This window comes from Arachis hypogaea, chromosome 17 (assembly GCF_003086295.3).
Source record: "Arachis hypogaea cultivar Tifrunner chromosome 17, arahy.Tifrunner.gnm2.J5K5, whole genome shotgun sequence".
NCBI classification, from domain to species: domain Eukaryota; kingdom Viridiplantae; phylum Streptophyta; class Magnoliopsida; order Fabales; family Fabaceae; genus Arachis; species Arachis hypogaea.
Window position 1 is genome coordinate 53,992,448 of NC_092052.1, and position 72,089 is coordinate 54,064,536.

Below are 72,089 nucleotides of genomic sequence, written 5' to 3' on the forward strand. Positions count from 1 at the left end.
CCAGTTTGGGCGTTTAACTCCAATTCTGGTGCCAGTTTGGGCGTTTTACACCAGGAAGTTTTAGGCTGGATTTGGATGCTAGTTTGGGCCATCAAATCTCGGGAAAAGTATAGACTATTATATATTTATAGAAAGCCCAGGATGTCTACCCTCCATCGCAATTGAGAGCGCGCCAATTGGGTTTCTGTAGCTCCAAAAAATCCACTTCGAGTGCAGGAGGGTCAGAATCCAACAGCATCTGTAGTCCTTTTTCAGCCTCTGAATAAGATTTTTGCTCAGATCCCTCAATTTCAGCCAGAAAATATCTGAAATTACAGAAAAATACACAAACTCATAGTAAAGTCCAAAAATGTGATTTTTGAATAAAAACTAATAAAAATATAATAAAAAGTAACTAAAACATACTAAAAAACTATGTAAAAACAATGCCAAAAAGGGTATAAATTATCCGCTCATCACAACACCAAACTTAAATTGTTGCTTGTCCCCAAGCAACTAAAAACAAAATAGGATAAAAAGAAGAGAAAATACAATGAATTCCAAACTTATCAATGAACTTAGTTCCAATTAGATGAGCAGAGCTAGTAGCCTTTTTGCTTCTGAATAGTTTTGGCATCTCATTTTATCCTTTGAAGTTCAGAATTATTGGCATCCATAGGAACTCAAAATTCAGATAGTGTTATTGATTCTCCTAGTTCAGTATGTTGATTCTTGAACACAGCTACTTTATGATTCTTGGCCGTGACCCTAAGCATTTCATTTTCCAATATTACCACCAGATACATAAATGCCACAGACACAAAACTGGGTGAACCTTTTCAGATTGTGACTCAGCTTTGCTAGAGTCCCTAGTTAGAGGTGTCCAGAGCTCTTAAGCACACTCTTTTTGCTTTGGACCACGACTTTAACCACTCAGTCTCAAGCTTTTCACTTGACACCTTCATGCTACAAGCACATGGTTAGGGACAGCTTGATTTAGCCGCTTAGGCCAGGATTTTATTTCTGTGGGCCCTCCTATCCATTAATGCTCAAAGCCTTGGATCCTTTTTACCCTTGCCTTTTGGTTTAAAGGGCTATTGGCTTTTTTTGCTTGGTTTTTCTTTTTCTTTCTTTTTTTTTCTTTATTTTTTTCGCCATTTTTTCTGCAAGCTTTTTCTTTTCACTGCTTTTTCTTGCTTCAAGAATCAATTTTATGATTTTTTAGATTATTAATAACATTTCTCTTTTTCCATTATTCTTTCAAGAGCCAACAATTTTAACATTCATAAACAACAAATTCAAAAATATACACTGTTCAAGCATTCATTCAGAAAACAAAAAGTATTGCCACCACATCAAAATAATTAAGCTAATTTCAACATAGAATTCGAAATTCATGTACTTCTTGTTCTTTTGCAAATAAAATCATTTTTCATAGGACATTCATAGCTTTAAGACATAGACACTAGACACTAATGATCATGTAATAAGGACAAAAATATAGACAAAACATAAAGCATAAATTTCGAAAAACAGAAAAATAAGAACAAGGAAATTAAAGAACGGGTCCACCTTAGTGATGGCGGCTAGTTCTTCCTCTTGAAGATCTTATGGAGTGCTTGAGCTCCTCTATGTCTCTTCCTTGCCTTTGTTTCTCCTCCCTCATGGCTCTTTGGTCCTCTCTGATTTCATGGAGGATAATGGAGTGCTCTTGGTGCTTGATGAGCGGATAATTTATACGCTTTTTGGCATTGTTTTTAGTATGTTTTTAGTAGGATCTAGTTACTTTTAGGGATGTTTTCATTAGTTTTTATGTTAAATTCACATTTTTGGACTTTACTATGAGTTTGTGTGTTTTTCTGTGATTTCAGGTATTTTCTGGCTGAAATTGAGGGACTTGAGCAAAAATCAGATTCAGAGGTTGAAGAAGGACTGCTGATGCTGTTGGATTCTGACCTCCCTGCACTCAAAATGGATTTTCTGGAGCTACCGAACTCGAAATGGCGCGCTTCCAATTGCGTTGGAAAGTAGACATCCAGGGCTTTCCAGAAATATATAATAGTCCATACTTTGGCCAAGAATAGATGACGTAAACTGGCGTTCAACGCCAGTTTTCTGCCCAAATCTGGCGTCCAGCGCCAGAAAAGGATCCAAAACCAGAGTTGAACGCCAGAAATGGATCAAAACCTGGCGTTCAACTCCACAAATGGCCTCTGCATGTGTAAAGTTAGAGCTCAGCCCAAGCACACACCAAGTGGACCCCGGAAGTGAATTTATGCATCAATTACTTACTCATGTAAACCCTAGTAGCTAGTTTATTATAAATAGGACCTTTTACTATTGTATTAAGTATCTTTGGTCTCAGTTTTAATCCATTGTTCATCTTAGGAGACTATTGATCACGTTTTAGGGGGCTGGCCATCTCGGCCATGCCTGGACCTTCACTTATGTATTTTCATACGGTAGAGTTTCTACACTCCATAGATTAAGGTGTGGAGCTCTGTTGTTCCTCAAAGATTAATGCAAAGTACTACTGTTTTCTATTCAATTCATCTTATTTCGCTTCTAAGATATCCATTCGCACCCAAGAACGTGATGAAGGTGATGATTATATGTGACGCTCATCACCATTCTCCCCTATGAACACGTGCCTGACAAACACTTCCGTTCTACATGAAATAAGCTAGAATGAATATCTCTTAGATTTCCTAATCAGAATTTTCGTGGCGTAAGCTAGAATGATGGCGGCATTCAAGAGAATCCGGAAAGTCTAAACCTTGTCTGTGGTATTCTGAGTAGGATTCAATGATTGAATGACTGTGACGAGCTCCAAACTCGCGATTGCAGGGCGTTAGTGACAGACGCAAAAGGAGGGTGAATCCTATTCCAGCATGATCGAGAACCGACAGATGAATAGCCGTGCCGTGACAGGGTGCGTTGATCATTTTCACTGAGAGGATAAGATGAAGCCATTAACAAAGGTGATGCCTCCAGACGATTAGCCGTGCCGTGACAGGGCATTGGATCATTTTCCCGAGAGATGACCGAAAATAGCTGCTGACAATGGTGATGTATCACATAAAGCCAGCCATGGAAAGGAGTAAGACTGATTAGATGAAGATAGCAGGAAAGCAGAAGTTCAGAGGAACGAAAAGCATCTCTATTCGCTTATCTGAAATTCCGACCAATGATTTACATAAGTACCTCTATCCCTATTCTAATTATTTATTATTCGAAAACTCCATAACCATTTGATATCCGCCTGACTGAGATCTACAAGGTGACCATAGCTTGCTTCATACCAACAATCTCCGTAGGATTCGACCCTTACTCACGTAAGGTATTACTTGGACGACCCAGTGTACTTGCTGGTTAGTTGTATCGAAGTTGTGACATATTATGAATGTGTAATCATGATTACGCGTACCAAGTTGCTCACGTGCCAGGAATAGTTTGAGCCTGGACATCACAATTTCGTGCACCAAGTTTTTGGCGCCGTTGCCGGGGATTGTTCGAGTTTGGACAACTGACGGTTCATCTTGTTGCTCAGATTAGGTAATTTTCTTTTCGTTTTGTTTTCAAAAATCTTTCAAAAATATTTTCAAAAATCTCTCATCTGTTTTCGAAAAAAATAAAAATGTTTTCAAAAATTTTATTCAAAATTTTTAAGAATGAATTCTAGTGTTTCATGAAGCATGTGAAGCCTGGCTGGCTGTAAAGCCATGTCTAAATTTATTTGGACTGAGGCAGCAATTTGTTATCAGGAGCAATATACTCTAGTGTTACATGCTGAAGCTTGGCTGGCCATTGGCCATGTCTAGTGTTTTGGACTGGAGCTTTCGTTGAAAGCTTGGCTGGCTAGTGAGCCATGTCTAATTCCTGGACTAAAGCTTTAGACTAACATGGCAAGATTCCTGGAATTCATATTAAAAATTTTGGAATCCTTATTTTTCTTTTTCAAAATAATTTTTCGAAAAATATAAAATAAAAATCCAAAAAAAATTTAGAAAATCATAAAAATCAAAAATATTTTTGTTTCTTGTTTGAGTCTTGAGTCATGTTATAAGTTTGGTGTCAATTGCATGTGCATCTTGCATTTTTCGAAAATTTCATGCATTCATAGTGTTCTTCATGATCTTCAAGTTGTTCTTGGTAAGTCTTCTTGTTTGATCTTGATGATTTTTTGTTGTGTTGTTTGGTGTTTTTCATATGCATTCTTGAATTCTTAGTGTCTAAGCATTAAAGAATTCTAAGTTTGGTGTCTTGCATGTCTCCTTTGCATTAAAAATTTTTCAAAATTGTGTCTTTGATGTTCATCTTGACATTCATAGTGTTCTTGGTGTTCATCTTGACATTCATAGCATTCTTGCATGCATTCATTGTTTTGATCTAAAAATTTCATGCATTGCATCTTTTTAGTGTTTTTCTCTCATCATAAAAAAAATTCAAAAATCAAAAAAATATCTTTTCCTTTTTATCTCTCATCAAATTCGAAAATTTGAGTTGACTTTTTCAAAAATCTTTAAAATCAAGTTGTTTTCATGAGTCAAATCAAATTTTCAATTTGAAAATCTTATCTTTTTCAAATTCTTTTTCAAAAATCAAATCTTTCTCAAATTTCTTAGTTATTTTCGAAAATTTTCAAAAATATTTTTCAAAAATCTTTTTCTTAATTTTTCATCAAATTTTCGAAAATAACAATAACAATTAATGTTTTGATTCAAAAATTTCAAATTTGTTACTTGCTTGTTAAGAAAGATTCAAACTTTAAGTTCTAGAATCATATCTTGTGATTTCTTGTGAATCAAGTCATTAATTGTGATTTTAAAAATCAAATCTTTTTCAAAAACTAATTTCAAACATATATTTTCAAAAATATCTTCTTATCTTATCTTTTTCAAAAATTTGATTTCAAAATATCTTTTCCAACTTCTTATCTCCTTATCTTTTCAAAATTTGATTTTCAAAATTTGTTTCAACTAACTAACTAACTTTTTGTTTGTTTCTTATCTTTTTCAAAACTACCTAACTAAGTCTCTCTCTCTCTCTAATTTTCGAAAATATCTTCCCCCTTTTTCAAAATTTCTTTTTTTAACTAATTATTTTAATTTCTCATTTTAATTTTCGAAAATTGCTAACATTTTTCAAAAATCATTTTCAAAAATCACTAACTCTTTTTCAAAAATAATTTTCAAAAATTCCCTCCTTCTCTCTCATCTTATTCTATTTATTTATTCATCTACTAACATCTCATCTCACATCTCAACCCTCCTCACAGTTGTGTTTCTTCCATTATATTACATTCTTTGTCTCCCCCTCTTCTTCCACTCACAAGGGGATCCTTATACTGTGGTATAAAGGATCCATATTATTATTATTATTTTTTCTGTGCCCTCTTCTTTGTCATATGAGCAGGAGCAAGGACAAGAACATTCTTGTTGAAGCAGATCCAGAACCTGAAAGGACCCTAAAGAGAAAATTAAGAGAAGCTAAATTACAACAATCCAGAGATAACCTTTCAGAAATTTTCGAACAGGAAGAGGAGATGGCAGCCGAAAATAATAATAATGTAAGGAAGATGCTTGGTGACTTTACTGCACCTAATTCCAATCTACATGGAAGAAGCATCTCAATTCCTGCCATTGGAGCAAACAACTTTGAGCTGAAACCTCAATTAGTTTCTCTGATGCAGCAGAACTGCAAGTTTCATGGACTTCCATCTGAAGATCCTTTTCAGTTCTTAACTGAATTCTTGCAGATATGTGATACTGTTAAGACTAATGGAGTAGATCCTGAAGTCTACAGGCTCATGCTTTTCCCCTTTGCTGTAAGAGACAGAGCTAGATTATGGTTGGATTCTCAACCCAAAGACAGCCTGAACTCTTGGGATAAGCTGGTCACGGCTTTCTTAGCCAAGTACTTTCCTCCTCAAAAGCTGAGCAAGCTTAGAGCTGATGTTCAAACCCTCAGACAGAAAGAAGGTGAATCCCTCTATAAAGCTTGGGAAAGATACAAACAGTTGACCAAAAAGTGTCCTGCTGACATGCTTTCAGAATGGACCATCCTGGATATATTCTATGATGGTCTGTCTGAGTTATCTAAGATGTCATTGGATACTTCTGCAGGTGGATCCATTCACCTAAAGAAAATGCCTGCAGAAGCTAAAGAACTCATTGACATGGTTGCAAATAACCAGTTCATGTACACTTCTGAAAGGAATCCTGTGAACAATGGGACACCTATGAAGAAGGGAGTTCTTGAGGTTGATACTCTGAATGCCATATTGGCTCAGAATAAAATATTGACTCAGCAAGTCAATATGATCTCTCAGAGTCTGAATGGAATGCAAGCTGCATCCAACAGTACTCAAGAGGCATCTTCTGAAGAAGAAGCCTATGATCCTGAGAACCCTGCAATAGCAGAGGTAAATTATTTAGGTGAACCTTATGGAAACACCTATAACTCAACATGGAGAAATCATCTAAATTTCTCATGGAAGGATCAAAAGCCTCAACAAGGCTTTAATAATGGTGGAAGAAACAGGTTTAGCAATAGCAAGCCTTTTCCATCATCAACTCAGCAACAGACAGAGAACTCTGAACAAAATACTTCTAATCTAGCAAACTTAGTCTCTGATTTGTCCAAGGCCACTGTAAGTTTCATGAATGAAACAAGGTCTTCCATTAGAAATTTGGAAGAACAAGTGGGCCAGCTGAGTAAGAGGATCACTGAAATCCCTCCTAGTACTCTCCCAAGCAATACAGAAGAGAATCCAAAAGGAGAGTGCAAGGCCATTGACATAAGCATCATGGCCGAACCTGTGAGGAGAGAAGAGGACGTGAATCCCAAGGAGGAAGACCTCCTGGGACGTCCAGTGATCAATAAGGAGCTTCCCTCTGAGGAACCAAAGGAATCTGAGGCTCATCTAGAGACCATAGAGATTCCATTGAACCTCCTTATGCCATTCATGAGCTCTGATGAGTATTCCTCTTCTGAAGAGAATGAGGATGTCACTGAAGAGCAAACTGCCAAGTTTCTTGGTGCAATCATGAAGCTGAATGCCAAATTATTTGGCATTGATACTTGGGAAGTTGAACCTCCCTTGTTCATCAATGAACTAAGTGATCTGGATCAACTGACACTGCCTCAGAAGAGACAGGATCCTGGAAAGTTCATAATACCTTGTACTATAGGCACCATGATCTTTAAGGCTCTGTGTGACCTTGGTTCAGGGATAAACCTCATGCCCCTCTCTGTAATTGAGAAACTGGGAATCTATGGGGTGCAAGCTGCTAAAATCTCACTAGAGATGGCAGACAGCTCAAGAAAATAGGCTTATGGACAAGTAGAAGATGTATTAGTAAAGGTTGAGGGCCTTTACATACCTACTGATTTCATAGTCCTGGATACTGGAAAGGAAGAGGATGAATCCATCATCCTAGGAAGACCTTTCCTAGCCACAGCAAGAGCTGTGATTGATGTGGACAGAGGAGAATTGATCCTTCAAATGAATGAGGACAACCTTGTGTTTACAACTCAAGGATCTCCCTCTGCTTCCATGGAGAGGAAGCATAAAAAGCTTCTCTCAAAGCAGAGTCAACCAAAGCCCCCACAGTCAAACTCTAAGTTTGGTGTTGGGAGGCCACAACCAAACTCTAAGTTTGGTGTTGAACTCCCATATCCAAACTCTAAGTTTGGTGTTGGAGAGTTTCAACAAAGCTCTGCACATCTGTGAGGCTCCATGAGAGCCCACTGTCAAGCTATTGACATTAAAGAAGCGCTTGTTGGAAGGCAACCCAATGTTTATTTATCTAACTCTATCATTTTTTGTTTTTCATATTTTCTTAGGTTAATGATCATGTGGAGTCACAAAATAAATATAAAAATTGAAAACGGAATCAAAAACAGCAGAAGAAAAATCACACCCTGGAGGAGCATTTGTCTGGCGTTCAGCGCCAGAACAGAGCATGGTTCTGGCGCTGAACGCCCAAAATGGGCAGCTTCTAGGCGCTGAACGCCAGAACAGGCATGGTTCTGGCGTTCAACGCCAGAAATGGCACACAAATGGGCGTTGAACGCCCAAAATGGCCACCAACCTGGCGCTGAACGCCCAGAGTTGTGTGCAAAGGCATTTTTACATGCCTAATGGGTGCAGGGATGTAAATCCTTGAACACCTCAGGATCTGTGGACCCCACAGGATCCACTCAGGATCTGTGGACCCCACAGGATCCCCACCTACCTCCACTCACTTCTTCTCACCCCTCTTTCACACAACCCCATAAACACTCTTCCCCAAAAACCCTTCACCAATCACCTCAATCTCTCTTCCCCATCACCTCTTCACCACTCACATCCATCCACTCTTCCCCATAAACCTACCTCATAAACTCCACCTACCTTCAAAATTCAAAACCAATTTCCCACCCAAACCCACCCATATGGCCGAAACCTTCCCCCCCTCCCTTCCCTATATAAAGCCCTCCATTCTTCATCAAATTCACACAACACACCCCTCTACCCCCTTCTTGGCCGAAACACTTCCCACTCTCCCTCTCCTCCATTTCTTCTTCTTCTTCTTCTGTTCTTCTTCTCTTGCTCGAGGACGAGCAATATTCTAAGTTTGGTGTGGTAAAAGCATAAGCTTTTTGTTTTTCCATTACCATTGATGGCACCTAAGACCGGAGAATCCTCTAGAAAGGGGAAAGGGAAGACAAAAACTTCCACATCCGAGTCATGGGAGATGGAAAGGTTCATCTCCAAAGCCCATCAAGACCACTTCTATGATGTTGTGGCCAAGAAGAAGGTGATCCCTGAGGTTCCTTTCAAACTCAAAAGAAATGAGTATCCGGAAATCCGACATGAAATTCAAAGAAGAGGTTGGGAAGTTCTAACAAACCCCATCCAACAAGTCGGCATCCTAATGGTTTAAGAGTTCTATGCTAATGCATGGATAACCAAGAACCATGATCAAAGTAAGAACCCGGATCCAAAGAACTATGTTACAATGGTTCGGGGGAAATACTTGGATTTTAGTCCGGAAAATGTGAGGTTGGCGTTTAACTTGCCTATGATGCAAGGAGATGAACGCCCCTACACAAGAAGGGTCAACTTTAATCAAAGGTTGGACCAAGTCCTTATGGACATATGTGTGGAAGGAGCTCAATGGAAGATTGACTCCAAAGGCAAGCCGGTTCAACTAAGAAGATTGGACCTCAAGCCTATAGCTAGAGGATGGTTGGAGTTCATTCAATGCTCAATCATTCCCACTAGCAACCGGTCTGAAGTTACTATAGACCGGGCCATCATGATCCATAGCATCATGATTGGAGAAGAGGTGGAAGTTCATGAGATTATACTTCAAGAACTCTACAAGGTGGCTGACAAGTCCTCCACTATGGCAAGGTTAGCCTTTCCTCACCTCATTTGCCACCTATGCAATTCGGCTGGGATTGACATAGAGGGAGATATCCTCATCAAAGAGGACAAGCCCATCACTAAGAAAAAGATGGAGCAAGCAAGAGAGCCCATTCATGGAGCTCAAGAGGCGTATGAAGCTCATCACCATGAGATTCCGGAGATGCCTCAAATGCACTTTCCTCCACAAAACTATTGGGATCAAATCAACACCTCCCTAGGAGAATTGAGTTCCAATATGGGACAACTGAGGGTGGAACATCAAGAGCACTCCATCATGCTTCATGAAATAAGAGAAGATCAAAAAGCAATGAGGGAGGAGCAACAAAGACAAGGAAGAGACATAGAAGAGCTTAAGGACATCATTGGTTCCTTAAGAAGGAAACGCCACCATCACTAAGGTGGATTCATTCCTTGTTTTTATTTCTTCTGTTTTTCGTTTTTATATGTTATGTGCTTATCTATGTTTGTGTCTTTATTACATGATCATTAGTAGTTAGTAACTTTGTCTTAAAGTTATGAATGTCCTATGAATCCATCACCTCTCTTAAAATAAAAAAAAACTGTTTTAATTCAAAAGAACAAGAAGTACATGAGTTTTGAATTTATCCTTGAACTTAGCCTAATTATGTTGATGTGGTGACAATGCTTCTTGTTTTCTGAATGTATGCTTGAACAGTGCATATGTCTTTTGAAGTTGTTGTTTAAGAATGTTAAATATGTTGGCTCTTGAAAGAATGATGACTAGGAGACATGTTATTTGATAATCTGAAAAATCATAAAAATGATTCTTGAAGCAAGAAAAAGCAGCAAAGAACAAAGCTTGCAGAAAAAAATAGGCGAAAAAAAAATAGAAAGAAAAAGAAAAAGCAAGCAGAAAAAGCCAAAAGCTCTTAAAACCAAGAGGCAAGAGCAAAAAGCCAATAACCCTTAAAACCAAAAGGCAAGGGTAAATAAAAAGGATCCCAAGGCTTTGAGCATCAGTGGATAGGAGGGCCTAAAGGAATAAAATCCTGGTCTAAGCGGCTAAACCAAGCTGTCGCTAACCATGTGCTTGTGGCGTGTAGGTGTCAAGTGAAAACTTGAGACTGAGCGGTTAAAGTCAAGGTCCAAAGCAAAAAAAAAAAGAGTGTGCTTAAGAACCCTGGACACCTCTAATTGGGGACTTTAGCAAAGCTGAGTCACAATCTGAAAAGGTTCACCCAATTATGTGTCTGTGGCATTTATGTATCCGGTGGTAATACTGGAAAACAAAGTTCTTAGGGCCACGGCCAAGACTCATAAAGAAGCTGTGTTCAAGAATCATCATACTGAACTAGGAGAATCAATAACACTATCTGAACTCTGAGTTCCTATAGATGCCAATCATTCTTAACCTCAATGGATAGAGTGAGATGCGAAAACTATTCAAGAGGCAAAAAGCTATAAGTCCCGCTCATCTGATTGAAGCTATGTTTCATTGATAGTTTGGAATTTATAGTATATTCTCTTCTTTTTATCCTATTTGATTTTTAGTTGCTTGGGGACAAGCAACAATTTAAGTTTGGTGTTGTGATGAGCGGATAATTTATACGCTTTTTGGCATTGTTTTTAGTATGTTTTTAGTAGGATCTAGTTACTTTTAGGGATGTTTTCATTAGTTTTTATGTTAAATTCACATTTCTGGACTTTACTATGAGTTTGTGTGTTTTTCTGTGATTTCAGGTATTTTCTGGCTGAAATTGAGGGACTTGAGCAAAAATCAGATTCAGAGGTTGAAGAAGGACTGCTGATGCTGTTGGATTCTGACCTCCCTGCACTCAAAATGGATTTTCTGGAGCTACCGAACTCGAAATGGCGCGCTTCCAATTGCGTTGGAAAGTAGACATCCAGGGCTTTCCAGAAATATATAATAGTCCATACTTTGGCCAAGAATAGATGACGTAAACTGGCGTTCAACGCCAGTTTTCTGCCCAAATCTGGCGTCCAGCGCCAGAAAAGGATCCAAAACCAGAGTTGAACGCCAGAAATGGATCAAAACCTGGCGTTCAACTCCACAAATGGCCTCTGCATGTGTAAAGTTAGAGCTCAGCCCAAGCACACACCAAGTGGACCCTGGAAGTGAATTTATGCATCAATTACTTACTCATGTAAACCCTAGTAGCTAGTTTATTATAAATAGGACCTTTTACTATTGTATTAAGTATCTTTGGTCTCAGTTTTAATCCATTGTTCATCTTAGGAGACTATTGATCACGTTTTAGGGGGCTGGCCATCTCGGCCATGCCTGGACCTTCACTTATGTATTTTCATACGGTAGAGTTTCTACACTCCATAGATTAAGGTGTGGAGCTCTGTTGTTCCTCAAAGATTAATGCAAAGTACTACTGTTTTCTATTCAATTCATCTTATTTCGCTTCTAAGATATCCATTCGCACCCAAGAACGTGATGAAGGTGATGATTATGTGTGACGCTCATCACCATTCTCCCCTATGAACACGTGCCTGACAAACACTTCCGTTCTACATGAAATAAGCTAGAATGAATATCTCTTAGATTTCCTAATCAGAATCTTTGTGGCGTAAGCTAGAATGATGGCGGCATTCAAGAGAATCCAGAAAGTCTAAACCTTGTCTGTGGTATTCTGAGTAGGATTCAATGATTGAATGACTGTGACGAGCTCCAAACTCGCGATTGCAGGGCGTTAGTGACAGACGCAAAAGGAGGGTGAATCCTATTCCAGCATGATCGAGAACCGACAGATGAATAGCCGTGCCGTGACAGGGTGCGTTGATCATTTTCACTGAGAGGATAAGATGAAGCCATTGACAAAGGTGATGCCTCCAGACGATTAGCCGTGCCGTGACAGGGCATTGGATCATTTTCCCGAGAGATGACCGAAAATAGCTGCTGACAATGGTGATGTATCACATAAAGCCAGCCATGGAAAGGAGTAAGACTGATTAGATGAAGATAGCAGGAAAGCAGAAGTTCAGAGGAACGAAAAGTATCTCTATTCGCTTATCTGAAATTCCTACCAATTATTTACATAAGTACCTCTATCCCTATTCTAATTATTTATTATTCGAAAACTCCATAACCATTTGATATCCGCCTGACTGAGATCTACAAGGTGACCATAGCTTGCTTCATACCAACAATCTCCGTGGGATTCGACCCTTACTCACGTAAGGTATTACTTGGACGACCCAGTGCACTTGCTGGTTAGTTGTATCGAAGTTGTGACATATTATGAATGTGTAATCACGATTACGCGTACCAAGTTGCTCACGTGCCAGGAATAGTTTGAGCCTGGACATCACAATTTCGTGCACCAGTGCTCCATCCTTAGTTGCCCCATGTTGGAACTTAGTTCTCCTAAGGAGGTGTTGATTTGCTCTCAATAGTGGTCAGTGGACGTCCATTGAGGTCTTCCTCACTAGAAATCACTGCCTCTTCCTCCTCTATAAGTTCGGCCACTTTGGATATATTGATGGCCTTGCACTCTCTCTTTGGATTCTCTTCTGTATTGCTTGGGAGAGTACTATGAGGGATTTCAGTAACTCTTTTACCCAGCTGACCCACTTGTGCCTCCAAATTTCTGATGGAGGACCTTGTTTCAGTCACAAAATTGAAAGTAGTCTTAGATAGATCAGAGACTATGGTTGCTAAGTCAAAGAGGCTCTGCTTAGAATTCTCTGTCTGTTGCTGAGAAGATGATGGAAAAGGCTTGCTATTACTAAACCTATTTCTCCCACCATTATTATTATTGAAGCCTTGTTGAGGCTTCTGTTGATCCTTCCATGAGAAATTTGGATGATTTCTCCATGAAGGATTATAGGTGTTTCCATGGGATTCTCCCATGTAATTCACCTCTTCCATTGTAGGATTCTCAGGGTGATAAGCTTCTCCTTTAGAGGAAACTTCTTTAGTACTGCTGGATGCAGCTTGCATTCCAGTCAGATTTTGAGAAATCATATTGACTTGCTGAGTCAATATTTTATTCTGAGCTAATATGGCATTCAGAGTATCAATCTCAGGAACTCCTTTTTTCGGAGTCATCCCATTATTCACAAGATTTCTTTAAGAAGTATACATGAACTGGTTATTTGTAACCATTTCAATGAGTTCCTGGGCTTCTGCAGGTGTTTTCTTTAGATGAAAAGATCCACCAGCAGAGTGGTCCAATGACGTCTTGGACAATTCAGACAGACCATCATAGAATATACCTAAGATGCTCCATTCTGAAAGCATGTCAGAAGGACACCTTCTGATCAATTGCTTGTATCTTTCCCAAACTTCATAGAGGGATTCACCTTCCTTCTATCTGAAGGTTTGGACTTCCACTCTAAGCTTGCTCATCCTTTGAGGTGGAAAGAATTTGGCCATGAAAGCATTGACCAACTTTTCCCAAGAGTTCAGGCTTTCTATAGGTTATAAGTCCAACCATATCCTAGCTCTGTCTCTTACAGCAAAGGGGAAAAGCAGAAGTCTGTAGACCTTGGGATTAACCCCATTTGTCTTAACAATGTCACAGATTTGCAAGAATTCGGCTAAGAACTGATGAGGATCTTCCAATGGAAGTTCATGAAACTTGTAATTTTGCTGCATTAGAGAAACTAATTGAGGTTTAAGCTCAAAGTTGTTTGCTCTAGTTGCAGAAATCGAGATACTTCTCCAATAGAAATTGGAAGTTGGTGCAGTAAAGTCACCAAGCATCTTCCTTGCATCTCCACCATTGTTGTTGGGTTTGGCTGCCATGTCTGCTTCTTTTTCAAAATTTTCTGTAACGTCTTTTCCGGAATGTTGTGCTTTAGCTTCTCTTAGCTTCCTCTTCAGAGTCTTTTTAGGTTCAGGATCAACTTCAATAAGAATGTCCTTATCATTGTTCCTGCTCATATGAAAAAGAAGAGAACAAAGAGATAATGGGAATCCTCTATGTCACAGTATAGAAATTCCTTTATGTGAGTATAAGAATAGAAGAATAGAAGAATGAGAAGAGAGAGGAAATAAGTAATTCGAACAGAGAGAAGAGAGAGGGGTTCGAATTATGAGTAGAAGAGAAGTGTTAGTAATTAAATAAATAAATAGAAAGAGATGAGAGAGAGAGAGTATTCGAATTTTAAGAAGAGAGAAAAGAAAAATATTTTTATTTTTATTTAATTAATTAAGTTAGTTTTGAAAATTTGAAAAAGAAATACAAGAAAATTAAAAAATAAAACAATTAGTTAATTAAAAAGATTTTTGAAAAAGTGGTCAATGATTTTCGAAAATTAGAAGTGGAAAAGTAGTTAGCTGGTTTTGAAAAAGATAAGAAATAGTAAACTTTTTAAAATTAAAATAAACAAGTCAAGTAGTTAGTTGAAAAAGATTTGAAAATAAATTTGGAAAAGATAAGAAGTTAGAAAAAAATTTTGAAATTAAAATTGTAAAAAGATATGATTAAAATTTATTTTGAAAAAGAATTGAAAAAGAAATTAAAAAGATTTGATTTTTAAAATTAAAGTTTATGACTTGACTAACAAGAAACTAAAAGATATGATTCTAGAATTTAAAGATTGAACCTTTCTTAACAAGAAAGTAACAAACTTGAAATTTTTGAATCAGAACATTAATTGTTAGCAAGGATTTTTGATAATATGAAGTAAAATTAAGAAAAAGATTTTGAAAAATCAGTTTTAAAATTTTTGAAAACATTAAAAGAAAAATGAAAAAGATTTTGAAAAATGTTAAGAATGAAATTCGAAAATCATAAAAAGAAATGAAAAAGAATTGATTTCGAAAAAGATTTGAAAAGATAAAGTTTTTAAATTGAAATTTTGACTTGACTAACAAGAAACAACTAAATTTTAAAAATTATTGACCAAGTCAACTCAAAATTTCGAAAATTATGAGAAGAATCAGGAAAAAATATTTTTTTTTACTTTTGAATTTTTAATGAGGAGAGAGAAAAATAACAAAATGAAAACAAAACATAAAAATTTAAGATTAAAATAAATAATGCATGCAAGAACACTTTGAATGTCAAGATGAACACCAAGAACACTTTGAAGATCATGATGAACATCAAGAACATATTTTTGAAAATTTTTAAGAAAAGAAAGACATGCAAGACACCAAACTTAAGAACTTTTATACTAGGGACATTAACAATTCGAAAATGCACAAGAAAAACAAGAAAAGACACAAAACAAGAAAAATTATAGATCAAACAAGGAAAATCATCAAGAACAACTTGAAGATCAAAGAAGAACCTAATGCATGAATTTTCGAAAATTTTAAGAAAATTAAAAAAAATGCAATTGACAGCAAACTTAAAATTTTACACACAAGACTCAAACAAGAAACACAAAATTTTTTTTTTGTTTTTATGATTTTATTAAAATTTTTTTGTATTATTTTTGAAAATAAAAATAAAAAGTTTAAACATAAAATAAAAGTACCCATTCTAATCAACAAGATGAACCGTCAGTTGTTCAAACTCGAACAATCCCCGGCAACGGCGCAAAAACTTGGTGCACGGAATTGTGATCACACTTTTCACAACTCCGGTATAACTAACCAACAAGTGCACTGGGTCGTCCAAGTAATAAAACCTTATGCGAGTAAGGGTTGATCCCACAGAGATTGCCGGCTTGAAGCAAGCTATGGTCATCCTGTAAAACTTAGTCAGGCGGATTCAATTGGTTATGAGTTTTGGTAATTGAAAGACAAATAAAATGTAAATTAAAATAAAGATACTTATGTAATTCATTGGTGGGAATTTCAGATAAGCGTTTGGAGATGCTTTGTTGCTTCTGAACCTCTGCTTTCCTATTGTCTTCATCCAATCATGCGTGCTCCCTTCCATGGCAAGCTTTATGTTGGTGGATCACCGTTGTCAATGGCTACCATCCGTCCTCTCAGTGAAAATGGTCCAGGCACGGTTTCTATACGGCTAATCAACTGTCGGATTTCTCGTCTCGGATGAAAAATACCAGGCACAGCTACCGCACGGCTAATCATATGTCGGTTCTCACTTGTGTCGGAATAGGATCCTCTATCCTTTTGCACACTGTCACTGCGCCCAACATTCGTGAGTTTGAAGCTCGTCACAGTCATCCAGTCCCAGATCCTACTCGGAATACCACAGACAAGGTTTAGACTTTCCAGATCTCAAGAATGCTGCCAATTGGTTCTAGCCTCTACCACGAAGGTTCTAATCTCACGGATTTGAATGCTCTGTTGTCAAGAGAGGCAAGTCAAATCTGTGGATCAGAGACCCAAGAGACTATACTCCGGCTGTCGTCCAATGGCTACGTTGAACATCATGTAGACCGCTTGTGGTTGTCAGGCACGCGGATCTTGGCTAAGCGAGTAACGAAGATAGTGGGTGATTGTCATGGGTCACCCCTTCATTCTGACTTAACTGAATTAAGTACAAGAGTATATCTTGGAGAAGAAGTAAGCGTGAATTGAAAGAGAAACAATAATACTTGCATTAATTCATGAAGAACAGCAGAGTTCTGTACCTTAATCTATGAGGTGTAGAAACTCCACCGTTGGAAAATACATAAGAGAAAAAGGTCTAGGCATGGCCGAAAGGCCAGCCTCCCAAATGTGAAAAGTGGCATAAGCTCCTTAAAAAAGTCCGAATACAATAGGAAAGACTAGTATTTATACTAAACTAGTTACTAAGGATTACAAAAATTGAGTAACTAAGTGCAGATAGTGCAGAATCCACTTTCGGGGCCCACTTGGTGTGTGCTTGGGCAGAGCATTGAGCTTTACACGTGCATAGGCCCTTTCTGGAGTTAAACGCCAGCTTGGATGCCAGTTTGGGCGTTTAACTTCAGTTCTGGTGCCAGTTCTGGAGGGTCTCTGGATGGCGTTGAACGCCAGTTTGGGCCATCAAATATCAGACAAAGTATGGACTATTATATATTTCTAGAAAGTCCAAGATTTCTACTTTCCAACGCAATTGAGAGAGCACCAATTGGGCTTCTGTAGCTCCAGAAAATCCACTTTGAGTGCAGGAGGGTCAGAATCCAACAACAGCTGCAGTCCTTTCTCAGCCTCTGAATCAGACTTTTGTTCAGGTCCCTCAATTTCAGCCAGAAAAATACCTGAAATTACAGAAAAACACACAAACTCATAGTAAAGTCCAGAAATGTGATTTTTGCATAAAAACTAATAAAAATGTAATAAAAAGTAACTAAAACATACTAAAAACTACCTAAAAATAATGCCAAAAAGCGTATAAATTATCCGCTCATCAGTAAGCATGGCAAATGGCAAGAAATAGTAAAATCTACAACTACCCAATATAAGGAATCAACAATAACAACTCAAATTAACAATAAAAGAACATCAAACATCAAATTGCATTAAAAGAGATCCAAATCCAACAAGAGTTCATCAACATAAAAGAGGCATAAAAGGGAAATTAACAAGAAAACTAAGAAGAACAAAGATGTAAGAACAAGAAATTGTAAAGGAAACAAGATGAACACAAGAAAGTGAACCTAGATCTAAGATGCAAAATAAACCTAAGAACCCTAATTCTAGAGAGAAGAGGGAGCTTCTCTCTCTAGAAACTTAACCTACACGATGCTATCCTACAACCAATTGCTCCCCCCTTTGCCCAAGCTTGAATTCTGCATGAAATATCCTCAGAAATGAGTTGGATTTGGGCCTGGGTAGCTCAGAAATCACCTCCAGCGAATTCACTTTAAGTGAGTCACGTGCCGAGCGTCAGGCGTGCGCGTGGATGACGCGCATCGATGGCCAAAACTCCTACTCACGCGTACGCGTGGATGACACATGCGCGTGGCTCTCAATTCTCCAAATGCTCATTTTTTCATGAATTCTCCACTTTGCATGCTTTTCTCTTCACTTCTTCCATCCAATACTTGCCTTATGAACCTGAAATAACTCAACAAACACATCAAGGCATCAAATGGATTTAAAGTGAACTAAATTTAGCTAATTTAAGGCATAAAAAGCATGTTTTTGCACTTAAGCACAAAATTAGGGAGAATTACAAAATCATGCTATTTCGTTGAATAAATGTGAGAAAGGTGTTAAAATCCCCTAAATTAAGTACAAGATAAAACACAAAAGTGGGTTTTATCAGTAGACGACGCGTGTGCGTCCCTTGCAAAATTTCTCCTCACGCGTACGCATGGCTTGAAGATTTCCTGTCACGCGTGCGCGTGGGCATGAATTCTCCAAATGCACATTTCCTCATGATTTCTCCACTTGCATGTTTTCCTCTTCACTTCTTCCATCCAATACTTGCCTTAGGAATCTGAAATCACTCGACAAACATATCAAGGCATCAAATGGAATTAAAGTGAATTAAATTTAGCTATTTTAAGGCCTAAAAAGCATGTTTTCACTCTTAAGCACAAAATTAGGGAGAATTACAAAACCATGCTATTTCATTGAATAAATGTGAGATAAGTTGATAAAATCTCCCAAATTAAGCACAAGATAAACCAAAAAATTGAGGTTTATCACTTGCTTGGTGCTAAATGCCAGTTGGGCGTTTAGCACCCAAAGAGGGCAGAAGCGTCGCTGCTTTGTGGGCTTGCTGGCGCTAAGCGGCAGCTTGGCGTTTAGCGCCCAAAAGGGGGCAGCTCCAAATCTTTTTCTTTTGGCTCCAAACTCTACTAAAAATCTCTGAATTACAAATGAAATCATAAAAATACTAAAACAACTCAAAATAGCATCCAACTATTATTTTTGCACTAAAACATAATAAAACTTAATAAATTCTAAATAAAACTGACTAGAAAACAAAGAGAAAATAGGTATAAGATGCTCACGCATCACAACACAAAACTTAAACTGTTGTTTGTCCTTAACCAACTGAAACAATATAAAGCTGAGAAAAGAAGAGAAAAATGCCAAGACTTGAGCGTTCCTTTAAGCTCATGTTTAGCCACTGAGTGGGGCTAATGACACTCTAATTCTGAATAGCCTTGGCATCTCACTATCCTTTGAAGTTCAAAAATATTGATAATCTTCAGCACTAGAACTTAGATGACATTATAGATTCTCTTCTTTATGCCCTGATTGATCCTTAAAGACAGCTTTTTTTCTCTTGACTTTGGTGCTTTGCACCTTGAGCCTAGTCGGGACTCTAAGTTTTTTGTCATCAAGCTTAACTTGACACAAGAACACCACAAGCACTTAACTGAGGGACTCCATGAGTTCTAATTTTCCTTTTATTTTCACTCAGTTAGTGGTGCTCAGATCCTTTGGCATACTCTGTACCTGCATTTGGTCACAACTCTTAGTGTTTTGTCTTAAGGATTACTTGACACATTCCACCACAAGCGTATGGTTAGGGAAAACCACTCTTTTAAACTTTAGATCAATTTTAACCTTCCTAACCATTGATGCACAAAGCCTTGGACCTTTATCTCTTTTAATTTCTTTTTCTTTTATTACTGTTTGTTTCGCTTCAAGGATCAATGTTTTATTTAGTTAGAGAATCCATAATACTTCTCTAAGTTCTTGGACCTCAAGAATCAATATTCTCAACTTCAATATCAAATATGCATTGTTTATTCATACATTCAGAATTAAAGATAATGCTACCATATCAAAGTAACTAGAAAAACTCATAATATATATGACTCAACCCTCATGCATTTTACTATTTCTTTTCTTTTTCTTTTGATTTTTCAAGTTCAGTGAGCAATACATGAGACATCTTTCAAAATAAGCATAAAATACAAAATAAATAATTAAACTAGAAAACAATATATGACTTAAGGATCATGCAAAGACTCAAACAAGTAAATGATAGGAAACACGATAAAAGTATTGAAAAACAAAAAATAAGAAAGACAAAAGATAAAAAAACTCAACCACCTCAGTCATGGCGGCTGTTGCTCCCTCCTGGGAATCCTCTCTGGTGGAGGAGGGCTGAGTGATCTTGATGCTTAATCCTCAATTGATCAATAGATGGTGTCAGCTCCCCTTGGATGCTGTCAACTGGTCCCAGTAGTCACGGGGAGGGAGATAAAATCCCTGAGGCATCTCCAGAAGCCCCTGCTGGGTGTGTGGACTGGCGGCGACGGGTCAGACGCACGTCTCCTCTCTCCGTGGCTGAGCTGTCTCACGGTTTTATCTCCTCTCTCGCGCATCCTTCTCTCTTGACGGAACAGCGGTGGCGACGGCATGGAGCACGGCACGGTGGCAAGCTAGACGTCAAAGAACCAGAATAAACGCTTTAATAAAATAATAATTTAATTGCCCGAAAGAGGTTTGAAAATATAGAAGTGTTCTTTTTAAAATATAAAGGTGAAATTCAAATTCAATAAATTTTTCTGAGTGAAAAAATGTATCTTTTAGGAAAAGTTTTTGTAAAAATGCGTACTGACACTTAAGCCAGCTCTAGTTTATCCAGTACCACATATTTTGGAAAATAAGATTTTGAAATTTTAATTTATTATTTTGAAAGGAAAAAAATAATTTAGAATCGAAAACCGAGCACTAATCTTAAATGTTTTAGCCCAAAGTGAACCAAACAGACCTAAAACGTTAACGGTTGAACCGGGCCCAAACCGGACCCAAGGATCAACATATATATGCTCATTAAATGAGCTTTCAGCTCATTTTCACCACCAAAGAGAGAGAGAAACGCGGATTAAGAGAGAGGGGAGGGTGGTACTATTCATCATCATTTTCTGGGAGCAATAACTTGAGCTACGGATCTCCAATTGACGAGCCGTTTGTAGCTATGTGAAGCTCTCGTCGAGCCCAACATTTCTAACTAAGTTTTGTAGCTAAGAACTCGAACTTGCACTCTAGTTTTCTACCCTAAATTTTCTGCGATTTTGGATTTGGTTTTTAAGTAATTTTAGTGACTTTGTTCGTTTAGGGGTGATCTAGCAATGAAAAATTGTTAGTTTTTTCCTCTAATCTTGTTGGGTAAGGTAAGCCTTTTCAATTTCTTGTGGTTTGATATTTTGGGTTAGCCCTAGTAATGTTTTTGTATGTTATATGATGTTAGATTGAAGTTTAGTGTTTGTTGGAGTGAGCTTGATGGTTTTGGAGCTTTGAGTTTGAGCTTGGTGTTTTGAGTTGCGTGGAAATTGGCCAAGGTATGGTTTCAGTTTCCTCTATGTAATATGTAAATTTTTTGGACACTTAGGCTATTGGACCTTAGGATAGGATTGGATTGGTTGTTGAAAATTGTGGATTGATGATGTATGATGATTTTGATGAATGTGATGATTTTGATGATATTATGATATTATAGTTAATGAATGATATTGAGGATTGATAATGGTGATGAATGTTATAATTTATGAGGATTGAAGATGTCATAGGATGGATGAGGTTTATAGGTGGTTGGATTGTGCAAATTGATTAATATTGATATTTTGATTTGGAAGTTGTGAATTGTGTTGGATTTGTGGTGGGAAGAGTTGGAAGAGAATGAGTGGGATAGGTATTGAAATTGATGGAAAAGATATGAAAGGGTAAGTTGTTGTGTGCGGTGGTGTTTTATGATGATTGAGTAGGCTTTGATTTGGTTTGGTTGTAAATTTTTTATGAAAACCAGTTTTTGGTAAACTTTGACGAATCATACCTTGAGCCTCAGTTTTATGAATTGGTTAAAATTTGTCTTAAATTAAAGTTCATTCAAATATCTTTAAATTGATATAAAGTTTGATGAAAATGTATTTTTGTAGAGGAAGTTATGAACGTTTAAAGTTTGGTGTTAAAAACTGATTTCTGCAACTTTACAAAATTTTGCAATTCTGGAGGGGTATGCGTACGCGAAACCACTCATACGCGAGCGTGCCATTCTGTTTGGCACCTATGCATATGTAAACTCTTGTATGCATACGCGAGATGGGCAAAATTTTATGTATGCGTACGCATACATTGGGAATGCGTACGCATACACCCTGTTTTGCTGAAAAATTATTTTTCTTCGTTTTTAAGGGTTCTCTAACTTTCCAAACTTCCTCCAAATGTTGTTTAAGAGTACTATCAAGTAATTAGGTTCTAATATTATTAAATATGAGCTAGAGACTTAAATAGATGAATTTCTATATGAGTTTAGAAGACGGAGACTTAGATTTCTTAAGTTGTGGTTGAGCGGGCAGAGTATTATATTGGTGATGATTCAGAGAACTTAAGAGGTGACGATAGTTGATAATAATTTGAGAAATTGGAAACCGGTGATGGTTATGATGAGTTAAGAATTGGAAAGGAATGATAAAATTATTGGATTATATGAGAGTGTGCATGGCCTATATCCCTGGCGTGACAGTTTTTCTACTGCAAGAGTGTGCAGGGCCTATATCCTGGTATACCAGACACTATATTTTTGGAATGATTTATGGTAAGACAGTTGTTATTGTTTCCTTTCCTGCTACATGAGTGCACAGAGCCTATATCTCTGGCGTAGTAGACTCCCTACTACATGAGTGTGTAGAGCCTATATCTCTGGCATGGCAGATTTTTCTACTGCATGAGTGTGCATAGTCTATATCTCTGGCATGGCAAAGAAGGCTACATCCGAAAGGATGTGTCGGATTGGCATTTATAGACCGACAAGTGATATCACGAGCTAATAGGAAAGGCATTCATCATATGCATCTTCTACCTGTTTGTGTGCTTTGCTTAATTTCTGTTATGCCTAAATGAATCACATGTTTACTTGCTAATTGTTCTATTTGTTGTACAGGTACTTTACTTGTGCTTTACTTGTCTGCATTACTTGGATTTTTCTGCTAGGATTGAGGAGGTTTGGTAGGCAGTGGCGATGGGATCGCATGGAGGTTAGGTTAGTGAAGGTTGTGGGATACAACAGTGTGACTAGTTTTAGTTAGAAATTCCCTAAGTTTAGATAACCCTATTTATGGTTTATGGTTTAATTTATTTATTTTAGTTAGCTTGAATATATGTTTGGTGTGAAGTTCTAGGATTGCCTTTGGCATCCCGGAACCTTACATCTTACATATTGGGCACTGTTACCATACTGAGAACCTCTAGTTCTCATACCATATATTATTGTTGTTTTTTAGATGCAGGTCGCAACCCACCTCAGTAAGTTGCGAGATGGTGACAGAGCGGAATATGGTTTCATCTTTATTTTATTCTGCTTTATTTTGATATAGTCACCCTCTCATCCATTGTATTTATATAACCTTGTTTCCTTAGAGGCTTTATTTCTGAAAACTTTGAGAGATAGGTATTTGCTGTTTTAAAACTTCAAAACTCTGCTGCATTCAGTTTGACTAGTGATGAGCAGATAATTTATACGCTTTTTGGCATTGTTTTTACATAGTTTTTAGTATGATTTAGTTAGTTTTTAGTATATTTTTATTAGTTTTTAAATAAAAATCACATTTTTGGACTTTACTATGAGTTTATGTATTTTTCTGTTATTTCAGGTAATTTCTGGCTGAAATTGAGGGACTTGAGCAAAAATCAGATTCAGAAGTTGAAGAAGGACTACAGATGCTGTTGGATTCTGACCTCCCTGCACTCAAAGTGGATTTTCTGGAGCTACAGGAGTCCAAATGGCGCGCTCTCAATTGCTTTGAAAAGTAAACATCTAGGGCTTTCCAGCAATATATAATAGTCCATACTTTGCCCGAGTTTAGATGGCGCAAACTGGCGTTCAATGCCGGCTCTCTGCCCTATTCTGGAGTTAAACGCCAGAAACAGGTTGCAAAGCAGAGTTAAGCGCCAGAAATAGGTTACAAAATGGCGTTTAACTCCAAGAAAGACCTCTACACGTGAAAGCTTCAATGCTCAGCCCAGGCACACACCAAGTGGGCCCAAAAGTGGATTTCTGCATCATTTACTTATTTCTGTAACCCTAGTAACTAGTTTAGTATAAATAGAACTTTTTACTATTGTATTCAAGGTCTTTGAATCCGATCTTTGATTAGTTTTACGCTATCTTAGACCTTTAGGGAGGCTGGCCATTCGGCCATGCCTGGACCTTGTTCTTATGTATTTTCAACGGTAGAGTTTCTACACACCATAGATTAAGGTGTGGAGCTCTGCTGTTCCTCATGAAGTAATGCAAAGTACTATTGTTTTTCTATTCAATTCAAGCCTATTTCTTCTCTAAGATATTCATTCGCACACATGAACATGATGAATGTGATGATTATGTGACGCTCATCATCATTCTCACTTATGAACGCGTGCCTGACAAACACTTCCGTTCTACATGCAAACAAGCTTGAATGTGTATCTCTTAGCCTTCTGATCGTGAGATCAGAGTCTTCGTGGTATAGGCTAGAATTATTGGCAGCCATTCTTGAGGTCCGGAAAGTCTAAACCTTGTCTGTGGTATTCCGAGTAGGATCCGGAAAGGGATGGCTGTGACGAGCTTCAAACTCGCAAGTGCTGGGCATAGTGACAGACGCAAAAGGATTACTGAATCCTATTCCAGTATGATCGAGAACCGACAGATAAATAGCCGTGCGGTGACAGCGCATCTTGGACCATTTTCACTGAGAGGATGGGAAGTAGCCATTGACAATGGTGATGCCCTACACAAAGCTTGCCATAGAAAGGAGTGGGAATGATTGGATGAAGACAGCAGAAAAGAAGAGGTTCAAGAGGAACGAAAGCATCTCTATACGCTTATCTGAAATTCTCACTAATGAATTACATAAGTATCTCTATCCCATTTTACGTTTTATTTATCTTTTAATTATTAAAACTCTATAACCATTTGAATCCGCCTGACTGAGATTTACAAGGTGACCATAGCTTGCTTCAAGCCGACAATCTCTGTGGGATCGACCCTTACTCACGTAAGGTTTATTACTTGGACGACCCAGTGCACTTGCTGGTTAGTTGTGCGAAGTTGTGACAAAGTGTGTGAATTACGTTCCGAGCACCAAGTTTTTGGTGTCGTTGTTAAGGATCACAATTTCGTGCACCAAGTTTTTGGTGCCGTTGCCGGGGATTGTTCGAGTTTGGACAACTGATGGTTCATCTTGTTGCTCAGATTAGGTAATTTTATTTTATGTTTAAGCTTTTTACTTTTTATTTTCGAAAAATTTCAAAAAAAAAATTTCAAAAATAAATTATTCTATGGCTTCAGAATTTTTAAAAATGAATTCTAGAGTTTCACGATGATCTGTTGAATTCTGGCTGGCTGTGAAGCCATGTCTAATCCTTTGGACCGAGATTTCAACTTATCATCACAAGAGTCCATGGATTCTCATCTAATCAGCTGTTATATGTCTGATTTATATCTGCTGAAGCTTGGCTGGCCATTGGCCATGTCTAGTGTTTTGGACCGGAGCTTTCACTGAAAGCTTGGCTGGCTAGTAAGCCATGTCTAATTCCTGGACTGGAGCTTTAGACTAACATTGCATGATTCTTGGAATTCTCATTAGAAATTTTGAAATCCTTATTTTTCTTTTTCCAAATAATTTTCGAAAAATACCCAAAATTTTAATAAAATCATAAAATCAAAAATAATTTGATGTTTCTTGTTTAAGTCTTATGTCAGTTTTTAAGTTTGGTGTCAATTGCATGTTTATCTCTTTCTTTCATTTTTCGAAAATTCATGCATTGCATTCTTCATGATCTTCAAGTTGTTCTCGGTAAGTCTTCTTGTTTGATCTTTAAAATTTCTTGTTTTTTATCTTTTCTTGTATCTCACATGCATTTTTTAATTATTAATGTCTCAACATTGAAAATTTCTAAGTTTGGTGTCTTGCATGTTTTTCTTTTCTTAAAAATTTTCAAAAATAAGTTCTTGGTGTTCATCTTGACATTCAAAGTGTTCTTGGTGTTCATCTTGACACTCATAATATTCTTGCATGCATCTTTTATTTTAATCCAAATTTTTTATGTTTTGCATCAATTTTATGTTTTTCTCTTTCTTCATTAAAATTCAAAAATAAAAAAAAATATCTTTCCCTTTTTCTCTCATAAACTTTCAAAAATTTGAGTTGACTTTTTCAAAAAGTTTTTAAATTTAATTGTTTCTTATGAGTCAAATCAAATTTTCAATTTAAAAATTCTATCTTTTTCAAATCTTTTTCAAAAATCAAATCTTTTTCATTTTTCTTTTATGATTTTCGAAAATTTCAAATTGATTTTCAAAAATATTTTTCTTATCTTGTTCATAATTTCAAAATATTTACTAACAATTAATGTGATTGATTCAAAATATTTTAAGTTTGTTACTTGCCTATTAAGAAAGGTTCAACCTTTAAATTTTAAAATCATATCTTCAAGTTTCTTGTTATTCAAGTAATCAACTTTGATTTCAAAAATCAAAACTTTTTACTTTCCTTTTCAAATCTTTTTCAAAATGATTTTCAATCATATCTTTTCAATCACATCTTTTTCAAAATCAATTTCAAAATCTTTTCTAATTTCTTATCTAACTTCTTATCTTTTCAAAATTGATTTTCAAATCTTTTTTTCAATTAATCTTATCTTTTTTTATTCTTATCTTTTTTAAAACTACCTAACTAATTTTCTCTCTCTAATTTTCGAAAATCATCTTCCTCTTTTTCAAAATCCCTTTTAATTAACTAATTATTTTAAATTTTAATTTTAATTTTATTTCTTTTCTTATTTTCGAATTTTAACTTTAATTTTTAAATAAAAACAAAAAAAAATATTTTTATTTTATTTAATTTTTGAATTCTTCCCTCTCTCATCTCCTTCTAATTATTTATTCATCTACTAACACTTCTCTTCCACCCAAGAATTCGAACCCACTCTTCCCCTCTGTGTTTAGATTCTTATCTTTTCCTTCCTCTATTCTTCTCTTCTTATACTTTCATAAGGAATCTCTATACTGTGACATAGAGGATTCCATATTTTTTTTATTCTCTTCTTTTTCATATGAGTAGGAACAAGGATAAGAACATTCTTGTTGAAGTTGATCCGGAACCTGAAAGGACTCTGAAGGGGAAGCTAAGAGAAGCTAAAGCACAACTCTCTGGAGAAAACCTAACTGAAATTTTCGAAGACATGGCCGAAAATAATAACAATGCAAGGAAGATGCTTGGTGACTTTACTGCACCAAATTCCAATTTACATGGAAGAAGCATCTCAATCCCTGCCATTGGAGCAAACAATTTTGAGCTAAAGCCTCAATTAGTTTCACTGATGCAATAGAACTGCAAGTTTCATGGACTTCCATCAGAAGATCCTTTTCAATTCTTAACTAAATTCTTGCAGACCTGTGATACTGTTAAGACCAATGGGGTTGACTCCGAGGTCTACAGGCTTATGCTTTTCCCGTTTGCTGTAAGAGACAGAGCTAGAATATGGTTGGACTCTCAACCTAAGGATAGCCTGAACTCTTGAGATAAGCTGGTCACAGCTTTCTTAGCCAAGTTCTTTCCTCCTCAAAAGCTTAGCAAGCTTAGAGTGGATGTTCAAACCTTCAAACAGAAAGAAGGTAAATCCCTCTATGAAGCTTGGGAGAGATATAAGCAACTGACCAAAAAGTGTCCTTCTGACATGCTTTCAGAATGGATCATCCTGGATATATTCTATGATGGTCTGTCTGAATTATCTAAGATGCCATTGAACCATTCTGTAGGTGGATCCATTCACCTAAAGAAAATGCCTGCAGAAGCTCAAGAACTCATTGACATGGTTACAAATAACCAATTCATGTACACTTCTGAAAGGAATCCTGTGAGTAATAGGACGCCTCAGAGGAAGAGAGTTCTTGAAATTGATACTCTGAATGCCATATTGGCTCAGAACAAAATATTGACTCAACACGTCAATATGATTTCTCAGAGTCTGAATGGATTGTAAGCTGCATCCAACAGTACTCAAGAGGCATCTTCTGAAGAAGAAGCTTATGATCCTGAGAACCCTGCAATAGTAGAGGTGAATTACATGGGGGAACCCTATGGGAATACCTATAATCCCTCATGGAGAAATCATCCAAATTTCTCATGGAAGGATCAACAAAAGCCTCAACAAGGCTTTAATAATGGTGGAAGAAACAGGTTTAGCAACAGTAAGCCTTTTCCATCATCCACTCAGCAACAGACAGAGAATTCTGAGCAGAATCCATCTAGCTTAGCAAATATAGTCTCTGATCTAACTAAGGCCACTTTAACTTTCATGAATGAAACAAGGTCCTCCATTAAGAAATTGGAGGCACAAGTGGGCCAGCTGAGTAAAAGAGTCACTGAAACCCCTCCTAGTACTCTCCCAAGCAATACAGAAGAGAATCCAAAAAGAGAGTGCAAGGCCATTACCTTACTTGGTGTGGCCGAACCCAAAGAGGAGGAGGAAGACGTGAATCCTAGTGAGGAAGACCTCCTGGGACGCTCAGTGACCAATAAAGAGTTTTCCTTTGAAGAACCAAAGGAATCTGAGGCTCATCTAGAGACCATAGAGATTCCATTGAACCTCCTTCTACCCTTCATGAGCTCTGATGAGTATTCTTTCTCTGAAGAGGATGATGACATTACTAAAGAGCAAGTTGCTAAATACCTTGGTGCAATCATAAAGCTGAATGCCAAGCTATTTGGTAATGAGACTTGGGAAGATGAACCTCCCTTGCTCACCAATGAACTAAATGCATTGGATAGGCAGAAATTACCTCAAAAGAAACAGGATCCTGTAAATTCCTAATTCCCTGTAAAATAGGCACCATGACCTTTGAGAAGGCTCTGTGTGACCTGGGGTCAGGAATAAACTGAATGTTACTCTCTGTAATGGAGAAACTTGGGATCTTTGAGGTGCAAGCTGCCAGAATCTCTTTAGAGATGGCAGACAACTCAAGAAAACATGCTTATGGACATGTTGAGGACGTGTTAGAAATGGTTGAAGGCCTTGACATCACTGCTGATTTCATAATCCTAGACACTGGGAAGGATGAGGATGAATCCATCATCCTTGGAAGACCCTTCCTAGCCACAGCAAGAGCTGTGATTGATGTGGACAGAGGAGAGTTGGTCCTCCAACTGAATGAGGACAACCTTGTGTTTAAAACTCAAGAATCTCCTTCTGTAACCATGGAGAGGAAGCATGAAAAGCTTCTCTCACTGCAGAGTCAACCAAAGCCCCCACAGTCAAACTCTAAGTTTGGTGTTGGGAGGCCACAGCCAAACTAAGTTTGGTGTTGAACCCCCACATTCAAACTCTAAGTTTGGTGTTGGGAGGTTCCAACAATGCTCTGAATATCTGTGAGGCTCCATAAGAGCTTACTGTCAAGCTATTGACATTAAAGAAGCGCTTGTTGGGAGGCAACCCAATGTTATTTAATTATATCTATTTTATTTTATTGTTATTTTATTTTTTTAGGTTGATGATCATGTGGAGTCATAAAAACTACTGAAAAATCAAAAACAGAATGAAAAACAGCTTTAAAAGCAGCTCACCCTGGAGGAAGAACTTACTGGCGTTTAAACACTAGTAAGAAGCGTCAAACTGGCGTTTAACGCCAGAAAGAAGCATCAAGCTAGCGTTAAACGCCAGAAACAAGAACCAGACTGTCGTTTAACGCCAGAACAGAGCATGGAAGTGGCGTTAAACGCCAAAAACAGGATACATTTGGGCGTTTAATGCCAAAAACAAGCAGCAAGCTGGCGTTTAACGCCAGACATGCATGCTAAGGGCGTTTTACACGCCTAATTGGAGCAGGGATGTTAAGTCCTTGACCCCACTGGATCTGTGGACCCCACAGGATCCCCACATTTTCTTCTCTCCTCTTCACACCTTTTCATAACTCTCTTCCACAAATACCCCTCACCAATCACCTCAATCACTCTTCCCCATCACCTCTTCCCCACTCACATCCATCCCCTCTTCCCCAAAAACCCCAACTACCTCCACAATTCAAACTCTTTTCCCTCCCAAACCCAACCCTAATGGCCGAACCCTAAACCTTCCCCCACTCCTATATAAACCCTTCATCCCCTCTTTATTTTCACACAACACAACCCTTTCTTCTCCCCCTTGGCCGAATACACCTTCTCCCTCCATCTCCTCCATTTTCTTCCTCTTCTCCTTCTTTCTTTCTTCTTTTGCTCGGGGACGAGCAAACATTTTAAGTTTGGTGTGGTAAAAGCATAGCTTTTTGTTTTTCCATAACCATTAATGGCACCTAAGGCAAGAGAAACCTCAAGAAAGAGGAAAGGGAAGGCAATTGCTTCCACCTCTGAGTCATGGGAGATGAAGAGATTCATCTCAAAGGTCCATCAAGAACACTTCTATGAAGTTGTGGCCAAGAAGAAAGTGATCCCTGAGGTTCCTTTCAAGCTCAAAAAGAATGAGTATCTGGAGATCCGACATGAGATTTGAAGAAGAGGTTGGGAAGTTCTCACCAATCCCATTCAACAAGTCGGGATCTTAATGGTTCAAGAGTTCTATGCAAACGCATGGATCACTAGGAACCATGATCAAAGTGTGAACCCGAATCCAAAGCATTGGCTTACCATGGTTTGGGGGAAACACTTAGATTTTAGTCCGGAAAATGTAAGGTTGGCGTTTAACTTGCCAATGATGCAAGAAAACGCATGCCCCTACACTAGAAGGGTCAACTTTGATCAAAGGTTGGACCAAGTTCTCATGGACATATGTGTGGAAGGAGCTCAATGGAAAGTTGACTCAAGAGGCAAGCCGGTTCAATTGAGAAGACTGGACCTTAAGCCTGTAGCTAGAGGATGGTTGGAGTTTATTCAACGCTCAATCATTCCTACTAGCAACCAGTCTGAAGTTACTATAGACCGAGCCATCATGATTCATAATATCATGATTAGGGAGGAAGTGGAAGTTCATGAGATTATACCTCAAGAACTCTACAATGTGGCTGACAAGTCCTCCACCTTGGCAAGGTTAGCCTTTCCTCACCTCATTTGTCACCTCTGTAATTCGGCTGGAATTGACATAGAGGGAGACATCCTCATTGAAGAGGACAAGCCCATCACTAAGAAAAGGATGGAGCAAACAAGAGATCATGGACCTCAACAAGAGCATGAGGAAATTCCTCACCATGAAATCCCTGAGATGCCTCAAGGGATGCACTTTCCTCCACAAAACTATTGGGAGAAAATCAACACTTCCCTAGGAGAATTAAGCTCCAACATGGGACAACTAAGGATGGAGCACCAAGAGCACTCCATCATCCTCCATGAGATTAGAGAAGATCAAAGAGCTATGAGGGAGGAGCAACAAAGACAAGGAAGAGATATAGAGGAGCTCAAGAGCACCATTGGTTCTTCAAGAAGAGGAAGACGTCACCCTCACTAAGGTGGACCCATTCCTTAATCTCCTTGTTCTTATTTTCTGTTTTTCGTTTACTATGCTTTATGTTTATGTTTGTGTCTTATTACATGATCATTGGTGTTTAAGTGTCTATGTCTTAAAGCTATGAATGTCCTATGAATCCATCACCTCTCTTAATTGAAAAATGTTCTAAAAACAAAAGAACAAGAAGTACAGGGTTTCGAATTCATCCTTGAAACTAGTTTAATTATTTTGATGTGGTGACAATACTTTTTGTTTTCTGAATGAATGCTTGAACAGTGCATATGTCTTTTGATATTGTGGTTTATGAATGTTAAATATGTTGGCTCTTGAAAGAATGATGAAAAGGAGAAATGTTATTTGATAATCTAAAAAATCATAAAATTGATTCTTGAAGCAAGAAAAAGCAATGAATAGAGAAAAGCTTGTCAAAAAAAGAGAGAAAAAGAGAAAAGAAAAATGGCGAAAAAAAAAAGATAGAAAGAAAAAGAAAAAGTAAGCAGAAAAAGCCAAAAGCTCTTTAAACCAAAAGGCAAGAGCAAAAAGGCAATAGCCCATAAAACCAAAAGGCAAGGGTAATAAAAAGGATCCAAGGCTTTGAGCATCAGTGGATAGGAGGGCCTAAAGGAATAAAACCCTGGCCTAAGCGGCTAAACCAAGCTGTCCCTAACCATGTGCTTGTGGCGTGAAGGTGTCAAGTGAAAACTTGAGACTGAGCGGTTAAAGTCAAGGTCCAAAGCAAAAAAAGAGTGTGCTTAAGTACACTGGACACCTCTAATTGGGGACTTTAGCAAAGCTGAGTCACAATCTGAAAAGGTTCACCCAGTTATGTGTCTGTGGCATTTATGTATCTGGTGGTAATACTGGAAAACAAAGTGCTTAGGGCCACGGCCAAGACTCATAAAGTAACTGTGTTCAAGAATCAACATACTGAACTAGGAGAATCAATAACACTATCTGAAATCTAAGTTCCTATAGATGCCAATCATTCTGAACTTCAAGGGATAAAGTGAGATGCCAAAACTATTCAAGAGGCAAAAAGCTACTAGTCCCGCTCATCTTATTGGAGATAAGTTTCATTGATATTTTGAAATTTATAGTATATTCTCTTCTTTTTATCCTATTTGATTTTTAGTTTCTTGGGGACAAGCAACAATTTAAGTTTGCTGTTATGATGAGCGGATAATTTATACGCTTTTTGGCATTATTTTTACATAGTTTTTAGTATGATTTAGTTAGTTTTTAGTATATTTTTATTAGTTTTTAAATAAAAATCATATTTCTGGACTTTACTATGAGTTTGTATGTTTTTCTGTGATTTTAGGTAATTTCTGGCTGAAATTGAGGGACTTGAGCAAAAATCAGATTCAGAGGTTGAAAAAGGACTGCAGATGCTGTTAGATTCTAACCTCCCTTCACTCAAAGTGGACTTTCTGGAGCTACAAAAGTTCAAATGGTGTGCTCTCAATTGCATTGGAAAATGGAGATCCAGGGCTTTCCAGCAATATATAATAGTCCATACTTCTCTCGAGTTTAGATGACACAAACTGGTGTTCAACGCCAGCTCTCTGCCCTATTCTGGAGTTAAACGCCAGAAACAGGTTGCAAAGCAGAGTTAAACGCCAGAAACAGGTTACAAACTGGCGTTTAACTCCAAGAAAGACCTCTACACGTGAAAGCTTCAATGTTCAGCCCAAGCACACACCAAGTGGGCCTGGAAGTGGATTTTTGTATCATTTACTTATTTTTGTAACCCAAGTAACTAGTTTAGTATAAATAGAACTTTTTACTATTGTATTCAGAGTCTTTGAATCTGATCTTTGATTAGTTTTATGCTATCTTAGACCTTTAGGGAGGCTGGCCATTCGGCCATGCCTGGACCTTGTTCTTATGTATTTTCAACGGTAGAGTTTCTACACACCATATATTAAGGTGTGGAGCTCTACTGTTCCTCATGAAGTAATACAAAGTACTATTGTTTTTCTATTCAATTCAAGCCTATTTCTTCTCGAAGATATTCATTCACACACAAGAACATGATGAATGTGATGATTATGTGACGCTCATCATCATTCTCACTTATGAACATGTGCCTGACAAACACTTCCGTTCTACATGCAAACAAGCTTGAATGTGTATCTTTTAGCCTTCTGATCGTGAGATCAGAGTCTTCGTGGTATAGGCTAGAATTATTGGTGGCCATTCTTGAGGTCTGGAAAGTCTAAACCTTGTCTGTGGTATTCCGAGTAGGATCCGGGAAGGGATGGCTGTGACGAGCTTCAAACTCGCGAGTTCTGGGCGTAGTGACAGACGCAAAAGGATTACTGAATCCTATTCCAGTATGATCGAGAACCGACAGATGAATAGCCATGCGGTGACAACGCATCTTGGACCATTTTCACTGAGAGGATGGGAAGTAGCCATTGACAACGGTGATGCCCTACACAAAGCTTGCCATAGAAAGGAGTGGGAATGATTGGATGAAGACAGTAGGAAAGCAGAGGTTCAGGAGGAACGAAAGCATCTCTATACGCTTATCTGAAATTCTCACCAATGAATTACATAAGTATCTCTATCCCATTTTACGTTTTATTTATCTTTTAATTGTTAAAACTCCATAACCATTTGAATCCGCCTGACTGAGATTTACAAGGTGACCATAGCTTGCTTCAAGCCGATAATCTCCGTGGGATCGACCCTTACTCACGTAAGGTTTATTACTTGGACGACACAGTGCACTTGCTGGTTAGTTGTGCGAAGTTGTGACAAAGTGTGTGAATTACGTTTCGAGCACCAAGTTTTTGGCGCCGTTGTTAAGGATCACAATTTCGTGCACCAACTAGCCTGCCTAAACTCCGCAGGCTATCACTAGTCCTCTTTTGTACATCATACTTATATATATCTTGTTTACTTTAATTATTACCTTGTGTATCTTGGAGATATCTACAAGGTTTTATATATATTATGTCTTATTCTGTCTGTGCCTATGCGTTTAGTTATCGTGTGTGAACTCTTCGCGTTTCGTAATTCTTCTTTACGCGACTTTGAGCTTTATTCCTTCATCGGGCTTCTAGTTATAGAAATTCTTGGACATATATTATATATTATAAGCTTTAGAACTATCGTGGCACTTTGTTATCCTTTGCTTTATGGCTAGAGGTAAGGTTTAGGATAACGGGGTGTTACATTTAGTGGTATCAGAGCGGTTCGTCCTCGTGAGCCTGAGGGATAGACCGGTTGTGTTTTGTTGTACACTTTGGATCATTTTTCTTTCGTGCTATTTAAGATATCTGTTTGATATGCATAGCATTCTTGTTTGTGAGTACTTTCGGGATAATTGAAGCACTGAGCTTGAGATATTGAGACTGATCACCTTAATATCGATTGTTTGGTGTGGAAAGAAAATCTGAATGGCAACTCACGGACGATGTCGATCACGTTAATGGAGAGGTAGTAAAGATTACTAACCTAGCCGATACGTTACGAGCTCAACATGTTCCAGAAAACTAGTTCGTGAAGTTTGCGGCATACCAATTGATAAGTATGGCACAGCACTGGTGGCAGAGGAAGTGCCGACTGATGCTTATGTGGTTTTTCAATTAGGATTTCCAATTTCTAAACGGTATGGCCTTGAATCTTGTTGAAAAATTTTTGAAGCTTAGAATAATTTTGAGAATTGGTTTGGAACTTTTGGTTTAAATTATTTGGATTTGAAACTAGGTCGAAACTCTTGGTTTGAATGATATGTTTAAAAAGAAAAGTGAGTTCTATGATTTTGTTGAGTTGTGAAATTGGTTTATAATTTAACTTATCGAAAATGATTTTGATTAATTTAAGAATAAATAATTTTTGAGTCTTTTGAAAAAGCTTTGATATTGAAAAGCTTTAGATCGAACTTGTTTTGAAGGTTTTGAAAAATGTTACAAAAGCAGTATTTGGTTTAAAGGAAAATTTTCTATTCGAGGTAGTGGAGTAAGTCGGACTCTTAGTGACAAATAATCAGAGTGATGCAGTGGAAGACAAGAGGAAACATCGACACTGTAGAACACTTCGAGGAGGATATAGCGTGATTCGAATTTTCGAGGGCGAAAATTTTATTAGGAGGGGAGAATGTAAGAATTAGAATAAACGCTTTAATAAAATAATAATTCAATTACTCGAAATAGGTTCAAAAATATAGAAGTGTTTTCTTTAAAATATAAAGGTGAAATTCGAATTCAATAAATTTTTCTGAGTGGGAAAATGTATCTTTTATGAAAAGTTTTTGTAAAATCGCGTACTGGCACTTAAGCCGGCAGTATTGGCTCTAGTATGTCCGGTACCGCGTATTTTGGAAAATAAGATTTTAAAAATTGAATTTATTATTTTGAAAGGACAAAAATAATTTAGAATAAAAAATCGGGCACTAATTGTTGCAATTTTCTCATAATTCCTTAACCCAATGATCATCCATGTTAAATCATTAAGAAAGAAAATACTTGAATGTGGTAGCGTACTTGAATTCATAAACATGAATCATGATCGGAAGAGTTTGGATCTTGTGGTTATTTCGATCTTCTTCAACCAAAGCCTTTTGTCAACTTCTCTGATGGGAAAGAGTTGCTAAGGCGGCTTTGGTATGTTGGGGACCGAAACCCTGTGTGTACGCTAGTAAAAATAATTTTCTCCTTTGATGGTACGAAGGCGCTATGCGTATCCACACTGAGACCAATCTTTGCTGTCAACTCCTTGACCAATGGACATCTGATCTAAATTGAAAAATCTCTTGCAACTCTTTGCACGCCATAAAAGTCTTCTCCAAGAATTAGACTCACATACGTTTATGTGTATAAAGATAAAAGAATAAAACTCTTGTGTTTTATTCTCATTTAATTCCAAATCAAAAGTAATTATGACATATTCATTTTAGCATTTATAACAATAAATGAGATCACCATTATATAAGTCATTTAATTTGAAATAGCATAAGTTGTGATTATAATTAATATATGTATTGCCCACAAACAAATTAGGAAATTAAAATAATTTGCTAACAATCTCGCACTTGGGCTATACATATATTCTTTCTTGACATAATCACATCTTATAAACTTTATGCGCGCATCTGAATGCTATTTCTCTTATTACTTTAACAATCTGGTCCGTCTCATATATTAGATATGGAATGACCGCAGCTTTTATCACATTAATGTGGTGACTAAACCACGACAATCACCATCCTAATATACTTAATGACATAGATCAAATTTAATTTGGATGAGTAATATGGAAATTACATGCCAAGTGATCTCATGCATGTCTATTTTCAGCTGGTCCAACTTTAGAACTTTATTGAGATCAAACACAAAATAAATATTGCAAAATGAACATTTCACATAACATGAAATAAACCATCAACTTAATTCTGTAGAAAAATAATTCAATATCTGTCATAGAACATATAGCATAAAATAAACTCCCACTAAACCAAAGAATCACAAATATTGACACTCATATGAGCAGTGTGCTCATGAAAGACTTTAGGGATCAATCCCTTGGTTAATGGGTCTGCTAGCATATACTGTATTCCGATATGTTCTATGAAAATTTGTTTTTCTTGAATTTTTTTCCTTGACAACTAAGAACTTAATGTCTATATGCTTCGATTTTGTCAAGCTCTTATTGTTGTTGTAGTATAGTACTGCTAACTTATTGTCACAAAATATCTTTAATGGCCTTTCAATGTTATTTACTATATGAAGCTCAGTGACAAAGTTTTGCAACCATATGCCATGAAATCAGAATTAGAGGACCCAATGATCTCCAAATTTTCTGATATCCGATAAGTAAGCATATAATCCTTTATTCTCTTTAGATAACTATTACACGTTTAACAACTATCCAATGATCCATGCTAGGATTGCTCAAGTATCTACCCAACACTCCCACTAAGAATGATATAACAGGGCGTGTGCAGACTTGAGCATACATTAAGCTCCCTAGTGCTGATTGATAAACCCATATTTTATGATATATTTTGTGCTTAGTTTGAGTGATTTATTCAATCCTTCACCCACTTATTCATATTAATTGCATGGTTTTACTTCTCCTTCCTTATTATGTGATGTATGTGAAAAGCAAGTTTTCTATGCTTTAAAATTAATTATTTTAATTACCTTTATTTCCATTCGATGCCGTGATTAGTGTGTTGAGTAGTTTTAGATCTTCTAAGGCAGGAATGACTTAAAGGATGGAAAGGAAACATACAAAAATGGAAGGAAAGTGCAAAACGGAGTTCTGAAGAAACTGGCATCCACGCGATCGCATGGACGACGCGATCGCGTGCCAAGCGCGAATCAACAGCGACGCGGCCGCATGACTAACGCGACCGCGCGCCTTAAGCAGAACGCATATGACGCGGTCGCATGACTGACGCGACCGCGTGGCAAGGAAAAGCTCCGAACGACGTGACCGAGTGACCCACGCGGACGCGTGACAGAGGCCACGCACCAGAAATTGCAGAAAACGCTCCCAGCAACTTCTGAAGCCCTTTTTGGCCCAAATCCAAGTCCAGAAGGCATAGACCAGAGGTTATGAAGTGAGGGAATGCATCCATTCAGGGAGTCTCCACTTTAGTTTAGTTTTCATGATTTAGATTTAGTTTTGAGAGAAGTTCTCTCCTCTCCCTCTTAGGATTTAGGACTTCTCTTAGTTTTAGGAGTGACTCTCAATCCCAGGTTCTTTATTTTTATTTATTTTTCCAATTTAGTTTATGAACTCTTCATGTTAGATTATAATTTCCCTTATTAATGTTATTTGAGGTATTTCAATTCATGATTTCTTTCTTTAATTTATGTTATTGTTGCTTTACATCTGAAGGCATTTTTATTCCAGCAAATTTACTTTTTCTTCTTTTGGTCTTGGTTAAGAAAGCAGTAACTCAGGAGTTATCTTATCTCAACATAATTGATAACTGTTATCTTTGCTAATTGAACTGAGCTTCAATAATCCCAACCTTTTCTTAGGAAATAAATAGGATTCGAAGATCAAACTAATTAGTCCCTTGACTTTCCTTTACTTTAGTAAAGGTTGACTAAGTGGAATTAAGATTCAACTTTCATTGTTGTTGATAAGAATAACTAAGCCTGGACTTCCAATTTCTCATACCTTGCCAAAAGTTTGCTTTACAGTATTTATCTATTTTCAATTGCCATTAAATTACTCGTTTCTCATTCTTGAAACCCCAATTTTACAATCTCCATAACCAATAATAAGAACATACTTCCCTGCAGTTTCCTGAGAAGACGACCCGAGGTTTGAATACTCGGTTATCAATTTCAAAGGGGTTTGTTACTTGTGACAACCAAAACATTTGCATGAAAGGGATTTTTGTTGGTTTAGAAACTATATCTACAACGCGACTGTTTTTATGATATTCTTTACTAGCAAAAATCTTGTTCGTCACTGATGCATAAAGGTTATCATGCATTCCTGTCCTCTCAATATCATTTTTGGGGTATTGCTTGAGACTAAACTTGTCTCTTTTAGCTACGGGTGTGTCTATTGGTCTACAACTTTCTATGACATATCTACTTAAAATATTTTCGATATAGTTCTTTTGTGATAATCTAAGAATACCTTGAGAGAGATCTCTTAGTATCTCGATTCCTAATACAAAAGAGGCATCACCAAGATCTTTCATTTCAAATTTGTTCGATAGAAATTTCTTAGTTTTATGCAACAAACCTATATCGTTATTGGCAAGTAGAATGTCATCAATATATAAGACCAAAAAAATGTAGTTACTCCCACTAAATTTGTAGTATACACAGTCATCTATAATATTTACCTCAAAATCATATGAGGTAATGCCTTGATTAAACTTGTGAAACCATTGACGAAAAGCTTGTTTTAGATCATCGATAGATTTTCTCCCTTTTCTGTTGGATCTCCTTAATTGTACTTCTTGAGGTTGTTGAGATTGCTATATGGATTGGGGTTGAGGAGGATTCTCATTATTTTCCTGTGCTGTAGCAGTATCTTGAGCAATAATAATATTTTCATTGTTCTCTTGTTCTGTAACCAGATCTACAATAGGATTTTCATTGTGCTATTGTACTATAACTGTATCTTGAATAATAATAGGCACAAAGACCTGATCATTGTCAGTTATAGAATCTTCATCAAAAGCAACATTCCTAATATTTTCTTCCTCCCAAACTCAACATCCTCAAGAAATCTCGCATTTCCTGTTTCAAAAATAGACCTTGATGTAGGATTGTAAAACTTGTACCCCCGTGAACGCTCAGCATAACCAACAAAGTAGCAACTAATTGTCCTTGAGTCCAATTTTCTTTTATGCGGCCTATAAGGTCGCACCTCAGCTAGACATCCCCAAATATGCAAATGCTTTATACTGGGCTTTTTCCCATTCTAAATTTCATAAGGGGTTTTATTAACTGCTTTGCTTGGAAGTGGGTCAAACGGACCTAAAACACTAACGGATTGAACCGGACCCAAACTGAGCCCAAGGCTTAACATATATATGCTTATTAAATGAGATTTCAGCTCATTTTCACCACCAAGGAGAGAGAGAAATGCGGATTGAGAGAGAGGGGAGGGTGGTACTATTCATCACCATCTTCCCAGAGCCATAACTTGAGCTATGGAGCTTCGATTAACGAGCCGTTTGTGGCTACACGAAGCTCTCATCGAGCCCGTCATTTCTAAAAATGTTTTGTAGGTAAGAACTTGAAACTTGCGCTTCAGTTTCCTGCCCTAACTTGGATTTATGGTGGAAAGAGTTGGAAGAGAATGAATGGGATATGTATTGAAATTGATGGAGATGATATGAAATGGTAAGTTGTTCTGTGTGATGGTATTTTATGATGATTGAGTAGGCTTTGATTTGGTTTAGTTGTGAATTTTGGAAGTTTGAAAACCTAGTTAATTTTTTGGTAAAAACTAGTTTTTTGTGAACTTTGACGGATCGTAACTTGAACCTCAGACTTCGAAACTGGTTGAAATTTGTCTTAAATTAAAGTTAATTTAAGGATCTTTAAATTGATATAAAGTTTGATGAAAATGGATTTTTGTAGAGGAAGTTATGAATGTTTAAAGTTTGGTGTTAAAACCTGATTTCTGCAACTTTACAAACTTTTGCAATCCTGGAGGGGTATGCGTATGCAAACTCTTGTATGCGTATGCGAGATGGGCAAAATTTTAAATATGCGTACGCATACATTTGGCATGCGTACGCATATACCCTGTTTTGCTGAAAAATAATTTTTCTTCATTTTTAAGGGTTCTAACTTTTCAAACTTCCTCCAAATGTTCTTTAAGAGTACTATCGAGTAATTAGGTTCTAATATTATTAAAGATGAGCTAGAGACTTAAATAGATGAATTTCTATATGAGTTTAGAAGACGGAGACTTAGGTTTCTGAAGTTGTGGTTGAGCGGGCGGAGTATTATATTGGTGATGATTCAGAGAACTTAAGAGGAGATGATAGTTGATAATAATTTGAGAAATTGGAAACCGATGATGGTTATGATAAGTTAAGAACATGGAAAGGAATGATAAAATTATTGGATTATATGAGAGTGTGCAGGGCCTATATCCCTGGTGTGACAGTTTTTCTACTGCAAGAGTGTAACGGGTACTATATCTTTGGAATGATTTATGGTGACACAGTTGTTGTTTCCTTCCGTGCTGTATGAGTGCACATAGCCTATATCTCTGGCATAGCAGACTCCCTGTTGCATGAGTGTGCAGAGTCTATATCTCTGGCGTGGCAGATTTCTCTGCTGCATGAGTGTGCAGAGCCTATATCTCTGGTGTGGCAAGGAAGGCTACATCCAGAAGGATGTGACGGGTTGGCAGTTATAGACCGACAAGTGATATCACGAGCCAATAGGAAAGGCATTCATCTTATGCATCTTCTACCTATTTGTGTGCTTTACTTAATTTCTATTATGCCTAAATGAATCACATGCTTACTTGCTAATTGTTCTATTTGCTGTACATGTACTTTACTTGTGCTTTACTTGTCTGCATTACTTGTGTTTTCTATTGGGATTGAGGAGGTTCGGTAGGCGGTGGCAATGGGATCGCACGGAGGTTAGGTTGTTGAAAGCTATGGGATACGGTGGTGTGACTAGTTTTAGTTAGATATTCCCTAAGTTTAGATAATCCTATTTATGGTTTATGGTTTAATTTATTTATTTTCGTTAAGCTTGAATATCTGTTTGGTGTGAAGTTCTAGGATTGCCTTTGGCATCCCGGAACGTTACATCTTACATATTGGGCACTGTTACCATACTAAGAACCTCCGATTCTCATACCATATATTGTTGTTATTTTTCAGATGCAGGTCGTAACCCACCTCAGTGAGTTGCGAGATGGTGATAGAGCGGAGTATGGTTTCATCTTTATTTTATTCTACTTTATTTTGATATAGTCACTCTCTCATCCTTTGTATTTATATAACCTTGTTGCCTTAGAGGCTTTATTTCTGAAAACTTTGAGAGATACGTTGTTGCTATTTTAAAACTTCAAAACTCTGTTGTATTCAGTTTGACTAGCCGGCCTAAACTCTGCAGGCTGTCACTAGTCCTCTTTTGTACATCATACTTATATATATCTTGTTTACTTTAATTATTACCTTGTGTATTTTGGAGCTATCTGCAAGGTTTTATATATATTATGTCTTGTTCTGTCTGTGCCTATGCATTTAGTTATCGTGTGTGACCGCTTCATGTTTCGTAATTCCGCTTTATGCGACTTTGAGATTTATTCCTTCATTGGGCTTCTAGTTATATAAATTTTTGGTCATATATTATATATTATAAGTGATATTAAAGATTTATACCGGTTCAGAATTTAACCAAATAATTTTGTTGCGAGCATAGCCCAAACCAACATTCAATCCTCAAATCAAAGTTTAAATTTGGTTGTCACAAGTCCAACCCAATAAAAGTAACCGAGAGTATTAGTCCTGGGTCGTCTTCTCAAGGAATTGCAGTGAGGTATGCATATTATTGGTTATGGTATCCAAGGGGTTAGGTTGGTAAAAAAAGGGCAAGAAAATAAATGGTAAGAAAATAAAAAGAGGCATTCATGGCAAGGATTGAGAATCTAGGCTTTCTATCCTAGTTATTAATTATCATACAATAGTTAACAAGAGCTAATCCTATTTCGTCATCTCCAACATAGGAAGAAGGTATAATGTTATCTTCATATTGAGAGAAAGTCAAATAGGACTAGTTAATCTCAATCCATAAGCAATGTTAATGGATACAAGACTAACTAATCACTCTAGATCACCAATATAAATTGGGTATTAATGACTCAAGATTGCCCAATTTCTCTTTCCAAGACAAGAATGCTCAAAAAGCTACTCTAACATCCAACCAAGCATTTTGTCAAACACTTGGAAGGCATAAAAGGAAAGCATAATAAATTGCAAGGAAAGCATAATAAATTGCAAGGAAAGATAAATTCTACAACTACCAATTATAAGAAAATAACAATAACAACTCAAATCAACAATAAAAGAACATCAAACATCAAGTGCATTAAAGGAAATCCAAATCCAACAAAGAGTTCATAAATATAAAAGAGGCATAAAAGAGAAATTAACAAGAAGAAACTAGAGAATTGAACTACTAGAGCATGAAAATGTAAAAGAAACAAGATGAAAGCAAGAAATTAAACCTAGATCTAAGAGGAAAATAAACCTAAGAACCCTAATTCTAGAGAGAAGAGGGAGCTTCTCTCTCTAGAAAACTCACTAAAGCATCATCCTAGCTAATTTAATTGCTCCCCCCTTGACCCATCTTGAGTTCTGCATCAAATAGCATCAGAAATGAGTTGGATTTGGGCTTGGGCAGCTCAAAAATCGCCCCCAGTGAATTCACTTTAATGGGGTCACGTGCTGGCTATGACGCGTACGCGTGGATGACGCGTACGCGTGGATGACGCGTGCGCGTCACTAGCAAATTTTCTTCTCATGCATACGCCTGGGTGATGCGTGCATGTGGCCTTGTGAATGTCCTTCTCACGCGTACGCATGGGAGACGCGTGCGCGTGGCCATGAGTTCTCCAAATACTAATTTCTTCATGAATTCTCCACTTTGCATGCTTTTCTCTTCACTTCTTCCATCCAATACTTGCCTTATGAATCTGAAATCACTCAACAAACATGTCAAGGCATCGAATGGAATTAAGGTGAATTAAATTTAGCTATTTTAAGGCCTAAAAAGCATGTTTTCACACTTAAGCACAATTTAGGGAGAATTACAAAACCATGCTATTTCATTGAACAAATGTGAGATAAGTTGATAAAATTCCCTAAATTAAGCACAAGATAAACCACAAAATTGGGGTTTATCAATAAGCTTTAGAACTGTTGTGGCACTTTGTTATCCTTTACTTTACAACTAGAGATAAGGCTTAGGGTAACGGGGTGTTACATGACGTGGTGGCAGGGCACGGCTGGCCGGCGAGCTTGCGCGGTCTCCCTCTCTTTTCGTCTCATCCTCGGCATCAGCATTTCTCAGATCTCCTCTCTTCTCTGTCAGCAGCGGCAGTGATGCCCACCGCGTCGCCTTCCCTTCTCCCCCTCTCCTTCTCTTCCATGGTACCCCCTTCCCCGTTTCCCTTTCTTTCTTTCTTTCTTCTTTCTTTGTTTCTTCCTTCCGTAGGTGTGGTGTGAGTGTGGTGAAGGGAGAATGGGTGGTAACTAGGGTTAGATTGGGTTAGGTTAGGTTAGGACTAGTGGGTTAGTTTAGGTATTTTTTTATTAAAATAGGGGTAGTAATGTAATTTTTATAAAATAAAGAAAAAGTAAAATAAAAATTACTTCACCTAAATTATTTATAAAGTATCCATCTTTAAAAATATCTTTTAATTACCAATCTTTAAATTATTTTTCAGTTAAATACCAAATTGATAAAAATTAGGGATAAGTAAATTAATTCTCCTTTATTTATAAAATAAGGTTAAAAATATAAATATTTAAAATTAAAGTATATAAAATATTTACTATTTTTCAATTATAAGAACTCTAAATAATAAATAAGAATTTGCTCAATTTATATATAAAAATCTCTAAAAATATAATCTTAAATAAATATAATAGATCATAAATAATTTATTAATAACTTTCAAATTTCGTGGTCTTACATAGGGAGGTGAGAACCTAACCCAAAGGCCCTTAGTAGAAAAAGGGAATGCCACAAATTTAATATAAATAAATGCACCAGGTCAACGTTCATCTCAAAAAAGTTTATCTTTATGAAAACTTGCGTTCTTTACTTATTTATTTTGAAGTCATTTTTACTTAACTATATAACATTTTATATCCAAAAGTCTTGTAGTCATATATGCTTTAGGAAAAATCAAAGTAAATTTATAGATATTTTCTTTAGGAATCAAAGTCATACCTAAGGTCTTTCTACCCAACAAACTTCCATCACTCATTCTTATCCATCCAACACATAAACCAAACTCTAAGGGCAATCTGAATTCAATCCACTTCAACCTCCATCACTTTCGTACACCTGCAAATACAATCAAATCAAATAATTCAAACACACAAAAGGAAAGACATATAAAGCACGTAACAAATAGCACATAGTCAGATAAATCACATAAACACAACACAACAATAAAATGCACACCCAAATAAATCAAACAAATGTATATGATGCATGCCTGTCCTACTGGCCATGAGTTCACATGTTGGTTAAACTGCCAGACTGATGAGCGGATAATTTATACACTTTTTAGCATTGTTTTTATATAGTTTTCAGTATGATTTAGTTAGTTTTTAGTATATTTTTATTAGTTTTTAATTAAAATTCACATTTCTGGACTTTACTATGAGTTTGTGTGTTTTCCTGTGATTTCAGGTATTTTCTGGCTGAAATTGAGGGACTTGAGCAAAAATCAGATTCAGAGGTTGAAGAAGGACTGCAGAAGCTGTTGGATCCTGACCTCCCTGCACTCAAAGTGGATTTTCTGGATTTATTTATTCATCCATTAACACTTCTATCCTCACCCCTGTGTTTGGATTCTCATCTTTTCCTTCTTCTATTCTTACTTTCTTCTACTCACGTAAAGGAATCTCTATACTGTGACATAGAGGATTCCATATTTTCCTTTCTGTTTTCTTCTTTTTCATATGAGCAGGAACAAGGATAAGAACATTCTTGTTGAAGCTAATCCTGAACCTGAAAGGACTCTGAAGAGGAAGCTAAGGGAAGCCAAAGCACAACTCTCGGGAGAAAATCTGACAGAAATTTTTGAAAAAGAAGACAACATGGCCGAAAATAATAATAATGAAAGGAAGATGCTTGGTGACTTTACTGCACCAAATTCCAATTTACATGGAAGAAGCATCTCAATCCCTGCCATTGGAGCAAACAACTTTGAGCTTAAACCTCAATTAGTTTCTCTGATGCAACAGAACTGCAAGTTTCATGGGCTTCCATCTGAAGATCCTTTTCAGTTCTTGACTAAATTCTTGCAGATCTGTGATATTGTTAAGACCAATGGGGTTGATCCCGAGGTCTACAGGCTTATGCTTTTCCCGTTTGCTGTAAGAGACAGAACTAGAGTGTGGTTAGACTCTCAACCTAAAGATAGCCTGAACTCTTGGGATAAGCTGGTCACGGCTTTCTTAGCCAAGTTCTTTCCTCCTCAAAAGCTTAGTAAGCTTAGAGTGGATGTTTAAACCTTCAGATAGAAAGAAGATGAATCCCTCTATGAAGCTTGGGAGAGATATAAGCAACTAACCAAAAAGTGTCCTTCTGACATGCTTTCAGAATGGACCATTCTGGATATATTCTATGATGATCTATCTGAACTATCAAAGATGTCATTGGACCATTCTGCAGGTGGATCCATTCACCTAAAGAAAACGCCTGTAAAAGCTCAAGAGCTCATTGACATGGTTGCTAATAACCAGTTCATGTACACTTCTGAGAGGAATCTTGTAAGTAATGGGACGCCTCAGAAGAAGGGAGTTCTTGAAATTGATACTCTGAATGTCATATTAGCTCAGAACAAAATATTGATTCAGCAAGTCAATATGATCTCTCAGAGTCTGAATGGATTGAAGGAATCATCCAACAGTACTCAAGAGGCATCTTCTGAGGAAGAAACTTATGATCCTGAGAACCCTGCAATAGCAGAGGTAAATTACATGGGTGAACCCTATGGAAACACCTATAATCCCTCATGGAAAAATCACCCAAATCTCTCATAGAAGGATCAATAAAAGCCTCAACAAGGCTTTAATAATGGTGGAAGAAACAGGTTTAGCAATAGCAAGCCTTTTCCATCATCCACTCAGCAACAGACAGAGAACTCTGAGCAAAATCCATCTAACTTAGCAAATATAGTCTCTGATCTATCTAAGGCCACTTTAAGTTTCATGAATGAAACAAGGTCCTCCATTAGAAATCTGGAGGCACAAGTGGGCCAGCTGAGTAAAAGGGTCACTGAAACTCCTCCTATAACTCTCCCAAGCAATACAGAAAAAAATCCAAAAGGAGAGTGCAAGGCCATTGAATTAATCATCATGGCCGAACCTGTAAGGGAGGGAGAGGACGTGAATCCCAGTGAGGAAGACCTCCTAGGACGTCCAGAGATCAATAAGGAATTTCCCTCTGAGGAACCAAAGGACTCTGAGGCTCATCTGGAGACCATAGATATTCCATTAAACCTCTTTATGCCATTCATGAGCTCTGATGAATATTCTTCTTCTGAAGAGAATGAAGATGTTACTGAAGAGCAAGTTGCCAAGTACCTTGGTGCAATCATGAAGCTGAATGCCAAATTATTTGGTAATGAGACTTGGAAAGATGAACCTCCCTTGCTCACCAATGAACTGAGTGATCTGGATCAACTGACATTGCCTCAAAAGAAACAGGATCCTGGAAAATTCTTAATACCTTGTACCATAGGCACCATGACCTTTGAGAAGGCTCTATGTGACCTTGGGTCAAGGATAAACCTCATGCCACTCTCTGTAATAGAGAAACAGGGAATCTTTGAGGTGCAAGCTGCCAGAATCTCATTAGAGATGGCAGACAACTCAAGAAAACAGACTTATGGACAAGTAGAGGACGTGTTAGTAAAGGTTGAAGGCCTTTATGTCCCTGCTGATTTCATAATCCTAGACACAGAGAAGGATGAGGATGAATCCATCATCCTTGGAAGACCCTTCCTAGCCACAGCAAGAGCTGTGATTGATATGGATAGAGGAGAGTTAGTCCTTCAACTGAATGAGGACAACCTTGTGTTGCAAACTCAAGGATCTCCTTCTGTAACCATGGAGAGGAAGCATGAAAAGCTTCTCTCACTGCAGAGTCAACAAAAGCCCCCACAGTCAAACTCTAAGTTTGGTGTTGGGAGGCCACAACCAAACTCTAAGATTGATGTTGAACCCCCACATTCAAACTCTAAGTTTGGTGTTGGGAGGTTCCAACAAAGCTCTGATTATCTGTGAGGCTCCATGAGAGCTCACTGTCAAGCTACTGACATTAAAGAAGCGCTTGTTGGGAGGCAACCCAATGTTACTTAATTATTTTATTTTTATTTCTATGTTTATTTCATGTTTTATTAGATTGATGATCATGTGGAGTCACAAAAACTACTGAAAAATCAAAAATAGAATGAAAAATAGAATGAAAAATAGCACACCCTGGAGGAGAGTAGTCTGGCATTTAAATGCCAGAAACAAGCATCTGTCTGGCGTTTAACGCCAGAAACAAGCATCTACCTGGCGTTAAACGACAGAAACAAGCTACATTTGGGCGTTTAACGCCAGAAACAGGCAGCAGTCTGGCGTTAAACGCCAGGATTGCATAGCAAGGGCATTTTACACGCCTAATTAGGCATGGATGTTAAGTCCTTGACCCCACTTGATCTGTGGACCCCACAGGATTCCCTCAGGATCTGTGGACCCCACAGGACCCCACAAGATCTGTGGACCCCACAGGATCCCCACCTTTTCTTCTCTCCTCTTCACACCTTTCCATAACTCTCTTCCCCAAACAACTTCCACCAATCACCTCCATTACTCCTCCAAAACCATCATACAACCCACCTACACCCACCCACTCAAATTCAACCCATCACTCCTTCCTTCTCACACATCATAACCACTTAAAACCCCCTTGGCCGAATACACATTCTCCCTCCATCTCCTCCATTTTCTTCTTCTTCTACTACTTTTTTTCTTCTTTTGCTCGGGGACGAGCAAACCTTCTAAGTTTGGTGTGGTAAAAGCGTTGCTTTGTGGTTTTCCATAACCATTTATGACACTTAAGGCCAGAAAAACCTCTAGAAAGAGGAAAGGGAAGGCAACAGCTTCCACCTCTGAGTCATGGGAGATGGAGAGATTCATCTCAAAAGTTCATCACTAAGAAAAGGATGGAGCAAACAAGAGAGCCTACTTATGGACCACAACAAGAGCATGAGTAAATTTCCCACCATGAAATCCCTGAGATGCCTCAAGGGATGCACTTTCCTCCACAAAACTATTGGGAGCAAATCAACACTTTCCTAGGAGAATTAAGTTCCAACATGGGACAACTAAGGGTGGAGCATCAAGAGCACTCCATCATCCTCCATGAAATTAGAGAAGATCAAAGAGCTATGAGGGAGGAGCAACAAAGACAAGGAAGAAACATAGAGGAGCTCAAAAGCACCATTGGTTCTTCAAGAGGAGGAAGACGCCACCCTCACTAAGGTGGACTCATTCCTTAATCTCCTTGTCTATTTATTTTCTGTTTTTTTATTTTTGAGCTTTATGTTTTATTTATGTTTGTGTCTTTACTATATGATCACTAGTGTCTAAGTGTCTATGCCTTAAAGTTATGAATATGAATCCATCACCTCTCTTAAATGAAAACCGTTTTAATTACAAAAGAACAAGAAGTACATGGTTTCGAATTCATCCTTGAAACTAGTTTAATTATTTTGATGTGGTGACAATACTTTTTGTTTTCTGAATGAATGCTTGAACAGTGCATATGTCTTTTGAAGTTGATGTTTAATGAATGTTAAATATGTTGGCTCTTGAAGAATCAAGAAAAAGGAGACATGTTATTTGATAATCTGAAAAATCATAAAAATGATTCTTAAAGCAAGAAAAAGCAGTGAATACAAAAGCTTGCAGAAAAAAAAAAAGCGAAAAAAAAAGAGAAAGAAAAAGAGAAAGCAAGCAGAAAAAGCCAAAAGCTCTTTAAACCAAAAGGCAAGAGCAAAAAGCCAATAGCCCTTAAAACCAAAAGGCAAGGGTAAATAAAAAGGATCCAAGGCTTTGAGCATCAGTGGATAGGAGGGCCTAAAGGAATAAAATCCTAGCCTAAGCGGCTAAACCAAGCTGTCCCTAACCATGTTCTTGTGGCGTGAAGGTGTCAAGTGAAAACTTGAGACTGAGCGGTTAAAGTCGAGGTCCAAAGCAAAAGAAAGAGTGTGCTTAAGAACCCTGGACACATCTAATTGGGGACTCTAGCAAAGCTGAGTCACAATCTGAAAAGGTTCACCCAATTATGTGTCTGTGGCATTTATGTATCCGGTGGTAATACTGGAAAACAAATTTCTTAGGGCCACGGCCAAGACTCATAAAGTAGCTGTGTTCAAGAATCAACAAACTAAACTAGGAGAATCAATAACACTATCTAAATTCTAAGTTCCTATAGATGCCAATCATTCTGAACCTCAATGGATAAAGTGAGATGCCAAAACTATTCAAGAGGCAAAAAGCTACAAGTCCCGCTCATCTGATTAGAGCTAAGTTTCATTGATATTTTGGAATTCATAGTATATTCTCTTCTTTTTATCCTATTTTGATTTTCAGTTGCTTGGGGACAAGCAACAATTTAAGTTTGATGTTGTGATGAGCGGATAATTTATACGCTTTTTGGCATTGTTTTTACATAGTTTTTAGTATGATTTAGTTAGTTTTTAGTATATTTTTATTAGTTTTTAATTAAAATTTACATTTCTGGACTTTACTATGAGTTTGTGTGTTTTTATGTGATTTCAGGTATTTTCTGGCTGAAATTGAGGGACTTGAGCAAAAATCAGATTCAAAGGTTGAAGAAGGACTGCAGATGCTGTTGGATTCTGTCCTCCCTGCACTCAAAGTGGATTTCCTGGAGCTACAGAACTCTAAATGGCGCGATCTCAATTGCGTTGGAAATTATACATCCATGGCTTTCCAGCAATATATAATAGTCCATAGTTTGATTAAGGATAGACGACGTAAACTGGCATTGAACGCCAGTTCCATGCTGCATTCTGGAGTTAAACGCCAGAAACAGGTTGCAAAGTGGAGTTAAACGCCAAAAACAGGTTACAAACTGGCGTTCAACTCCAAGAAAGACCTTTACACGTGTAAAGCTCAATGCTCAGCCCAAGCACACACCAAGTGGGCCCCGGAAGTGGATTTCTGCATCAATTACTTATCTCTGTAAACCCTAGTAACTAGTTTTTATAAATAGGACTTTTTACTATTGAGTTTTCATCTTTAGTTTTATCTTTAGATCACATTTGGGGGCTGGTCTCTCGGCCATGCCTGAACCTTCATCACTTATGTATTTTCAACGGTAGAGTTTCTACACACCATAGATTAAGGTGTGGAGCTCTGCTGTTCCTCAAAGATTAATGCAAAGTACTACTTTTTTCCTATTCAATTCAACTTATTCCGCTTCTAAGATATTCATTCGCACTTCAATATGATGGATGTGATGATCGTGACAGTCATTATCATTTTCAACTTATGAACGCGTGCCTAACAACCACTCCCGTTCTACCTTCGATTGAATGGATATCTCTTGGATATCTAATACAGGGGACCGAGTCCGAGATATTAGAGTCTTCGTGGTATAAGTTAGAACCCATGGATAGTCATTCCTGAGATCCGGAAAGTCTAAACCTTGTCTGTGGTATTCCGAGTAGGATCTGGGAAGGGATGGCTGTGACGAGCTTCAAACTCGCGAGTGCTAGGCGTAGTGACAGACGCAAAAGGATCAATGGATCCTATTCTAGTATGATCGAGAACCGACAGATGAATAGCCGTGCCGTGACAGAGCATCTTGGACTATTTTCACTGAGAGGACGGGAAGTAGCCATTGACAACGGTGATGCCCAACATACAGCTTGCCATGGAAAGGAGTAGGAAGGATTGGATGAAGACAGCAGGAAAGCAAAGGTTCAGAGGGATGAAAGCATCTCTATACGCTTATCTGAAATTCTCACCAATGAATTACATAAGTATCTCTATCCTATTTTAATTATCTTTTAGTACACCATAATCTCTTAATACATTTGAATTCGCCTGACTGAGATTTACAAGGTAACCATAGCTTGCTTCAAGCCGACAATCTCCGTAGGATCGACCCTTACTCACGTAAGGTTTATTACTTGAATGACCCAGTGCACTTGCTGGTTAGTTGTACGAAGTTGTGAAACAGAATTAAGATCATGAACGTGCGTATTGAGTTTTTAGCACCGTTACCAAGGAAGTAATGATCACGATTTCGCACACCACAGACCCGACACATTCGATAGCCAACCCGGACGTCATCTCTCTATCGTGCATCCCCAAAAGGAACATAATAAAGAGAATCCTCAATCTTCCAGGAGAAAATCCTCAACCTTCCACCATCTCACTGGAGACTGTGCTATCCGGGATATAGTGCCCGCCATACTTCACAATCAGAGAGAGATTGTGGTGCAACAACAGGGAATTTTCAACCTAACTCGTTCACACCACAATCATAAATTGAATCGAAGGGAATCCTCAACCTTCTATCCATTCTCCCGATGTAACAAAAAAGAAAATCCTCAACCCCACTTGTCCACCATAACATAAGAGAGGGAATCATCAACCTCAGTTTGTCTATCTATGTGCGGGACAAAGCCACGGTCCTCATTGTGGGCAAGACAAACCACCATCTCCACAATATCAATAACGCAAGCGGGACAAAACCCACGTCCTTGTCAATCAATAATCACATTAACCAAAACTAGCATAATCAAATTCATCATAATCCTCGTCACTCAAAACCATCATCATTATCATAAACATAATCATAATTATCACTAATCATATCATCAATAACATAATCATCATCCTCAATCATAACCTCTTACACATATCTCAATTTAAACAAGTTCTCATCATAAGTCTCATATCAATCTCACTTTTCATTGTGAGCCTCTAATAAAAATTTATTTTTCATTATCAATCTTATAACCGACATGACCATCAACACAACTCCATTTCCTACTCCGCATACTTTAAATATCCACCGGGTTAGGTTTAGGCCGTCACATACGGCTTGCAGATATGAGACATTGAATATAATACCCTAGACTCAAGGTCAAAGTTGCAAACTAATTCATACAATATAATTATTGATAATCAACGACAAACTAACTCAAATAACTCATCATTTTCTTATTCAGTCTTATTATATCATTCTTTAGTTAGTCACTTTATAGGCTAACAAACCAAACATTCATAATGCTCAAGTTCAATTTAAAATATACCTAAAGATCCTTAACTCTTATCTCTTAACTCTTGGATATCACAATTTTTCTATCATATTCCCTAAATCTCTCTTTTTTCTTAAACACCCATCTTTAGTTTCATTAAAACCTCAAACTCACACTTCCTATTCCTAAACTCTTGAGTTAATAAATAATTAACATTTAAATCTTTTGTTAGTTAAACCTTTTTCAAGTTAACGCACTAAACTTTACAAATTGACACAAAGACCTATTTTTGTTTAACTAAGTCCCAAAACATAATTCTTTAATTAGGATCATTCAAATTAAATACCAAGATGAAATCTCTAATCTTTATAAAAGCAACAACATTTTTCTTCATTCTTATTATTTAATTTATCCAAAATTTTATAAAAATTTCTGCAGAATCTTCCCTAAAACTCAGACTTTTTCACCCTTCAAGAGTTCCATCTAAACCAAAATATCTCCCAAACCCTTATTAACCGTTTCCAAAAATCAACAATTTCTCAATATAAATATTCTTGGTTTGTTATCTTTAATTGTCTTTAAGTTATTAAATTTTCACACATTAGGACAACAAACAAGATGTTCAAATCCTAATCTACCCACCAGCATTGTTACTAATTAATTTTATTATTAGAGCATTAAATTCCATTTTGATTCGTTAACAATTTCATTCAATTACGTAACAAATCTTAAATTATCAAAATCGAATCAATCACACTTTATTAGAGATAATCGGGCCATAAAATGCTCAACAACTCAAATGCACGTATTTTCTAAACTTTCGAAACATTCCAAATTTGTTAAAAACAAACAACCCCTACCTCGATTAGTCAAAATCCAACAACACGACAACAATAGTGGTAGTACTGGTAGTTTTGATGACTCCTCGCAACAACGATAGCCACAAAGGCAGCATGAAATTATGGTAACTCAACCCTACGACATCAACATCTCAAAATCTTTAATAGAATATAACATAATACTAACGGTGAGGATTCTGGAACAAGAATATTTACTGTAACTAAGGAAGAATGACGGAACAGAGCAGCAGTAGCTTCGGCGGTGGTTCCGACGACAACATCGCCATACCCGGTGACCAGAATAATGGGATGCAGTTTTCTCCTCCTCCGGTGAGTTTCTCTTCTCTTTATTCGCGTTCTGCCCGTTCTCCCCCTCATGCAGCGGCAACTTCCTCTAGTGACAACCTAGACAACAGCGACGACATCAGAAGCTTCTACGGCGGTGATCGTGGCTCGACAATGGCAGAAGCAGCCCTCCCCCTTCCTTTCTCGTCACGTTTCTTCCTCTCTCTACGTTTTGTCTCTCTTCCTCAGCTCATTTCGTTGATGAACTCAACCCCACCAGCAACTGCGACAGTCCTCCACGCTTGCGATAGGCACGACGGTAGCGCGGAACTACCCTCTGTCCTCGATCGCGTCTCCCTTCTGTTCGATCTCTCTCTCTCTCTCTCTCTCTCTCTCTCTCTCTCTCTCTCTCTCTCTCTCTCTCTCTCTCTCTCTCTCTCTCTCTCTCTCTCTCTCTCTCTCTCGCGTGTGACAACGTCGACGGCGACAATGGCAGTGACACCTATCAGCACCGTCTCCCTCTCCTTCTTCCTCTTCTTCCTCCGCTCTTCTCTCTGTGGGTGTGTATGTATATGTGAAGGTGAGGGTGGCGGCTGGAGTGAGGGAGAGTGTGTGTTAGGTTAGGGTTTTGTTTGGTAATTTTTAATAAAATTAGAGGATAGAGTAGTGATTTTAAACCAAATTTTTCTCAATTAAATTATTTCAAGAACATTATTTATTTAATAACATACTAATTGGTTTTCAAATAAGTACTCTAATTTAAAATTAGAAATAACATGATTAATTTTCTTAGTTCATAAGAATTTAATTTAAATACCTTTTAATAAATTAATTTCTATAATAAAAACTCAATTTAATAAAAGCATAACTTATTCATGGTTAAATTTTCCAAAAATAAGAGTGTTACAATCTACCCACTTTACAAAAATTTTTGTCCTTGAAAATTGATATAAGATGGAAGAGATCTATGCCAACTTTACTTTTGAACATGTTAGGGAAAAAGCAAAAAATTTTGGCATATATAGTTTCAAATACCAGAAAAATCATATGGAATGAATATAAGAAAAAAAGTGTGATGCAAGGCAGAAGCTATAAGATAGGCTTGATTCAAAAGATTACATGGTTTTATCACTAGTAAACATGAGATGGAAGTATAATGTGGCAAAATAGTTACAAAATAGGTTTGTGTCAAAACGACGTGGTTAACATTCGCACAGAACTTCACTTAAAATGTTCAAACATAACAGACTGGTAAATGTTTATTGTCATTAATCTAAATTAAACACAAAATTTATATGTGTAGATATTTTTTTTAGATTTACATAGTAGACATTCCAAAAAAAAGGTATATATTATATTGAGTTGAAGTCAAAGAAAGGAAATGAAGGTGATGAGAGAAGAGAGTGTGTGTTAAAATGTGAGAGGCATTGAGAAGAAAATGAGTGAAGAAAGTTAAAAAGAAGTAATTAGATTATAAAGACATTTATATTTTAAGTGAAATCCCAAAAGAATAGAATTCTAAATCCGACCTATTTGGGTTGGAATTGATTTAAAAAAACAATAGAATTAAATTGAATTTCATCAAAACTAAGTTAGTTATTTTTGTTTTAAACATTGGAATTGAATTCTAAGATTTTTAAACACACTGTTATAGAAAAATAAGGTCAATATTTAAGACATCAAATAACCTATATAAAAATAAAACTAAAAAATATATAACAATAAGGCCGAACACCAATATTTTTTTTTTAAAATGAAAAAAAATAGACTTTATATAAAAAAAATGTGACAAATTTTATATACTTATTAAAAAGAGAAATAACATTAAAATTGAATATATAAAGTAATTTAAAGAAAAATGAATATTTAGAAAACACGTTATAAAAGAATTCTGAGATAATACAAAATAAAAAAAAAGATTATAAAAAAATGAAAATATAATAAAATCCAAAGATTTAATATAAAGACAGAAAATTATGCCACCTAAAATATTTCTTATTTGATAAAACAAAAGATATTAAATGTCTAAAGATGATTTTAGAATTATCCTAATTTCTCCTTTAATATATCAATAAAGAACGAAAGGTGTCGCCCCTCTTTAGTTGTATTATGTCATAGTTTTTTAATATAATTGAAATGGTGCAATGTATTTAAATCAGGGTACTTGAATCAGGTCATTATCCAACTTAACATCCTCTTTAGTTGTATTATGTCATAGTTTTTTAATATAATTGAAATGGTGCAATGAATTTAAATCAGGGTACTTGAATCAGGTCATTATCCAACTTAACATCCTGATACAAATTCGTTGCACTTTTTCAACTCTATGAAAAATGCTAAATCATGATTTTGATATTGAACCAGTGAGCAAGCTCAGAAACAGAAGAGGCTGATTCTCCCATTTGTATATTATTATTCAGCAAAAAGACAGATTAAACTAATGAAAAGCTAAAAATGACCTAAAATTAAAGAAACCTTTTTGATACTACGAATCAAAATATGATTTATCAAAGAGAAGATCAATGAAATTGGGTTCGCATGGAAAGCTTCATGGACAAAACCGGTTTCCCCACGTTACAAGTATTTTGAAACAAATCCTTCGGACAGCCCCTACTTCCAACAAAATTCAAACCTAATTCACATTAACAAGAGATTCATAGAAAGCCACCTTAATCCACACACACACAGTCAATGTAAAGTTGGAGATCTGGGAACTGAAAAAGCCTGTATAACAACAAAATGTTAAGAATCCCTCTCATCTGAGGGATCACAATCACCGGCAGCAAGTGGATCTTCTCTAGTTTCAGAAGGATTCTCAGCTGGACCGGGTTGCTCTTCGTTTTCATTATTCTCAGGGTGGAAATTGATGGGGAACTTTGTGACCCTTGGTTTGTCAGATAAAATTTTCCTCTAAACCCTGTCAACTAAGACCTTTGGTGGAGGTTCCTCCCTCAGCTGCTCATCATCATAATCATTGTTCACATAATAGCCAACACGAATGAATTCCTGACCCAGATAAGAGCATGTTAGAAGCAGCACAGTGACACCAATTATATCTTCTTCGCGAATCTTTGATGGGTCCGGTGGATCTGCCTGCCATAACATTATTTATAAGTTTGATTCATTGAGCGATTGCAACTCAGAACTGAAATGGTATTTATAAACCTTGCCTGTAAAACAAAGCGATAGTTTCCAATGTTGACCGGACCAACAAGGACACTCTCTAATAATTGGTCATAGGTCTCATCCTCAGCAGATACAACATAAATGAGCTTCCATTCCAAATCTGTACCAACATATGCAGCAAGCTTGATTAAAACCAAATGTATAGTGGACATCAGCAGCAAGAAGAATTCAAGATTAAAATGATGGCAACGCTGGTAGAAAAATATGCTTCATTACAGCTATTTACCATAACTTGACATGAGAATTCAGATTAAAAGTTGGTTCTCAAAAATCCTTATGTGTATGTATGTTCATGTGTCAATGTCTTGAACATTTCTTTTGAAAAAAAAAAGGTCCTGATAATGTACAATTTGAGTCATCTATTGTGAAACAAAAAGGGCACTATTCCAAAATTAACCATGCTAGGTATACACCAAAATCAGTTACCATTGTAAAATACACATTAAAAAATATTATTAAAATTTCAGTCTCTATCTCTAAAAATTTTAGTCCTCAGTGTCCCTACTTTTTGGAGGTACTGAAATACTGAAATTTTGGAGACAGAGACAGAAATTTTAGTACCAGTCTCTGAACCAACAAACATGATACTGAGTCTCAGTCTCTCAGTCTCTGTCTCAGTACCTCAAAACAAACACTACCTAGGTACTTTGGTGGCAGAGTGTAATTGAGATGAATTGACAAGTTTGCTGATCTAAAATAATTAGGGACAGGAAATTCGTGGTACTGATACTGAAACACCCATTTTTTGTAGTTAAATCACAAGGAAACAATTATGAAATAAAGAAATATTTGACATCTGAGTTGTGCTAAGAAGCTACATGTTGCGGTTCCTACAGGCCGAGCGTCAAGCTAGATCTATAGACATGGGCATGGATGAAATCAAAAAGCAATTCCATATTCTATCAACATAACACTGCATTTATCGAAGCTGGAATCCTAAAAAGGTTTGGGGAAGAGAGGTTACAAACCATCTTTGAGAGGAGTCAAACACTCGTAGATCTCGAACTGAAACGGGGTGAGAAAGGAAGCAGGGTTATCTAGCACCGTCACGTTGGTGATGTTCACGGCGCTCATCCTTCTCTTCTGGAACCTTCCACTCTGCCAAACACTTTTCAAACTTGCCCTTGCCCTTACCTTTACCCTTGGATATTGGCGGGAGTTTGAAGCTTGAAGCCAGGCGTACTCTCTGCTCGCTACTCCAACAAGTCAATTCAAATAACAAATTATAAAGTAACATGGCTCATTTTATTGCATAAAGCCCTTCTACCCTCTCCTCTTTCCCTCGCTACCCTCTCTTTGCCACAAACATAGTTATCAAAACTGAACTGGTAATTGATCCGGTCATACAACCGGGTCATTGAGTCACTGGTTAACCCGATTGACCTAGTCATAATTGAATAAAAATATAAAATTATAAAAATAAAATCAAAACTTAAAATGCATGTCTTCACAAACATATTAATAAGAATTACGTATCAGTTCTTAGACATAACTAATACTTTCTCAATTTAAACGAACAAGAGAGAGCAAAAGATAACACAAGCGAAAAATCAAATCCAAGGAGTAATCCCAAAGTCGGCATCTATATCCTCATAGGACAAATTTAGAACTTGACCAATATTTTTCTCATTTTGATTTGCATCTATATCTTCCGTAGCATTGTTACTCGGTCCATCATTACTAAGAATTAAATCAATCAATACTAAGAATTAAATCTATTATTATAGCAACAAATTCAGCTCATTGATCATTTTCAACAACAAATTCATTTATGATAATTTTCAGCAACAAAACCTTTAGCTCCAAATATGATTTACAGCAACAAAAAATTTAGCTAAGTGATTATTTAAGCAAGACAGCAACAAATTCAAGGTTCTTGATGATAATCAGCAACAGATTCAAATCAGTGATGTTTTTCAGCAACAAAAAAATTAGCTCGGTGATATGTTAAGCAACAAATTCAACTTACAGCAACAAATTCAGCTCATTGATAATTTTCAACAAATTAAACTACGATAATTTTCAGCAACAAAAACTTTAGCTCCAAACATGATTTACAGCAACAAAAAATTTAGCTAAGTCATTATTTCAGCAAGACAGCAACAAAAACAACCACCAGTGATGATAATCAGCAATAAGTGATGATTTTCAAAAAAAAAAAATGAGCTCAGTCATATTCAAGGTGTAGTGATTATTTGCAGCAACGAAAATAAAGAAGAAAGAACAGGACAATCTGTTCGAACTCACCTGCCCAGGGACCAACTGACGATGGAAGCAAGACGACGACAACGACCACCAGCCGAGGGACCAGATGCCCGTTCTGTCTGCTTCTGCCGCCGGCGACTAACGACACAGAGCGGCACGACGAGCTTGAGCGCGAGACGACGAGCTAGAGTGCGAGACAGTAAGTGAGTGAGCGAGACCGGAGACAAGAGAGCTTGAGTGCGACAACACCAGCAGTGAGAGATGTGAGAGAGTGACGAGAAAGAGACTGAGGGCCAGTGGTGAGTGGACTCGAGAGAAGAGAGACGTTGAGGCCTTGAGGTTTGATCACTGATCAGATTAGGGCATTGGGTGCCTCAATTGAAAACGACGTCGTTTTCAATTTTTTTTGAAAATATTAAAGCATGACCCGGTCCGAGTTATATAAACCGGCCAGATCACCGATTTTGCTAAATCCTGGGCAGGTCGACTGTGTTTTCAGCAGGACTGATGCTTGGACAGTTCAAAGAGTGATTCGATCTGGTCAGATGGTCGAATTTCCAATCGAGCTAGATCTCATAACTGTGGCTACAAGTCTTTCTTCCTATTTCTCTCACTTTTAACTCTATCCAACTACATAATTTATAATTATTTATACTCTCATTTATATTTCATTTTATTATTATGATACCCTCGGGTAAAACAATTAGGTTTGCCAGTTGGCACTTAGTTATTGGGCACCTTTTTGTTATTTAGATATTTAGGTTTTATTCCATCAAGTTTTCTTATTTAAAATACTTTTCATCAATTAAGGGGCACAATTAAAAGTTAAGACCACCATTTAGATATCTAGTCTTAAGTCTTAACTAACTCCCAAATTAATCACATGACATATGTGAGGTACGAATTAAAGGTCTGAGTTTTTAAACATAATTTCCAGCAAAAACAAGGGGTCATTTAACAAAGTTCCATACTAAATATTTTATAGTATCTTTTATGGTGCCTGTGTTTCACTTATAAAATTTAAAATTAAAAAGATAGATTTTATTTTATCTATTATATCTATTATATTTTATTTTAGGTTAAATTACATAATTAGTTCCTATACTTTTATTAAAATTATAAATTGGTCTCTATACTTTAAAAGTTTATAATTGAATCTCTAAACAAAATTAAATTTTGTAATTAGATCCTCAATAATGTTTACTGTAAAAAAAAATGCACATTTACCATAATGTCCTCTTCTTCTTCTTTTCCGCTTCTTTTCCTCCTCCTCTCTTCAGAATTTCTATTCTTTTTTTTTTAACAACAACAATACGGCTTCAACAACAACAATCCCAGAATCGTTCAATCATGAATCATGAATCATGTCTAAACTCAATTCAACTTAACCCAATTATATTTAAATTAGCAATAATCAAGGACTTCACCTCATCACAAGCAAAATCCTTCTCTCTTGTATTATTATTCAAATTCATTACTTGATAAAATATATATTATATAGTTTATCATTTTCTCTTCAATAGTAACCATTTCATAGTTAACAGTGAGATCAATCGAGGATGATGGCATCAGAGGCATTCATGGAAATTCAGGTTCCACAGCAGAAGGTTTACAATGGAGTTAGGTTTCCAGCGGTGGTGGCTCCTCTTGCAACAATGACGGTATCACTTACAGAGTCTATCAATGGCAATAGAGAGTACCTGGATTCTCTAATTTGGGAAAGAGGTCGTGGTGTTCAGGGGATTCCCAATCCAAAACCCCTCTGACTTCAACAACGTCGTAGAAGCCTTCGGTTGGGAGGAGTTCTCCTACCACGGTGGCGCCGCTCCCCGCAGCAACGTTATTTGCCGTGTGCTCACTGCCAATGAGTCCCCACCGAAGCCGTTCCCGAAGTAGCCTTCACAGGAGCGGGTAAGAAGGGAGAATCGGCCATCGCTTTGAAGAGTGATGGTGCTATTGTTGTTACTGCTGCGATCTTAAAAGAGGAACTTGATTGTGAAGGTTGGCATTGGAGCGTGAAGAATTGGAAGAGTATGTGAGGAAGTAGAGGAAGAGAGAAATGGAGTTGAGGATGAAGAGGAAGAGGAGAGTGTTGAGGAGCAACGTGTTAATTCAATTCATGACGCTCTTTCCTCTTTTTCCTCTGTTTTGGAAAGTGGAAAAGTGATAGTCCGAGGGCTGGGGAGGGGGTGAAGTGGGTTAGGGATTTTTTTGTCATTTTTAAATAGTTAAATTATAGTGTTGGTCCTTATACTTTTACTAAAATTGTAAATTAGTCCTTACTATTAAACACGTGCAACTCACTTGTTTAAAATAGCGAATATGCTGAGGAATATTCTGTTAAATCAAACGTTGTTTGAAACGGCGGGGACTAAATTACAAAATTTAATTTTCTTTAGGGACCTAATTACAAACTTTTAAATTATAGAGATCAATTTGCAATTTCAGTGAAAGTATAAAGACTAACTGTGTAATGTAACCTTTATTTTATATATCTTTAATTTTACATCCAAAATGTGCCACATGTCATTTTCCCATTGCAATTAGAATCAAATATTTCCCTCCAAAATTAAGGAATTCTCCTCTCGTCACTAATTTTACAACCAAAATGTGTCACACGTCACTCTGTCATCTATTCTATTATATAAAAATCAGGTTTCTACACTTAATGATAGAGCTGACGTGACATGCTTCTGAGAGTATTTTTCGATTTATTTCTTTTAATTCTGTAAAGCAAATCAATTATAACTAATTAATGATATCAATTAATTAATTTGATTAGACATTCAAATCTCAGAATTAATTATATCAATTAATTTAGTTAATTGTATTAATTATTTGATTTGATTTGATTGAAGTAAATATCAAATTATTTTAGTAAATAATAAATATGATAACGAAATACATGAATTAATTTAATTAGTTTATTTTTTTCAATGTCATCTATTTATACGAAATCATAATGTATTTTTTACTCATTCCTTCTCTTTTCTCTCTTTCTTTCTCTCTCTTGTGTTTAGGGTACAATATTTGTAATTTATTTAATTTTTATTTCTTTTATCATTACTTATACATTTTATTTTTTTATATTTTTTAAATATTTTTGTTTATTTTAGTTGCTCATTATTAGGCACATATTTTTTTTCTTCTAGCTTTTGATTAACAAAAGAGATGTGTCTTTTTTATGGTATTTTTAAATAATCTTACTATAATTTTGTTTTATAATATTCTCTTTTATCATGTGTATTTCATGTATTTAAGGAGTTGACTTAAAGTTATAATAGGATATATAAAATTATAGTATGATTTACAATATGCTAAAATATTAGGACATTATCGTATAGATATTTTGGAATTTGTCCATTAAATTCAATCATATAGGATCTTGAAAATTATGCTATTATGTAATTATTTATTTTTTTATATAATTATTGTATTGGTCATTTACATTAGTGAGACTATTTTTATTATTAATATTTATAAATATACTATTATCTGAATAATTAATTGAATCATCTTATTCGTTTAAGTTTAATTCTATTGAATTAATTATTCAAAGTGTCATCGCTATTTCTATTTTTAAAGATTTTTTTCAATATTATTTAACAATTATAATAACATGATAATAGTTAAAAAATGACAGAACAAAAAATTTTTTAATGTGAAATAGGGCAAAAAGAATAAATTTATTTAATAATTTTTTCAGAATATATATGTTTCTTCTTTGTAGATAATTATTGTAAGGCATAAAAACTCTAACAATTATTAAGAATAAATTATCGTTATAAAAACAATGCCAATTTAAATGATATACAAATAAATCATGTCAAACATAATGTAAAACTTAAAAAGGTTACTTATGAAAGAATATAGTTTATAACATTTTTTTTACTATTTATTTCAAAAAAAATCTTAATTACTTAACAATCTTTATTTTTTAAATTCACTCTATATATATGCAATTTTACTTTCTTTTTTTTTTGATAAAATTTTACTTGTGATGCTAATTCTTCTAATGATATAAATGCAGATAATTATATTTTTACTTTTTGATATAATTGATATATTATTAATAATAAATAGTAATTAATCCCTCATATTTTTAATCAAAGCATTTTAACGATAATTTTTATTTATTGATGTTAATGGTTGATTGTTTCTTTAAAATAAAATGTATTATAATTTTAGGTTATTTCACAATACATAATTAATGTTCATAATACTAAATTACTCTAAATTTTTTATTATCTATGGTTAGTAGTTAATCCCAAATTGAAAAGATTATGTTAAATTGTTGAATAGTCCACATATAATTGGGGTGGTTAATTTAGTTTATTTGTTTATTAATATATTTGATTGAACCATGAATGATAAATAAGACAAAAAAATAATTGAAAAAATAAAATATTAGTAATTACTTAAAATAAATAAAAAAATAAGTTATAGGGTATTATTTTATTTAAATTATTAATAATTAGAAGAATAGAATGTCAGTAATTATTTTAAATAGACATTGCATTCAGTTTTATGGTACTAATTTATTGGAATTATTAATAAAATTTTATAATTTTCAGATTTATATCTATTCAATTTATATATTTTATTTTATTTTACTTTAACAAAAAATTAAAAGGTGCCTTTTTAATTATTTTTTAGAAAGTATAGTGAAATGAGTTATATCAATTATAATTAATTATCTATAATTAAACTAATTGATTGTGTTAATTTATAAGATGAATAACAGATAATAAATGGTGTGAAATTAATTATAATAAATTAATAATTAATAAATAAAAAATACTTTTTTTTATTGTCTTTTGATAACTACACATTTTTATTCGTTCACTTTTTTATCTCTTCCTTTCATATTTATTTCTTTTAATTTATTGAACCAAATCAAGTATAGTAATTATTTGTATTAACTAATTAAGTATTTTTTGATGAGCTCTGCTAACTGTGCCTTAGAGCATATGCTAAAAAAATTATAAAAAGAAATATTTTATAAAAATTTTTGAAAATAAATATTTTTAAAATATATCCTTAACAGACAAGTTAGCTAAATTATTTTTTAATTTAATGTGTTTGATTCATTCAACTGTATTAATTATAACTATTTAATTATATTTAATTTGATTTTATTAGAATAAATAATATTCCATCATTTAATATTTTATTTGATTCATTAAATTACATCAATCATAACTAATCAAATATTTAATTTAATTAGAATAGATATTAAATTATTTAAAATTTTGTTTGATTCATTAAACCACATAAATATTAAATAATTTAATAAATAATATATAAGGCAATGCAATAAATGAATTTATTTAATTTAATTTATTATTTTATTATTTCACACACACACACACACACACACACACATATATATATATATATATATAAAATAAAACGAGTATTAATTATTGAGAAGGTAACGAATTTATACTTTGTATTAATTAATAGATACTTAAATAAATCATTTAAACTGGTCACATATATTTTTTAATTGCTTTTTTATTAGTACGGTCCAGTAAATAAAATGGGTATTAATTATTGTAGTGAATGGATATTTATTATTTTTAAATGAATTTATTTAATTCATTTAAAACTATTTAAGGATTCCAATACTATATGTTACGATTTTATTTTGTTATTAATATATATATACTCCTATATTATATATTCTATGATTCTTATATTCTCAGATAATATTTTTAAATTTTTTTTAGTTTAATTTATTATTTTTAGTAATTATTTTTAGACATAAATTCAATTTATTTAATTTAATAATTCAACAATATATTTTAATTATATATAATTAGAATGTTATTTCTATCCCTTTTTTCTTTTTATTTTGTGCTTCGGGTGTAATGTTTGTAATTTTTTTATTTTTATTTTTTCTTTCTTAATTTTGCTAATTATTTTTATAATTTTTTTTATATCAATTATTTTTTTATGTATTTTGATTAATAGAATTATTTTTTTAAAGACATTTTAAATTTGTTATAATATTTTTATAAAAGTTGATTAATAGGTTCTTCTTCAACATTTTTTTCTTGAAACTCGTTTAATGAGATCGTATTTTAATTTTTCTCCTTTATCTGTTATATTCATTGATTATATTAATCTTCTATTACAATACATTTTTTTATTTATTTCACACATTATTTGTTTTACCTTCTTTTACTTCTTTTAATTGTTCTCTTTATTTTATTTTTACTCCTCATATATAAATTTATTATAATTCATCACATGCATATTTTTTTTGAATTTAAGTGACTTTTTTAGGTTATATTTTACTATTGGTGTTCTATATTGTTTAGTGTGCTTGTTTTTAATTTTTTAGTTATCTGTAAATATATTTATAAAAATATGATTTTATTTTGTCTAGTATTTACTATCGCGTTTAGTAGATAAATAACAAAATTTTTATTTATTGTTACATTGATTGAGTGTGAAGATTTTATTTCTACTTTTATACATTTGTTTATATCTTATAAATTTGTATTTGTGTTACATTTTAATATTTGTGTAACAAAATTTTAATATTTTATCCGCCACCGTGCCCATACGAGTATCTATTACTATATTTAGCTAACAACAAAAATTCAATTTGAGCCGATTTGAGATAGGACATGTGAACTTTATCTGCATCGGGTTTTAAGACAATGAACCTAATTTGGATTTAAGATCCTAACAATAGACCTAGGTTGATCTTACTCACTTGACTTAATATTTTGAGTCATTATTGTAATAAATACTATAATATTAAATATGATTATATTTAGTATATATAAAAGTTAGGTATACTTACAATAAATTTTATAATCAAACTAAAAAAATTCTAATTATCTTTTTTTTTAATTTTAAATATTATGTACTATCTGTAAGATCCAGAACCTTTGAAAAGCCTTTTTATGATCAAGTCTCAAATCATATAATTATTTATAGCCTTAATTTCAGAAATTATTTTATTAAAGAAAGTTAAAGCAAGTTTTGATTTATTGAATTTGAGACGAGTTATGATTATTATCCAATTTTACAATTATTGGATTATTTTCTATATTTGAATTATAAAGTTGATAGTTATGAAATAATAAGGATTTTTATATGATTTGGATTGGATAAGTAATATTTTAAATATTAATACTGCTATTTTGGAAAATAAAGAAATTAAGTATATTATTTCTAATTATTTTACTTGAGCATTTTATTGAAATTAATTTGTAAAAATTGATGAGCAAATTGTATTTTCTATATACAATTAGTGTTGGATCTAATTTGGGTTTCAATTACTATAGTATCCCAATTTTATGCAAAATTACTATATTACCCCTTACCCTAATTTGGCATACCCATCCCTCTATTCTCTCTTCATGCTGCGCAGCCTCAAACCCTCTTCTTCACTGTCTTTGTTGTGCAGCCCCAACCCTAACTAAGCACACACGCATGGTTCCTTAAACCAGAGGGAAAAGAAGAACGGGAAATTAGGAAGGGGAAATCAGAAAACACAACACACACACCCACGAAGCACTGTTGGTCACGGAGAAGGGGAAGGGAAGGGGAAGAAGTCGCGCCGGTGTACTGGGTTGCACCACCACCATGTCGCCGTCTGACCGAGGAGGGGGAAGAGCGCCGCGCCTCTCTGTCTCGCCGCTGCTGAGCTCGCGCACAGGAAGAGAGGAGATGCGCGAAAGGGAGCCACTGCGGGGAAGCCATCGCCGCCTGCCACTATCGCCGAGCGTGGGGCCGCCGTCCTCCTCGTCGCCGACCAGCCCGTCTCGTTGCTGCCGTCGAACCCGTCCCTTGCCGCCGCCGTTGAAGCTGCGAACAGAGAAGAGGGAAAGGGATGAGTCGCGAGGAAGCAATACTGCCCTTCCATCGCCACTGCTGCCACAGTTGTGGTTGAGGGTATCTCCGTCGCCGTGGGTGGTTCCACCGCCCTTGCTGCCGTGCCGTCAGAGTCTGCCGCCATGGCCGCTGGTCTCCTAGTTGCTGCTGTGGTTGGGGGTCTGCTGTGTATGGTCGCCGAAAAACCCTTCTGCCATCGGAGCTGCCCTGAAACACCATCGGAGTCTGACAACACCGCTGCCAGAGTTCTGAGCCACCGGAACCACCGTCAGAGGTTCTGGCTACTTCTGCCGTCGCCGAAAAAGTTGCCGGTAAGGGTTTTATTTGAAGTTTCTGCCTTTTTGCATTTCGAGAAGGTTTTAACGCTGCGCAGTCTTTATAGTTGATCTACCGGAGCTTCTGGCCGCCGTCGGAGCTATTGCCGGGCCGGTTCGAAATCGCAGCTGCTTCCTGTTGTTATTTCGGTAAGAAATTATGTTTCAAAAAGTCTCACGTTAGTTTTCGGTTGTGTCGGTTAATGAATATGAGTTTTGGTAACGTGGGGTCGAGTCTTGATTATTATATGTTGCGACTAGAGTTGCTATGGTTATTGCAAAAGTGGCTGGGAGCTGAAGTTTTCATTGCCGTTAGTTCGGGTTGAGGCGAAAAGGACTCTATGAGGCGTTTGGATTATGGAATTGCGTTTTGAGGTAGGGGCGCTTTCCAAAAACAATATTCTTATATATTGGAATTATTACATATGGATACTGTTGTGAGATATTGTGTATTTGGTGATTGTATCTGCCTTATGTGTCATTTGATTGACTCGAGTGATTATGGATGTTGGTTTGGTTGAATTGTTGTGCGGCTTTGTGAAATGTAATGTTTTGAAGTTGATTCTTTAAAAGATTTGAAATCTGAGTTTAATCCGTTGAGGATTGGTTTGAATTGAGTCAATTATTTTGATGATGTGAAAAATATAATTCACTCTTGAATTCAGCCTGGCTTGCTTTAAATGATCTGGTTTTTGATAAATGATTGTTACTGAACCGTTTCTTTAAAGCTTTGGAAATGAGTTTATTCGGCTGATAACGATTTGATTTTTGAAACGGTTTCCTTGAAATATGGAATTGAGATGACTGTTGGATTTGGCTTGCCTTGAACTGATTTTAGAATTCGGGTTGTTGGAAAAGGATTGTGGAATGGTTTTGTTGGAACCCGAATCGGGTGGCAAAGTCCAAGTTTTAGGGGAGATGCTGCCGGAATTTCTATAAAATCTGAGTCTTTATTAAAATGTTGTTTGGAAAAATGATGAGTTAAAGACTTCTACTATTTTATTTGAATTATCAAGAAAAGGATAATCCATGCTTTTGAAATGAATTATTAAAGAGGAAATTGTGATTTAGTCTTGCTTCTTAAGAAGGGTTGTATCCCTTTCAGGAGAAAGTTATTTAGATGAAACTTATATTTTAAAGTTGTTTTAAATGTGACAAGGGTAATGCCTTTGAATTTGACTCGAGGGTTTCAATTAGAGGAGTTTCAATGACTTTGAAAGAACCTAATGTCTATTGACAAGTTTCATTTTGAAATGTTTTGAGAAATGTTTTAAGTACTCTTTGAATTTTGAATTCTTGCAAGACTAAAACAATTTTGAACAGTTGAAACGTTCTAGAATTTATCATGGGGGTTGAAGTTGGTTTTGCCTAAGTAAAGAAAACGACTTTGAAAGAAGTAAATGATTACGTGACTCGGTTTGGCTTAGATCCTATTTTATTACTCAAATCAGAAAGCCAAGGTTTAAATGATTTTAAATGAATTTGGCGGAATGAGTTATGTTATTCTCCCCTAAAGACTTGGAATTCTGTCGGGAAACTTTTGTTATAAAATCCCATTGTTGGATGGGTGATTTTGAATGCTTTGAAATAAATCCTTAACTTGCCATGGTTTTGGAAGTTTTGGAAAGAGAATGCCGAGAGTGGCTTTGTTTTAAAAAGGAAACTCACTTTGAGTAAATTTGGCTTATGAGCCTGAGATGATTTGAACATGAGATCTTCAAAGTCAAGGCTAAAAAGAGTTGAAACTCTATTTCAAGTGAAATGAATTGAGAAAAGTGATTTATGGCTTAAATGCCGATTGATGAATTTGATAATGTTGAATGGTAGAAGTGCTATTTTGTTATGAGTCGGAAAGACTGTGTATGCTATTAAACTATGGCTGATTGCCGAATGAATTGTGGGCCGTATGGCTGATTATGAATTATGAGTCTAAGCCGAAGGGCTGTATTTATTGATAAATTGGCTGGTTCTGGATTGAATCATGAGCCGGATGGCTGAGATGAATGTTGAATATGAATATGCTTGTGTTTTCTCTCTGGTTGTAAGGGTGACAGGGCACCGATACCCTCTAATGGCGACAGAGCGCATATACCCTCTAATGGCGACAGGGCGCAGATACCCTCTAATGGTGACAGGGCACATATTCCCTCTAATGATATTAATGCGCAACAGAGAGACTGTGTTCGGGTTAGCTACCGGACACGTCAGGTTGGCTTGGTAACCGACAGATGATATCATCGGCCACTAGGGACAGGCATGCATCATATGCATTTATGTGACATTCGTTGGGTGTGCATATTATACTTGGTTTGCCTATGTGATTAATTGCTAATTGTTCTACTTGTAATAACTGTTTGTTTGTGCTTGAACTTCCTATCTGTGTTTGCATCTGGGACTCTGTTGGATTGTGGTGATTGGTTGTTGGTTAGATTGTTTGGGCCTAGGGCCATGGTTGAATTGAGATGGACCGATGGTTGGTTTCGGTTTGGTGTTTCTGATTTGGAAAAGTGTGAAATGCTAATTTAGTTCAGCATGGTTAAACCTTTTTAAAAGGCTTTTGAGTTTTTGAGAATTGAACGGTTCCTCTTTCAGAAAAGATTTCCGACTTTACTTTTATTGTAAACCGTTGTTTTTGAAAAGAGGCATAAGACGGTTATTAATCATTGGTGCGGTTATCTTCACGTATCCTATTACAGTAATTCCCAAAAACCCTCTACTGAGAACCCTTTCGAGGATGATGTTCTCACCCCCCTACATTTTTCTCCTTTCAGGATATGGGCACAGAAGTTACGAAGAGTTTATTTGTTGTTGTTGAGATGCTCTGTATTGTTCTAGTTATGATTTATTGTACCCTCGCCTTTATCTTGATATATTCTGTAAGAGGGATAGGGATTATATTGGTTAATGCTTGTAATAATATTTATATATATTTATGTATATATATGGATGTACTCTTTATGAGTTGTTGTAAGTTGAATGGTATTTATGGATGTACGTTATCGAACGAAAGTATCTTTGGGAGCGGTATTGCGGTTTAAAGTTTTAAACAGGCTCATATTTTAGTATTAAATAGTATAAGTGTCGTCGTAATGTCCGAACTATCAGAGTCGCGCAGCCGGAAGCGTTAACTTTGGTAGTTAGGGTGTTACACTATCTTATTGAAAAAGTGAATAATAATAATAATAATAATAATAATCACTCACATCATTAAAATAGATCATCCTAATATATACATGACACTACATATATTAAGGATTATTATATGTGATAAATTATTTCTTTGTTTGTCTAAAGATAATTTATATGTAAATTAACTAATCTTTATAACATACGATCTATTGCATAATTTTTCTTCTCTTAATATGAATAAATTGATGAATTTAATATATAAAATATAAGTTATATTATTTAACATACGAAATAAGTAACTTAAGCCATTATCTAAGATAATAAATATAATAGTACAAATACCTACATATTTATTAGTATTAAAAAAATATACAAATAATATAAACATGATTTTTTTGTAGAAAATAATAATAAAGGTTATTAATTAAGTTAATTACATAATAAAAAAATTATGAATAATTTTTTAAATAATAATAAAAAATAAGATTACTATTTTCATATATTATAAAATTTATAAAAAAAATTTAGACAATAAATCAATCCTCAATAAATCATACATTAGCTCTGTTAAAAAGATTAAATGATATATTAGATATTATTATTTGTACTACTATATATATATATATATATATATATATATATATATATATATATATATATATATATATATATATTTTGTCGATTATTAAGTTATAATTAATTTCTAACTCAATTTTTGGTAATTAAAATTTAAATGATTGAAATTATTAAATGCTGAATATTTTGCAGCTAACTAATTTTGTTTTTGTTATTAAAATTTTAAAAAAGGTGAGTTGTTAATTAATTCTGAATTTAAATTTAAATTTAAATTTGTGTAAGAAAATATTTTGAATTTTTTTCACTAACCAAAATTAATTTTAAAATAAAAAATTATTTTGTACATATTATAAAATAGTGTAGTCATTCATTTTTTCTTTAATGGCAATTATTGTCAAATAAAATGATATAAAAATAGAGAAAAAAATATATTCCAATCTAAGAGTAATAATTTATTTTTCAATAGAATAAATTATATATCAAATAACAAAAGTTATTATAGTTTTTCTTTTACACAAATTAATATACCCAACTACGGTGTTTTGGTAATATTACCAAAAAAAATTGAATCGATCTAATATCTTTTATAATAACATAAGTTTATA

The 72,089-nt window shown here is 35.7% G+C and overlaps 1 protein-coding gene and 2 non-coding genes across 5 annotated transcripts; all 3 read right to left on the bottom strand.

Moving 5' to 3' along the window:
* Window positions 1–27,743: 27,743 nt before the first annotated feature.
* On the bottom strand, window positions 27,744–27,851 carry LOC112768343 (small nucleolar RNA R71). The gene has a single exon (XR_003185778.1). It is a non-coding gene; the product is annotated as a small nucleolar RNA R71 (small nucleolar RNA).
* An 18,442-nt stretch (window positions 27,852–46,293) lies between these two features.
* LOC112767827 (small nucleolar RNA R71) lies at window positions 46,294–46,401 on the bottom strand. The gene has a single exon (XR_003185268.1). It is a non-coding gene; the product is annotated as a small nucleolar RNA R71 (small nucleolar RNA).
* Window positions 46,402–56,696: 10,295 nt separating this feature from the next.
* LOC112765097 (histone chaperone ASF1B-like) lies at window positions 56,697–60,234 on the bottom strand. Of its 3 annotated transcripts, none has more exons than XM_072222851.1 (4): window positions 59,654–60,234; window positions 58,375–58,599; window positions 57,391–57,506; window positions 56,697–57,313 (listed from the first exon to the last, which is right to left on the bottom strand). In XM_072222851.1, exons 2-4 carry the CDS (start codon window positions 58,478–58,480, stop codon window positions 57,131–57,133), a joined length of 405 nt encoding a protein of 134 aa, XP_072078952.1. In that variant the 5' UTR covers window positions 58,481–58,599; window positions 59,654–60,234; the 3' UTR covers window positions 56,697–57,130. The 3 variants fall into 3 exon arrangements, with proteins under 3 accessions (XP_072078952.1, XP_072078953.1, XP_072078951.1); XM_072222852.1 differs by having other exon boundaries at window positions 58,375–58,592; window positions 59,654–60,232; XM_072222850.1 differs by having other exon boundaries at window positions 58,375–58,789; window positions 59,654–60,223.
* Window positions 60,235–72,089: the final 11,855 nt, after the last annotated feature.

What these genes read in the sequence shown, in the direction of transcription:
- LOC112765097 (XM_072222851.1), bottom strand. Translation starts at nt 58,480, where the DNA reads ATGAGCGCCGTGAACATCACCAACGTGACGGTGCTAGATAACCCTGCT. An exon ending in TTTGACTCCTCTCAAAGATG is followed by an intron (nt 57,507 to 58,374) that starts GTTTGTAACCTC and finishes ATGTTGGTACAG; the next exon opens with ATTTGGAATGGAAGCTCATT. An exon ending in ACTATCGCTTTGTTTTACAG is followed by an intron (nt 57,314 to 57,390) that starts GCAAGGTTTATA and finishes ATGTTATGGCAG; the next exon opens with GCAGATCCACCGGACCCATC.